This window comes from Prionailurus bengalensis, chromosome C2, assembly GCF_016509475.1.
Source record: "Prionailurus bengalensis isolate Pbe53 chromosome C2, Fcat_Pben_1.1_paternal_pri, whole genome shotgun sequence".
Classification (NCBI taxonomy): domain Eukaryota; kingdom Metazoa; phylum Chordata; class Mammalia; order Carnivora; family Felidae; genus Prionailurus; species Prionailurus bengalensis.
Genome location: NC_057350.1, coordinates 121,572,707 through 121,644,795, shown reverse-complemented (window position 1 = coordinate 121,644,795; position 72,089 = coordinate 121,572,707). Strand labels below are relative to the sequence as shown.

The 72,089-nt window shown below is 36.4% G+C and overlaps 1 protein-coding gene across 3 annotated transcripts; it reads left to right on the top strand.

The window, feature by feature from the left end:
• The first annotated feature begins 17,454 nt into the window (after positions 1-17,454).
• On the top strand, positions 17,455-71,585 carry LOC122491900 (U2 snRNP associated SURP domain containing). 3 transcript variants are annotated; one of them, XM_043595214.1, is made up of 28 exons: positions 17,455-17,650; positions 26,227-26,271; positions 27,717-27,848; positions 30,185-30,283; positions 32,816-32,930; positions 33,404-33,537; positions 36,169-36,236; positions 36,817-36,911; positions 36,994-37,029; positions 37,121-37,203; positions 38,713-38,878; positions 39,061-39,272; positions 40,205-40,248; positions 43,344-43,448; positions 44,624-44,690; positions 44,768-44,931; positions 46,509-46,671; positions 47,080-47,159; positions 47,841-47,928; positions 49,155-49,277; positions 53,701-53,857; positions 54,581-54,676; positions 55,362-55,428; positions 58,473-58,632; positions 61,322-61,432; positions 63,955-64,073; positions 66,052-66,228; positions 67,387-71,585. In XM_043595214.1, the coding sequence occupies exons 1-28, from the start codon at positions 17,606-17,608 to the stop codon at positions 67,523-67,525; spliced, it is 3,090 nt and encodes a 1,029-aa protein (XP_043451149.1). In that variant the 5' UTR covers positions 17,455-17,605; the 3' UTR covers positions 67,526-71,585. The 3 variants fall into 3 exon arrangements, with proteins under 3 accessions (XP_043451149.1, XP_043451148.1, XP_043451150.1); XM_043595213.1 differs by having other exon boundaries at positions 17,535-17,650; positions 36,994-37,026; XM_043595215.1 differs by lacking the exons at positions 17,455-17,650; positions 26,227-26,271; positions 27,717-27,848; ... (7 more) ...; positions 38,713-38,878; positions 40,205-40,248 and having other exon boundaries at positions 39,100-39,272.
• Positions 71,586-72,089: the final 504 nt, after the last annotated feature.

The following is a 72,089-nucleotide window of genomic DNA, read 5'->3' as shown; positions in this document are numbered from 1 at the left end:
AGAGAGAGACAGAGCATGAACGGGGGAGGGTCAGAGAGAGAGAGAGGGAGACACAGAATCAGAAGCAGGCTCCAGGCGCTGAGCTGTCAGCACAGAGCCCGACGCGGGGCTTGAACTCACGAACCGCGAGATCATGACCTGAGCCGAAGTCGGATGCTTAACCGACTGAGCCACCCAGGCGCCCCGAGAGTTGGGATTTCAACATATGAATTTGGGCCAGGGTGGGGGTTGGGTGGGGGGAGCACAAACATTCAGCCCATTACAACGGATACCTTTCTTAAGCCAGAAATAGTCACTAACAAAGAGAATGATTGAAAACGTATTTAATTTGCTTTAATATCCAATTTTCTGAAGCCAAATACACAGCTCAAATGTGACTTTCCAAGTCTAGATTTAGTTATATGGATAATTGAATTGGAAGTAAAAAACTAAACTGACCATAGCTTTAATTTACCCATGAAAGGCACTTGTACCCCAATGTTTATAGCAGCACTCTCAACAATAGCCAAATTGTGGAAAAAGCCTAAATGTCCATCAACTGATGAATGGATAAAGAAATTGTGGTTTATATACACAATGGAATACTACTTGGCAATGAGAAAGAATGAAATATGCTTTGTAGCAACGTGAATGGAACTGGAGAGTGTTATGCTAAGTGAAATAAGCCATACAGAGAAAGACAGATACCATATGTTTTCACTCTTATGTGGATCCTGAGAAACTTAACAGGATCCCATGGGGGAGGGGAAGGAAAAAAAAGAAAAAAAAAAGAGGTTAGAGTGGGAGAGAGAGCCAAAGCATAAGAGATTCTTAAAAACTGAGAACAAACTGAGGGTTAATGGGGGGTGGGAGGGAGAGGAGGGTAGGTGATGGGCATTGAAGAGGGCATCTTTTGGGATGAGCACTGGGTGTTGTATGCAAACTAATTTGACAATAAATTTCATATAATAATAAAAAAAATTTACCCATGAAAGAAACAAAGGATGCAGCATTAAGTAAATAGTCACTGGAATTGGTAAATGAAAGAATGTTTGACTTCTAGTGAATGATCTAAAAACAAAATTCATAGACATTTTTAAGAGTGTGATGGTCAATGTCCTTTGTTTGCAAAGTGCCCTTGGGCCTGGTCATAGTAAACCAGGACCTTTTTGAAGAGGCCTGGAAGCCTTTGGAGAGTTGGCATTTGGTTTTCTGAAAGTACTTTTTTCCAACAGGGAGTTCATCTCAGAGTAGTTGTGGCCATCCTGATGAAGGTGACCGATAATTCCCCTCAGGTCAGTGGTAGGAAAACAGAATAGGCACTGAGTACTTTTCAAGGAAGAACATCCAGTTTCTGTGCCTGTTGCCCTCGGACTCTAGCAAAAAAGCCCAGGATATTACCAGGCCACATTTTCTTGAATTTACCACCTGTGAAAGTGGCCTTTACACAGAGATGTGACCCTTACGTAGGACTTTGTCCCTGGGCCAGCCCTTCCCCTTCCTTGGCTCTTGTTATTTCTGAGGTTGACAATTCTTTAATGTTTTATGATGAAAAGGAACTCTTGTGCAAGAAGGGATGGAAGAGATGAAGCAGCCATCTGCTCTTTTCCTTCCTGGACCTCCTATGCAGAGGTTTCAAATTTCAGGGTACAATTGTCACTGTTGGTCTGCTGGGCAGGGATCCTCTTGTCATTGATTTATTAATTAAATAATTTATTATCTTCCTTTCCCTTATCTGCTTCCCTTTAAGACTTCCCCAAAAGGCAACCATTATAATGTGTTTAATGTGTATCTGCATGTTTCTTGCAAAATGTATATTGTTTTGTGTACATGTATTTTTAGTTGAATGGTACTGTACTATATATCTCATTCTGTTTCTTTTCTTTTCCTTTAGCATATATCTTTGAGATCTCTGTATATTGCTATGTATACTTTTAATGTATTGTTTTTAATTGTTGCGTAATACTCCTTGGTGTATATCCACCACTTTAAAAATCTACTCGCCAAGTGATGTATATCTGATTATCTCTAACTCCCTGCTACCACAATTAATGTAGTCTTTTAATGAACTTGAGTGAGAATATATCTTTGGAATATGTATTCAGGGAGGAAATTGCCGGGCTATAGAATAAATGTATTTAGGGGTGCCTGGGTAGCTCAGTTGGTTAAGTGCCCGACTCTTTTTTTTTTTCATGTTTATTTACTTTTGAGAGAAAGAGAGGGAGAGACAGAGGTGTGAGCAGGGGAAAGGCAGAGAGAGGGAGACACAGAATCGGAAGCAGGCTCCAGGCTCTGAGCTGTCAGCACAGAGCCCGATGTGGGGCCCGAACTCACAGACTGAGGGATCATGACTTGAGCTGAAGTCGGACGCTCACCCAGCGGAGCCACCCAGAGGCCCCAGTGTCTGACTCCTGATTTCGGCTCAGGTCATGATGTCATGGTTTATGGGCTTGAGCCCTGCATGGGGCTCTATACTGTCAGTGTGGGGGTTTCTCTCTCCCTCTCTCATACCCTTTCCCCTCTCTCTCTCAAAATAAATAAATAAACTTAAAAAAAAGAATATAAATATTTAATTTGACTATAACACCAGATTGTTCTCCAGAATGTATGAACTAATGCACACATCCTATACCAGAGGGCAAAACAAACAAACAAACAAACAAACCTTCACACATTCTTTTTACCAACTCCCATCAAAAGGTAGAACCTACTTCCCTCTCCCTTGAATCTGGTTTGACCTTGTGATTTGCTTAGTGGAAGGTGGCAGAAAATGTTTGTGTTCTGGCCCTAGACCTCAAGAGATCCCACAAATCCTGTTGTTGAGCTGAGAGCCTTTCAATCATCATGCCATCAAGCCCAGGCTAGCCTGCTGGAGGATGAGACCATGTGGAGAGAGCACCCAGGTCCTCAGCCACCTTAGCTGAGGCCCCAGACATGTAAGTGAGTGGAGAACATTTGGACCAGAAGACTTGGCTACCTAGTAGAACCCGGTCCAAATTGAAAACCTATAGGATTGCTAGCTAAATAAAGTAGTTGTTGTTTTAAGCCACTAAGTTTTGGATGTTTTGTTATGCACTTAATAGATAAGTGGGACAAAACATAGATAAGTGCTGACTCCTGATCACAGGGCATGATACATCTCACATCCCCACTGACACTTTGTATCATTCAGCTTTCTAATTTTTGCCTTATAGATATAAAATGTCTTGTTTTATTTGGATTTCTTTAGGATTACTAATAAAATTGAATACTTCTTTATACATTTGGTAGACTTTGGGCTTCCTTTTCTTAAATTGCTTGTTAGTATCCTTTGCCCATTTTTCTTACAAAGTTGGTGTTTTTTTCTTGATGATTGGTAGTTCTTGTATACTCTAGATATTAATACCTTTTCATTTTTATGCAATAAAAATATTTTCTAATATTCTGTACTCCATTATTTTTATTTATGATGGCCTTTGTTGATTCCAATTCCTTAATTTTTTATGTAATCAAATGCATCCTTTTTTTTTTTTTTTTTTTTAAGTAGGCTGCATGCCCATTGTGGGGCTTGAACTCACAGCCCTGAGATTGAGAGTTGCATGCTCCACCAACTGAGCCAGCCAGGCACCTCTTTTAAAGATTTTATTTTTTTTAAGTGATCTTGACACCCAACACGGGGCTAGAACTTATAGCATAGAGATCAAGAGTCACATTCTCTACCAACTGAGCCAATCAGGCACCCCTTAAATGCATCAGCTTTTTGTCTTACAGTATGTGCTTGGGAAATTTTGTTTAGGAAGTGATTCCCAACTCCTAGGGTTACAAAGACACCCTACTATACTTTCTTCCATCAACATTAGAGTTATTCCTTAGACAATTAGGTCCTTTATTCATCTTGAAACCATACTGCTAGTTTGGAAAGTGAATAGGAACTTTTGCACTACAGTCCCATGAACCTGCTTTGAGGCATGGTGTTAGATGGGGACCACATTTTCCTTTTCTTCATAGTGAGTCACTTTTCCCACCACCATTTGTTGGTCAATTCATCCTTTCCCCCATTGATTTGTGGTGACACCTTTGTTGTATATACAACCTTTGTTGTATATTCATTTCCCTTGTGCAAATGGGTCTATGTTAGAGATCTCTCTTCTATTCCATTTTGTTAGTTCCTTCCAATTTGTTAGTTCTTGTGCTATGATAACACTGTTTTTTGTTCGTTTTGTTTTTCCTATAATAGGTTTGATATTTTTATTCTTATATTCTAGGCATTCTGCCATATGCTTTTTATTTCAGATATTTACTTAATCCTTTCAGAAACCTGCAAGGTTTGTATTATTATCTCTGTTTTACACAGAAGGAAAGAGAGGAATAGAGAAAATGTAATGTCATTGCTTAAATTTCATGTGATATTAAGTAGTGGAGCTAGGATTTAAACTAAGTCAGTCCAGCTAGAGAGCCTGTGTGTCCTATTCTATAACATGCCCAGCTTGTCAGCTCCTGGTCTGGTTGCTCTTTAAGCTCTCTGAAGAGTTCTGGCCAATTTGGAAAGGGGGAAAAAGTCATCATCTCGGTCCCTTGGCAAACACCAGCATGGTCCTAGGTTTAACTGCCCCACTTTTCTCACTCAGACCCCATTGTATCTTTCCCAAACAGTAAGACTAGTAGGACCAATGCTAAAGTTTAAAATATCCATATTTTGGGCTGGATTTAGGTCATATGTGTGATACTTTTAAAAATAGATCTCCAGGTGCTGGGCGTGATGAAGTGTTTTCTAATTATAATATATGCAATTTAGCACAATAGTGGAAAAAAAAAAAACAGAGAGCCCAGGTCCTCACAATATAGAAGACAGTGTTGTTGTTACCCACCCCCTTCCTTCTTTTTAGCAGAACCCAGATTTTATTCAGATAACGCATGGCCTAGTCAGCCAGGTACTCCATGGAAACTGATCATGATCATCTATCTTACTCCCCTTGCCATCAGATAGATAAGACAGGGGTGTCAACTCTTTTATGGCCAATGAAACATGGAGGGAAAGTCTGCTGGAGTGGCTTCTAGGATTTTTTCCCCCTCAGTCTTAAAACAAAAGAGCTACCCATGCTTTCAGGAAGAAAGGAACACTTCTTCTGGTGTGATGTTGGGAGCTGTGGTAGCCATCCTGTGAATAGAGGGGCGAATTAGCCTGAAGGCAGGCTTACCCACTGAAGATGGCAGAGCAGAAAGATGGAAAGGACCTGGGTCTTTGATGAGACTGAGCTGCTAAACTAATAAATCCTGGGGCAGTCTCACCTCTGAACTTCTTGATAGGTGAAATAAAATCTCCTTACAGTTTAAGCTACATAAGTGAAGAAGCTTCTGTCAACTGCAACTAAAGGTATTCTGTACATGCATCTTAAGGGTTAGATGCATGTGTACGTCTTCAAATATGTCTTGTGAATTTGTGTCAGGATTGTAAGCAACCCCTATGTGAGCTAAACATATCCACTTCTACTTCTCTAGTTCGGATTATGCACTGGGAATGGATAAGTAAAAAGGGCATGTTGTACCACAGTTCCCATATCCCTGCCTTCTATAATTTGCCTTCCCATCTCCATGGAGCTTACCAACTAGTAGGCAAGACAGAAAAATGACAGTACATGGGTGAATAGCTATCTCAGACTATGTAAAATAAGGGACAGCCAAAGGAGTGAGGGACCAATGCATCTGGGGAGCATAGCCAGAAACACAATTGCTGGATGAGGGAGTTGGCAAGAGCTGGGGTGGGACAGGAGTGGGCTGAGGGTGTCAGAGGAGGAGCCTGGACTTGAATCTTGTATTTTGTGTAGTAATTAGTCAGGAGAGGGGCCTGGGAGCAAAAGTATTCCAAATTGAGAGGAGGTGTGAGTTAAGGGAGAGAGACTGGGAAAAACAGAGCCTAATGCAGGAACCAGAATCTTAGTGTGGCTGGAGCACAGGGGAGTCAGACCAGGAGGGGCTGACAAGGAGGTTGAAAAGAAGGCATTTTCCCCACGACTCCAAAAAAAGTGTGAAAGGAAAGAGTCTCTGTTTTTAATGTGACATGATGTGATATGTGCCCAGGTTAAAGAAGTATGAACAACTTCTTTGTGAGTATCTAATGTATGTAGATATAGGAAAAAAAATTTGTATGAGAATTTTCGAAATGGGCCTTTGGAATTATCATTTATTGGAGGATATTAATTGTTATTATTTGTCTCTGTTTGTTTGTTGAATAAACAGTATATTCAAATAGACCAAAGGGCATACGGTAAAAAGTAAGTTTCCTCCTACCTTTGATCCCCAGAATTTTACATTTCCTCCTCAGGGGCAAGTACAGTGGCCAATTTTTTTTAAGTTATTTATTTTGAGGTGGGGGAGGGAGAGAGAGAAAGGGAGAGAGGGAGAGAGAGAGAGAGGGAGAGAGAGAGAATCCCAAGTAGGCTCTGCACTGTTAGCACAGAGCCTGACACAGGGTTCAAACTCACGAGCAATGAGATCATGACCTGAGCTGAAATCAAGAGTTGGAGGCTTAATTGACTGAGCTACCCAGGCACTCCCACAGTGGCCAATTTTTAAAGAAATATATTGTATATATGCTTGAACCCACATTACATCTTGTATTAGTTATCTACTGCTGTGCAACAAATTACCCTCAAACTTAGTGGATTCAAACAATGAACATTTATTATGCCACATAATCTGTGGTTAGGAATCCTGTGGCTTAGTGGGGCCTCTGGCTCAGGGTCTCTTACAAGGTCGTGGCTGAGCTGTCAGGGGGGCCTGTAGTCATGTCATAGCTCCACTCAGGAGGATCTGCTTTCACGTTCATTCAAGGGGTTGTTGGCAGGATTGAGTTTGTCAGAGGCTGTTGGGCTGATGGCCTGATTTCTTCACTAGTTTTTGGCCTGAGGCTTCCCTCAATTTCTTGCCCCACGGGCTTCTTCTGCAGAGGGCACCTCACAGCATGGCAGTTGGCTTGATCAGAGCAAACAGCTAAGAAGCAGAAAAGTTTATGAAGACAAGAAGCCAAAGTTTTTGTTTATAACCAAGCATCAGCAGTGACATCCTCTCACTTTTGCTGTTCATTAGAAGCACATCACTCACTAGGTTGAACCCAATCTCATGGGAAGGGGATTACATAGGGAGGTCATTGTTACTGGGGGTTGGAGATCATTAGGGTCGACTTAGAAGCTGCTTGGGCACATGTGTATACTATATTTCTACCTAAAGAAGTCTTTGTTTTTAAGCACAAAAATGTTTCCTGCCTTGCTTTTGTCATGCAATAGTGTATTTGAAGCAATTTCCAAGTCACTCTATAAAGATCTCCTTCATTCTAGCAACAGCATAGCATTTCAGTCCTGACTCTATACTGAATATATTTTGGATGTGCCATACTTTTATTAAACAACCCTTTATTGACGGGCTGTCTTTGATCTTTTGCTGCACACATTCTTTACCAGTGTGAGAATGCATCTGGAAGGTAAATTCCTAGAAGTGGAATTGCTGGGTCAAAGGGGATGTACATTTCACGTTGCTAACTATGGCCAAATTGCCCTCCAGGGGAGCTTGTACCTATTTATTTTCCAGCCCCGAAGTATCAGAATTGTCTACTTCTCCACAGCTTCTTGAGGCATTTTTCCCACAAGTTTTTTTTTGTTAATGTTTTATTTATTTTTGAGAGAGTGAAAGCGGGGGAGGGGCAGAGAGAGGCAGACAGAGGATCTGAAGTGGGCTCTGCACTGACAGCAGTGAGCCCAACGTGGGGCTCGAATTCACAAACCTTGAGATCATGACCTGAGCAGAAGTCGGACGCCCAACCAACTGAGACACCCAGGTGCCCACCACCCCCCCCCCAACAAGTTTTAATGAAAAACAAAAAGAGAAATCATGGAAGAAAAACTAAAAACCGATGTTTAATGAACAGAACAAATTGGAGTCACTGATTTTTATTGAATGAAAATGTAACAAGGCTCTGCTATTTGTTTAATTTGATCTGGATTTACCAGGGTATTTTCCCAGTATATTATACAAAAAGGGCAGGGACTCCTGGTTTAGGTCTCAGTGTCCCTGATAATCTGTTCTGGCTCCTGTCACTATAATCTCAGATAATGTCTTCCTCTAAGATTATGTGGATTTCTGAAAGCACTCAACAGTTAGCTTATCAGATTCAAACTTCACCTGGAGGACATGACACCAATAACCATCAAACCAAGTATACACTGAATAATTATTTACTTTGGCAACTCTACAGCTTTGGTCACTTTTGTCTTTTCTGCCGATGTTTCAAGCATTAGAAAGACAGAGAATGTAGGGGTATTAAGATTCCTTAGGGCCCAGATATAACTCTCCTTCAACCTCCTCCTCCTTTCTACAATTGATCAGCTTCTGTCTGTGTATTTTCACAGAGAAATGCTTATTTCATTAAAGTAGATTGTTCCATTGTTCAACAGTTATAGAAATTAAAGATTATTTTGAACACGGAGTTGAAGTCAGAAATCTTTTGTTCTGTGCCTCTCTGTTCAGTGCTTCCTCATCTGCCTTAAGGAGCAAAGGGGAAAAGTGTTCATTGTAAACAGTTCTGATAGCTTCCTTAAGTCTGCTCTTCTCCTGGCTGGTGACTATTTTGCATTATTCCTTCTTCTCTGGAGTTGATTTTCAGATGTACCACCACACTGATTCCTCTCCTCTTTACATACTCCTGTTATAAGACTCTAAAGTTATCAAGCATGAAGATACTCACAGTGCCAGTTTTTCTGCTGACCCCCACATGGTAGTCCGTGTACTTTTAGGACCACTGATTGAGAGTAAGCATAATGACAAAGAGCTGTTGTGAATTTAAGAATGCTTTGACAATCTTTATAGCAGTGTTATACACGATACCCAAACACTGGAAACAATCCAAATGTCCCTCAACGGATGAATGGCCAAACAAATTGTTGTCTAGACATATAATGGAATATTATTCAGCCTTGAGAAGGAAGGAACTTCTGACACATGCTACATCACAGATGAACCTTGAAGACATTGTGCTAAGTGAAATAAGCCTGTCACAAAAGGGCAAATACTGTATGATTTCACTTCTATGAGGTACCTAGAGTAGTCAAGGGGAGGAATGATTGTGGAGTTATTATTTAATGGATACGGAGTTTCAGTTTGGGAAGATGAAAACGTTCTGAAGATGGATGGTGGTGATAGTTTGCCCACTGTGAATGTACTTAATGCCACTAAATTGTACACTTAAAAATGGTTAAAATGGCAAGTTTTATGTTATGTGTATTTGACCACAGTAAAGCAAATTGTGTCCTGTCAATTACAGCAGCATCTCCAAACACTTGAAAAATAATTGTATGTTTATTTGACACCTATTATTCATACACAGTAAACTTTGGCTCACACATCCCCCCTCCCCCCCGCCAACCTCCAGATCTTTTTTTTTTTAATATTTATTTATTTATTTATTTATTTATTTATTTTGAGAGAGATAGCATGCACTCAAAGGGAAGGGGCAGAGAGAGAGGAGAGTGAGAATCCAAAGCAAGCTCTGTGCTGTCAGTCTAGAGCCCGATGCAGGGCTTGATCTCAACTACTGTGAGATCATGATCTGAGCTGAAATAAAGATTCAGGATGCGAGGCACCTGGGTGGCTCAGTCAGCTGGGTGACTGACTTCACTCAGGTCATGATCTCACAGATCGTGATTTTGAGCCCAGCGTTGGGTTTTGTGCTGACAGCTTGGAGCCTGGAGCCTGCTTCGGATTCTGTCTCCCTCTCTCTGCCCCTTCCCTGCTCACGTTCTGTCTCTCTTTATCTCTCTCAAAAATAAACATTAAAAAAATAATTTAAAAAAAAAGTCAGGATGCTCAACTGACTGAGCCGTCCAGGTGCTCCTCTCTCCTCCAAATCTTCATTCATCCCATGGTAAGTCTCTGGGAGCCCTTTGTCTTTTGTGGTATTATTTTCCTTAGCATAGTTGATTAACCAAAATGAGCAGCTAACCTGAGCTGAACTATTCAGAAACTCATTGATGTGATTTTAGAATTTGGTTTCAGGAACTTTTTGTTGGTATCTATGTAGGGGTAAAACTGAGAGGATGGAGATTTGGTTGGGAGCTATATAAGGTGGCCATCTTTCATGTTTATTTATTATTTATTCGACAAATATATATTGTTTGCCTACTGTGTGCCAAGCATGAAAATAGGTGTTGGGATTCAGCCCTGCTCCTGCCTTCCTAGAGAAGCAGAGCAAACCTCACTGTAAAGATATTATCTCTAATGTTGTCTCTAATATTTTTGTTATCTCTAATATCTAGTGAACTGTTCTCCCCCAAATAACACAGTATACCATGGTTTTATCACATTTAACTTCCCCTTCTAAATTATTTTTTAGCACATTTTTTAGCAACAGCACTAGCACAATTGTTCAGTGAAAGCTTGGTGGACCACAACAGGGTATTAGAAAGATTTTTCATTGTAACAACAAATGTGACAAGAATACCAATATTATAGAGGTTCCCTATATGTTCATGGGATACCTACAAAGGATGGTGGGTATTTTGTTTATCGGCTGCAGCAGCGCCACCAGGTGGCAAAACAGTAAATGATGTTCATAGTCCATTGAGCCTGCCTGTGTAGAAATCACACAATTCTTGAAAATTGTTTTTTAATTGGGGATGAGAGTAGAGTTGTATTATTTCAAAATTTGTACATGAAGGGAGACTTTTAAGTCTGATCAAATAATAAAATTTTCATTTTCTTAAAATAAGACAACATTGGGGCGCCTGGGTGGCTCAGTCGGTTAAGCGGCCAACTTCGGCTCAGGTCATGATCTCACCGTCCGTGAGTGCGAGCCCCGCGTCGGGCTCTGTGCTGACAGCTCAGAGCGTGGAGCCTGTTTCAGATTCTGTGTCTCCCTCTCTCTGATCCTCCCCCGTTCATGCTCTCTCTCTGTCTCAAAAATAAATAAACGTTAAAAAAAAAAATAAGACAACATTTTGTTAAGGTCCTCATTCTCCTCTCTGAGCAACTTCTAGTTAACTCCTGGGAGTTTGTCCCAGAGTTGAAGTCTTGAAATTGAGACAGATGTGCCCAAAAGTGTACAGCACCCTTCATGAGGTCTTCCCTCTCCTTTTCTGCAGTGCCAATCTTCTAAGCTCTCCTAAACCACCTCTGATAAAGATTTCATTCATTAACAAATACTCAGTGAGTACCTGCATGGTGCTTACTCTGTTCTAGGCACTGCAGATATAGCAGCAAATACAACAGGGTAAAATTTCAGTCCTCACTTATGACACTCCTATTGTGACACATTTGTCCCCTTTATGCTCTGTTAAGTCCTTGACAATAGAGACCTGTCTTCCCCTTCTTCGCTGGAACCATACCCACTGAATTCCCCAGTAACAATTTCAGAACTCAGTTGGTTTGAGATGACTGTATTTATTATGACCCTTCCCATGGGATCTGATGGAATCAAAGCTGTGCCTGCCAGCCAGGGGACAAAATACAGAAGCAGAAAGTTCACTTTAGATCCTGTGGTGAACTGAATAATAACCCTCCAAAGAGGGTTGCATCCTAATTCCCAGAATCTGCAAACATGTTAATTTACATGGTAAACGGACTTGTGGATGTGATCAAGTTAAGGCTGTTGAGATGGGGAGATTGTACTGGATTGTCATCGTGGGCCCAGAGTAATCACAAGGGACCTTATAACAGGGAGGCAGTAGAATTAGAGTTGGACAGAAGATAACAAGGATGAAAACAGAGGTCAGAGAGGAGAAAAGATGTTATGCTGCTGGCTTTGAAGATGGAGAAGAAGGCCAGGGAATGTAGGTGAAGTCTAGAAGCTGGTAAAGGCAAGGAAAAGGATTCTCTAGAGTCTCCAAATGAACACAGGCCTGCCGGCACATTTTAGACTTCTGACCTCCAGAACCATAAGATAATACATTTGTGTTGCTGCTATAAGCCACTAAATTTGTGGTAATTTGTTACATCAGCAACAGGAAACTAACATAGATTTCTACATGTCCTCCCTCCAGTTTGCCCTTCCTGGCTGCCCATTCTTTCTGCTGCACAGAGCAGAACATTTCTACTTTGTTCCCTTATTTTTCTAAGTCATTGAGATGTGCTGGGTTTTCTTAACACAAGCCTATAAGTGTTTCTCTAACCATCTTGTCTCACCATTGGCATTGTTTAGCATATCTTCAGAGTCCTCAGCTTTTCTATGAGAATTTAAAATTCTGTATTTTCAGTTCCATGGTTAGCTAAAAAAATTGTATAGAATTCAACTCACAGCCCAACAGTTAGCCTCTTCCTGATAAGAACACTAAAAGCATTCTCATTAAAGTCAGGAACCAGACAAGGATATCCATTAGCGCCACTCTTACCTTATTCTTCTGGAGGTACTGGCTGTTATTACACAAGAGAAAAACAAAAAGATGGGGGAGGGAAGGGACAAGAGGAGGTAAACTTGCAATTATTTACAAATGATATGATTGTATACCTAAAAGACTAAGACAGAAAAACTATACAAATAATAAAGGAATTCAGCAAAGTGACTGGACACAACACTTATGTATGGTAATCACCATATGAATAACGATTACTGAGGACATATATACATAATGGAAAAACAATCTATTTGCAGTAACAACAGAAAAGATAAAACAAATTAGAATAAAATAATAAGAAATATACAAAGCGGATATGAAGGAAACAGAACAAAACTTGAAAAAGAAGAAAAGTATGCTATATTCTTTGATAGAAGACTTACCATGGTAACAATAAAGCCTTTCGTGTTTAAGACCACTACAGTTGGACTTCTGTTATTGGCAACCAAGTGAAATTGATAAGGGAAATAATCTTGTTTCATTTTCTCTTCATAACTTCATTCTTCACTCAATCTTTATATTACTTGGTGTTGTCTTTAGGATTTCAGTCTTCGTGGGGATATGTAGGCTTCCCCCCAGCAGAAGGCAGGTCATAAGTTGAAGCCTGATCTCCTTGTGTTCCAAGCCAACGCCACCTTTAGACTACCAGGTCATAGTCAGTGAGGACTCCCTGGAGATGTTGCCCTTTGCTAGTTGTCTCAACTTGCCATGGGCACCGTCATTACAGTTTTGCCACAAACACCCATGTACACACATATGCAGTCACTCACTGAGGAACACCATTTCCAGGATACCCCATCTAGATCATCTTAGGTTTTCTTGTTGATAAAACAATTGCTACATGGTAGCATGCTAATGGTAATCTTCTCACCAGGATCATAGCTAAAATAGCAATTTTTATTATCTTGTAAGTGTCACGAGCCCATTCTTGGGCTATATGCTTGTTGACACCATTTATACATATCTTTTATTTCTTAGGCATTTTTAGTTAAAAAAAATTTTTTTTGATGTTTATTTACTTTTGAGAGAAAGAGAGTGCATGAGCAAGGGGCAGAGAGAGATGGAGACACAGAATCTGAACAGGCTTCAAGCTCTGAGCTGTCAGCAGAACCTGATGCAGGGCTCAAACTCACAAACTCACTCAGGCGCCCCAGGCATTTTTAGTTTAAAAAAAACATGCCACTGCTAAAAAAAAAAAAAAAAGCCACTGCTAATTACTATTGTCAAAAGAATTCTAGATACCATCAGTAAGTAAGTTGGTGGGGGAGGGTAGAAAAGGGAGAACCTACTATTACCACTGAAACTTTGTCAGGCTAGCATGCTCAAGTGGGGCAGACAATCAAGTTTATCAGAAAGAATCTTTAATTTCACACAGAACACACCCTCCTTGAAGGCTATTCCCTGACTATTCCTAGAAGCAGCTGGGATGTCTCTTAACAGAAGAGCTAAGTCTGATTTTAGCTGTTCTTTTCTCTCCCTTATCTTCTTTTTTCAAAGCCTGGCACATGCTAGAAATTCAATAACTGCCAAATAAACAAATGGATGGGATTGTGCTTTCATCCGACTCTATCCTGAAGTCTAGACAGGAGGGAGAAGCTGCTTGAAAAATTCCGGAGAATGTAAGTGCCACTAAGTAGGAGCAGTCCACTGGCACCCTGCGGCAGATTTTGGCTTTGTAAGATCTCTTTCATTGTGTGCAGTGGTAAATGCTGCTTTTGTTTCAGCCTCTCCAATCTACTCCCCCCCCCCCACCTTGTTTTAAAAGAAATTTAACATTTGGGAGGTCCTAGGCACTAAGCCTTTTGTACTTAATGGATAAGTCATTCTCTTTGGTGCTGGGGGAGGGAGTAGTAAACGTTTTGTTTATCACCACTAGTAAGACTTAACTTGTGCATGAGGATTAGAAAACTCAAATGCCTACAAGCAGGTCAGGTGTGGGACATTTGTCTACAGTGTGTGTGTGTGTGCGTGTGTATGTGTGTGTGGTGAAGGCATGGTGAATTACAGTGTGCGGCTCCCTTTCCAGAAGGCCCTTGTGGCTCACCTCCACTGAATTGTTGCCAGACTCCCATTTTTCAAGAAAAGCCGGAAACCCTGAGTATAAAAGAATAAAATCTCCCAATTTGAAAATGCTAGCTCAAATTTCAAAGAAAAAGTCTCCTTGGTTGAACCAAATAAAACACCTCTGTGGACGGCATCTGGCACTATTTTGGAATCTCTGTTGAACACAGCTGCAGGGAGAACAGATGACAGGTGTGGGACTAGAGACCCAACACAACAGCCAAAGACAAAGAGCCTGGTTTTAGTGAGATTGTAAAAAAGTAGTACTAATTGTAGTAAATTCTATGATTTTCTTACCAGTTATGTGTTGTCCCTTGGCAATAGTAATTGTGAATCTAAAAATTTCAGATTCTGTAAAATTCCATTTGTATGATTCATGCTGTCATCCTCTTTAATTTGTGGTTTGAGTAATAGGGCCAATTTCATGACGTATATGTGTGGAGGACAACTTTGCTCATAACCATGATTGTGAGTTTTTTAACGTGTACTTAATTAGGCCTTAATAAAGGCCTATGTATTACTTCCTGTCAGGTCACATTTGTCTGGCTTCTTCTGGGATCTTACTGTATGAAAAAGAAGAGAAGGAGGAGGTCTGTGTTCCCTTACTTCTAACTCTTTAGGAGTAGAAATTTGGCAAAAATTATTTTTGTGAGAAGTAGAACTTTGAGGATTTTAATGAACAGCATGCAGTTATTCACTTTATAGTGATAGCCTGCAGCATGTCAGAACATGATGAGGTACAGCCAATTCCAATCCTTCTTTCATTTCAGCTGATTTCACTTTCTAACCCTAGACTGTAACCGATTAAGTGTGATGAGCATTTGGGGTGGGAAAGTATAGATTCTTATGGAAACAGAAGCAGAGTCTCTATCTTAGGCTTGATGGGGAAGGGAGGTCTGTGAGACTTCCTGGAGGAAGTGACATCTTCAGTAAGAGTGTAAAATTGATTCACTTTCAATTAGAGGCCAGGGTGAGGGTGGGGGAAGTAGAAGCCCAGAATTAAAAAAGTGTGACAAAACCCGAGATTGGAAATAAATTCAATTGGACTGGAGGTTGCAAATCATTCCAATTTAATTTCAAGCATAGCACTTTTTGCTTTCTGATCATGTCTTGTTTGCTCATTTATTTACTGTGTGTTCTGCCACCCCCATTCGCCCACCCAGAACAGGAGCTCTAGCCTGCTGATCCCTCAGTGCCCAGCTATACAGTTAATCTTTCCTGAGGACTGCCATGGGTCAGATCCTGTTCTCAGTGCTTCCCTCATGCACCCTACCAACCTCCCTTCCCTCTCCCTCCAACACCAACCAGCAGACAAAATTTTACTTCTTCAGAGTTAGCTCAAATGTTCCCTTCTTTGTGAAACCTCCCCATCTCTTTACAGCACCCTTACTCTCAGAATTACTGCTTTCAAAGTTCCCACAACTATTGATCCTTCCTTGTGGCATCAGTTTAATTCTGCTCTTTCTCTCTCCCATTTGTCATTAAGTTTTAAAATCATATGAAGACAGTGATTTTTACTTGTCTCTGTAAACCTCTCAAAACTTTGGGCAGGATTTTGTACACAAAATGGGGCTCAAAAGTATTTCAAGTAAATGAATTAAGGAGAGAAAGTGAAGACTCCTTTTTCCCTTCCTGCAGTCCTAAGAGCAATTTTTTAAAACTTAAAATCTGACACCACAGCCCTACCTAACCCTACTGAAGCCCACTCTTCATCTTCAGACTAGAATTCTAACTCCTAAGCATGCTGCTGGCTTCAGGGCCCTATATGAAGTTGCTCCCACTCATCTCTCCAGCCACAACCCTCTCTATACCTCTTCTAATAAAACTTGACTGCTTATGGTGGCTACACAACGGGCTGTACTGATTCATGTCACCAGGCTTTTATTTCAACTACTCCCTCTGCCTGGAATGCCCTTTCCATTTTTCTTGACTGGCTGGGTTCAGGCATGACCTTCTCAAGCAAGTTTTCCTTTTTTGAATACAGATCCTATTAAGTACTTAAAGAAAGGAGGCGCGTGGGTGGTGGAGTCCGTTAAGCATCCTACTCTTGATTTCTGTTCAGGTCATGATCTCACGGTTTGTGAGTTCGAGGCCCGCATCAGCTTCCGTGCTAATGGTGTAGAGCCTGCTTGGGATTCTCTCTTTCTCTTTCTCTCTCTCTCTCCCCCTCCCCCGCTTGTGCACACACGCTCTTTCAAAGTAAGTAAACTTAAAAAAAAAAAGAACTTTAAAAAGATATTAAGTACAGAAAAGTTTACGGTCTCCTCTCCATTTGTGACTAAAAAGGAAAAGAATACTAAACCATGAAATATTTTATTTTTATTTTTTTTGAAGTTTATTTATTTTGAGGGGGACAGAGAGAGTGGGAGACAGAGAATCCCAAGCAGGCTCTCGCTGTCAGCGCAGAGCTACTCGGGCTTGAACTTGCAAACCCCCCAAATCATGACCCTGAGCCAAAGAAACCAAGTCGTGTGCTTAACGGACTGAACCACCCAGGCGCCCCCATGAAATGTAATTTTAAATGACACACAGCTTACATGTATGCTAGATTTACAATTCTGTCTACTTATGCTTTTCTCTCAATTTGCCTTTCTCTGCATGTACCCAATTGTAGATACCTCCAACAGTCTATGGGATAACTCCACTGCCAGATTCTCAGTTTGAGTCAAATGCTCTTTTTCTTCGCTTTCCAGGCACCGTTCTATCTGAAAGTAACGTGCAAATTCCAAGTTTGCCTTTCGCACTGTGGTGTAAGCTCCAGAGGTGGCGCAAACACCGTCTTTGGCCAAGGAATGCGAGACCCCCCGGCCCCCCCAGTCAGCTCCCTAGCTGACCAGTGCACATCTTCTTTAAGGAGCCGTTCCCTCCTCACCCACGAAATTCAACTGGCTCGCACCTACTAAGGGCTGGCGCCTGGAAGACAAATGAAATATCACCCAGCCCTGAACGTTAAAAAAAGGAGATTCTCTAAATTCCTGGACCGCGACATACGACAGGCAACCGAAACTCACAAAATTCAGCGGAGTGGGCGGGGCCGGGGAAATTACTGACACCGGAAGTCAGGTGGCACAGCTCCGCCCGAATTCCCTATCTCGGCAGTCGACTATTCAGCCTTGAAGGCGCCTCTGGCGGGCTCCGCTGAGATCCACTGTTTCGGCGTTCGACTCGCCCGTGCTGCTGCGGCCGCCGAAGGAGGGGCAAAACTCAAGATGGCGGACAAAACGCCAGGCGGATCTCAGAAGGCCAGTTCGAAGGTAATTTCTTAGAGGACTTCATAAGTCAGTGAGTTTATCACTGTCATCTGGGGCCTACAGACTCTTCTGGCCAGCGGGAGGAGATTGGGGTGGGAGTCCGCGTTCTGGTCACTACGGTAGGCCCGGGCGCCGACGCACTGTGGTGCGCAGGTTGAGAGGCCTGGTGTCTCCCCTTAGTCCTAGCCTGGATTTGGTTGGAGGCTGGCGGGCCCACGGCGGGTGGCGTGAGTAGTTCGGCCTGCGTTTGGCACTGGAGGGAAATCCGGGATTTAAACTGAGGTCTGAAGCCGTGAAAAAGCGCCCCTGTATCCCTGTTTGTGGCGCTCTAAGGCCGCCGGACAGCACCTGGGAGAGGCGGGAATCTCTTCCCGGTGCTTAAGTGTTTTCCTCTCTGTCCTCGGTTCTTTGGTTCTAGATTTCACACGCTTCCGGCTTCCTTCAGTTTACCTCAAACCCTCTCCAGGGAATAAATAACATCTAGGGCTGCAAGTTGTGAGGGGAGGACCAATGGTGGAAGGACGCGGGGTGGGAAGTGCAGAGGCGGGAGCAGTTCTCCTTTGCAGAGCTGCCTCACCAAGGTTAATGCTACGCTCTACACGTGGTCTTGTATCGCTTACGAGGAAGTATAAAATGAGCGCTCCTTTTGAGGGTTCGCTTTCAAGAGCTCGGGATCCCCTGCATCTCCATGTTGTGTGTTCCTCCTTCCATAGACTTGGAAGCCACTTTAGATTATTAAATTGATTTTGAGTTAACAGGGAAACGTGTGCACATACTGTGAAACCATTGAGCTGTACAAGTAGTTTAGCAGCAGTTAGGTGGTGGTTAGCATCAGGTCTTAGTTGCCGTCTTGGGCCGATCACTGATTGTTTTTTTTGCTTTGAGTTTCTCAAGTCTAACACGATATTAAAAGTAGTAAGTACTGCCTGAAGTAGTTCTTAAGCTTTTGATGCCAATGCAATAAGTTGTGTAACAACACTTAAAGGTTCTAGGGACTGTTATATCTTGCAGACGTGTATGATTATAAGTTGGTTGTTAGGAAATTAAATCTACGGTAGACGGGGCGAGCCTTAGTTCTGAGAAACATAACCAGCACATTTTATACCTGCTTTATCAGTTTCTGATAAATAGAATCTTTGTGCCATTTTGTGGATGATGTTTGTAATTAGCTCGTAACTAGTAATGGCTTTAACAGTCAGCCTTTAATTTTGTAGAAACTATGGTTAGAGGACCAGTTTTGGCTGTTTTACATCCCACTTTTACTCCTTGTCAGTTTCTTCCTTCCCCTGTACGTTTCCTGTCGGTGTGGAGGGGAATAGTTGGGTACATTACTCCGCCACTTAACAGATTCACAAAAATAGGCCTGCTGTTAGGGAACTATTGGGATAGTTCGAGCATAAGCTTCATGATTTTAGTTTGTTTTCAAAGTCATATTTTAAGTATCTCCTATTTGAGGTTTTGGATACATTGAAAACATTTTAATGTGTATGTTCAGGCTTCCTCCTAAAATAGTACTTCTCATGGTTGTGAGGGAGTAGCTGTTTCTATAAGTAAATTGTTGGATCTTCCAGTAATATCTTTTCAGTTTATATATTGCTTTAGGTTATCATCAGTTCATGCTATTACGAGATTCTCTACCAATGTCTGTGAAAGGAATCAGGGTATCTCAGGACTCAAAGGATATCGGTGTAATTTTTCCCATTAGTATGGAGGGCTGTACGATGCAGTTAAAGATTATGGATTTTGATGACAAGCAAAAGACCTTTGGGTTCAAATCATGACTTGGTAATTAATTGTATTTGTCTTATTAAGGCAAATTGCTTAAACTCTTGCACTTCATTTTTCTCATTTGTAATATGGATGTAAATCTATTTTTTACAGAGTTGATGTAAGGATTAAGTGAATTACTGTCAATAAAGTACATAATAAACCTTAGTTCCTTTTTCCCCTCTCCTTTTTGTCCTTAGAGGAAATAGAAAGTACTTACTTTTCAAAATGTCATATAAATTCGAATCCTAAGATTTTAGAATCTAAGTCGTCAACTATCATATAATGATGCCCAGATTGCTGCTTTCTGTTTCTCACACAAGTGCTGAATTTATTGGAGAGAGTATCAGATCATTTTGGCGAATACTATAGTATTTGGAATTTCTAGTCTTGATCTCTGTGGTTTGGTTTTCCTTCCTCTGGCAGAGCAGATGAGTGACCCATTCTACAGTACAGATGGAACGTACAGCTTCTTCTGTTTCTTGCTCATTCTTTGGTAGTTAAATTCCCATTGATACAGTTCAGGATGCCTGTTAATCATGTTTCTACACATCGAGGAGAGTGTTAATTCAAATATGTACAAGGGAACAGAATGTACAGCATGGTGATTATGGTTAATAATACTGTATTGCATATTTGAAAGTTTCTAAGAGAGTAGATCTTGAAAGTTCTCATTACAAGAAAAATTATGCATGGTAACATGTTAACTAGGCTTATTGTGGTTATTAAGTTGTATATCTGAAAATAATATGATGCATGTCAATTGTACTTCAATAAAAATAAATTAAAATGTACGATATGCAGGATTTTGATGGCAAATTATTTGATGTATCTTAATTGTTTCCTATGCATTTATTTCTGTTTATCACCAGATGAAAATACTGCTTTAAAGGAGAGGGGTGTTGGTGCCATGTTGTAGCTTGATTTTGGGAGGAGAGACCATAATCGTTTCCTTAGAAAAATTGTTAGACGCATTTCCTTGGACTTTACAAAAATTAGTGTATTATTTTGATTTTAAGGATTTTGTTTGCTTGTTCAGCAAAATGAGGATAGGCAGAGAATGCGGTATTTTCTTTCCTTCTGCATTTCCTGTGCTGGTTACACTTGCTAATATAGTGCAATTATGCACCCTTTTATTTCCCTCTGTGACAGGTTTTTTTTTTTTTTTTTTTTTTTGCCATAGTGTAAAAAATTGGCTTAGGTAAATTGAGCAGGTAGAGCATACTTCCTTGGACTTCCTTGGCTTCCTTTGACGTTTACTGCTGAATTGTTTAGAAAACTGTTAGAATTGCTGATTAACAAAAGTATTTTACTTCTTTTTTTTTAAACTTCTTTTTTTTCTTTAATTTTTTAAAAAATTTATTTATTTATTTTGAGAGAGACAGAGACCACATGAGTGGTGGAGGGCTAGAGAGAGAGATGGGGAGAGAGAGTCCCAAGCAAGTGTCCACACTGTCAGAGCAGAGCCTGATGTAGGCTCGAACTCACAACTCACAAACAGTGAAATCATGACCTGAGCCGAAATCAAGAGTTCGACACTTAACCAACTGAGCCTCCCAGGTGCCCCAAAAGTATTTTGCTTCTAAGAAATGAGTAAAATGAGGTTACATTCAAGGCTTGTGACCCTTAGATATTTATTACTGTCTGTGTTCCTTTTTTTTTTTTTTTTTTTTTTAACACTCTTTTTGAGAGAGAGAGTACACATGCGAGCCAGGGAGGGGCAGAGAGAGAGGGAGACAGAATCCCAAGGAGGCTCCAGGCTCTGAGCTGTCAACACAGAGCCCGACATGGGGCTTGAACTTGTGAAGGGTGAGATCATGACCTGAGCCAAAGTCGGATGCTTAACTGACTGGGGCGCCCCATGTGTACATTCTTTTGATGGTATCTGAAAATATGTAAGGTTTCGATATGGTAAAACATTCCAAACAAAACACAAACCTTGAAAATTATGTTCTTCATGGTTTGCCATTTTTAGTTTAGAGTGAAACTTTATTATGTTATGATTGTAACTTTATCTTAAAATATAAGGTGGATAGTTTAATGAGTGGAAGGTTGTCTTTTTGGGGGGAGAGTGGAATTATGAACTTCCATTTTCTTGGTTGGTGCTCTTTAGAAACTTGAGTATTTGCAGCTCTGGTGCTTGAATATGACTCGATACGGTTTTTAAAAATTCTCATCGGATTGATTGTTTTCTGGAAGTCCAGTTTTAATTTTCTTTTGGTTTTTATTCCTGAAGCTTTATTCTTCCTGGAATGTAAACTTATGGAAGATACTCATTTGCCTTAGAAACAGAGGCTCATTTGGTATGCAAGTTGAAGACTCCTGCCTCTCTACCACTTTTTTACAAAGAGCATCATTTTTTAAAAATAAAAACAAAAACTTGCTACGGGATATTAAACTCGAAAACACTAATGTTATAGATAACTTGTCTCTTATTAAGCTTTAACATTTTATTGCAGACCAGCCATGTGTTAGATATTTTGCTGAAATAACTTTTCAAAAAGGAAGATGGTATTTGCCAGTAGCATTTGATGCTATTTGGTCCTGTTAGATGTCTCTTCCTTGAGGAGTTAAAATTTTTTACTGGCCTTTCCTCAATTTGGCCTAATTACAGGACATTCAAAATGTTCTTAAAACTTTTCATGTATTGATATGGTTTGGATGTAATTTTAAAGATCATTTCATGGGGTACCTAAGTGATCCAATCCGTTAAGCCTCTGACTTCAGCTCAGGTCATGATATCACGGTCTGTGGGTTCAAGCCCTGTGTCGGGCTCTGTGCTGACAGCTCGGAGCCTAGAGCCTGCTTCTGATTCTGGGTCTCCCTGTCTCTCTGTCCCTCCCCGACTTGCGCTCTGTCTCTCTCAAAAGTAAATAAACATTAAAAAAATTGTTTTTTTTAAATAAAGATAATTTCAGGTTTGTTATTTAACTTTATCATATGTGGCACATGTCTCAGTGATCTTATAAAGTGTTTTTTGAGAGGTAGACCTTAGTTTAGTTAGCCTTGGGAGAGTGATATTAAAGTAGGTAGTTGCTACACTTGTTAGTGAGTGGACAGCATAGTATGTTGGCAGTGGAGTGTAACTTAATTTTGTTGGGTACGTACTTGTTCCTGCAGGTTAGGTCAACAGGTATATTGAGGCTCTGTCACTTGGCAGATCTTGTGCTTGACTTTGAGGAAGAAAACTTTAAGTAAGACTATACAAACTGGGGAGCATGCTGTTTAGTGAAAAAAAGTCAACACATAATAGTACAAAGCAGAGGTACCTAAAAGTTTAGAGACAGAAGTGACCGCTGGTTAAATGGAGGGTGGCAAGGAGGAGACTTGAAGAATAGAAGAATTTGTGTTCTTTTGAACAATAAGCAGAGGTTATAAAGAGATGGGTAAGGTAAAGAAAAATCCAGGAAATAGATTCGTAAATGGTCTCTTATTTAGCCAGTGCATAGGGCACTTGCATAGGGAATAAAAGTTGCTGAGATGCAAAGGTAGGTTTGAGATAAATAGTGGAGATTTTGAATGCTATGAGTAAAATTGGAAAGCCATGGAAAATTTGAGGCAGGAAAGAGATTATTGGGACATACTTTAACAAGGATCTGGGAGTGAGGAGGACCAGCTTAAAGATTATTGCAGTGCTCCTGATAAATTTTGAGGATTGTTTCAGAAATCTCACCTCAGATCTTCTCTGGGAAGCTTTTCCTAACAACTTCGCCACTCCCATTAAGATTTACCTTGCCCTCTGTGCTTTTGTGGCCATTTGTTTTACTTGACTCTTTTATTAGCTCCTGAAGACAGGAAGTATGTCTTATTTTACTTTATAGTATCTCTACTGTAAGACATAGTACCAGTAGATAGTTGAATTAAGGGAAGATCTAGACCATAATGGTGTGTTTAGAAAGGAAGAGTCCCCATGGGAGAGCTGTATTAGAAGTGGGATGAACAGAATTTGACTCACGTGATTATGAGGGGATAAAGGAGTCCAGGATGGTTCTGTTACAGGGCTGTTGCTGGCCAACACTTACTGAACAGTTATGCACCAGACACTGTTCTAAGTATGTACTTTACCTGTTTTTGTCCTTCACAACAATCCTGTGAGGCAGGGTGCTCCTCATTTTACAGATGAAGGAAGTAGGGCCAAGGTTACAAAACTGGTAAGTGTTAAAACCAGGAAGTCTTATTCCAGAAACTGCTCTTAAAAACATTTTACTACTTCCATATTATGAGTGATTGAGAGATACAATCCAGTATCAGAAATAAGGCTGATAGGAGAAGCTAGTTTGGAAAGAATTTTAAATGTATTGGGTTTGAGGAGCTTGCAGACATTCAGGTGAAAATAACCAGGAGGTAGTTTGAGAACAGATTGGAATCCACCCGAGGTACTAAGGTCAAAAATAAGGAATTAGAAGTCATCTCAGTGCAATAAAGGTGTTGATATGCCGCCTATGGAGAGATTGTTAAACTTGTGGAGATGCAGGTTGTTGCTTTAGAAGATGAGAGGAGAAAAGACATTTTAGGAGTCAGTAAAGGGAATGGAAAGCTCAAGGGGCAGAATGGCAGTGTTGGAGGAGTGTTGCTGTGGCTAGCCTGCTGAGTTGAACCAAGTTTTTATTCTCAGCCACTAGGATGTAGTGCCATATGGTATAGAATAGTTGGTTTCACCTTTAACTCCTTAGCAATCATGAGAACAAATGATCCTTTCTACTTTTGGGTGTTCTTGCTGTCTTTCATCACATCTGTACTATCTGCTTTCTCTATCCTGAGATAAATTTCTCCTGTGTCTGCTTCTTTATTGTCTCAAGCTTCCCTTATTATGCCCTTTGATTTCTTGCTTTTGGGTCTTTTTCATTTGGATGAAAAATTGTGCTGTAGACCTCGGAAGATCTTGAGGTATCATTAATTTGTTGTTCTTCAGTTAAAAAACATAAAAACCAAACTCAGGACAAATGGTAGTCAGTTCTAGGTTAGGAAGAGGGAAGGTCAGCTTCTGTAGTAGCATTACATTTACTGTTTACTAGGACCATTAGCTTTAGAAGTTGGTTATTCTTTTTAAAATCTTATTAAGTACTATTTGTATATCTCTAACTCTTCTTAAGTCTAAAGAAGTTCCATTCTGAATGCAGTGTAGTTATAGCTCCATATCAGTGGGAAATACCTGGTTTGCAGTAAATGTGACCAATGCCATCTTAGGTTAATTGAAATCAGCTAATGCATCTTCCTAAGCCATGCTGTTATTTTTAAGTCCTAGAAATGATTTGAATATGGTGGCATAGAAGTTTAAATAGCGCTGTCTTATAAGGTCTTAAGTGTTTACTTATGTGGGTGAACTTTAGAATTATTTTTGGTAACTTTGTCCCAATGCAAAGACTTCCCTTTGGGGTATTGAGCTGTTGAAATTGCATTAAATATATAAATAAATTTGGTTATAATTGACATTGTCTTAATAATGTTTATTCCCATCCAGGAATATAATGAGTCTTTTCAAAAGGTAACTTGAATAATTGAAGCCTTCTATAAAGTTTGTGTTTTCTTCACCTGGGTTGTTTACATTTCTTTAGTTGGTTTCTAGGCGTTTACTGCTTATTGTTACTATTGTGATTAGGATACTATTTTTGTTACCTACTAGGTTAATATAGTATATTGGCAAGCAGTTAATTTTTTTTTTAAATGTTTATTTATTTTGAGAGAGAGAGAGAGGGAGAACTAACATGCATGCTCTCACATACCCGTCTGACTCTGGAAGGGCCAGAGAGAGGGAGAGGGAATCCCAGACAGGCTCCTTCTCAGCACAGAGCCTGATGTGGTGTGTGATCTCATGACCATGAGATCGTGACCTGAGCCAAAATCAAGAGTCAGATGCTTAACTGACTGAGCCACCCAGGTGCCCCTCTTGGTTTCACTTTAAATATTTAAATATATATAGAAATAAGTCAAATCTCATTACCTAATACCTCGCAAAATAAAAACAGCTCAGTGACAGAGTTAAATTCTGGGACTCCTAGTAAAAATTTAAGACAGATATCACATGTTATTTAGTTAATAGTCTTGCAGCTTGGCTTTTTTGTCTTTAGATGCATAGTGGAAAAAAATAATATTGTATGCCGTATATAATTTGATCTGTAGGCCAGTTAGGAAAAATATGAAATTTTACCAGTTGCCATTGTCAGGAAGTGCCATTATTTGAAGACCGAATTCCTTCTGTGCAACAATCAGCAACAGTGGCATGCCGAATTAGGAGCAGCCCCCATAAAACAAGTTGTAAATGGTGGCCAATTGTGGATTTGATAATAGGGTTTTCTTTTTCTTGAACTATTTGTGCAGTAGCATTTGTACCTTTTACATTCAGGGTTTATGTGTGGATTTTCTTGTTATTAGAATCTGCTCCTTAAATGACCGGGTAGTTGGAAGGAGGGGAAGTTTCTTTGCTGTATAGCAAGATGTTGCTGTTCTGTCAGTGTTGTGGCAGTAAACAGTGTATCTTATGACTTGGGAAGAGCTTTTACACAAAAATTCTGTTGTAAAAATAGTGGTTAGTTTTCCAGTCTACAGTTTAAAAGGTTTATGCTTCAGAGATATCCCACTGTCATTTACATATTTTGGCCCATATGCTTCCTCAATTTTAAAGAATTGACTTGCACATTTATTTGGTCACAACCTTTTTATAAGTCATAGGTTGCCTTTGGTTTTATTAGCTGAGGAGAAATTGCTACAAGTTTGGGAAGATTAAGTCTGTATAACCTGAGGCACCCTTGTTTTGTTAGCATAATATATTTTAGGATCATTTAAATACTGACTTCCTTTTGTAATAATTGCAGACCAGATCATCAGATGTTCATTCATCTGGATCTTCAGATGCACACGTAAGTGTAAAAGGTGATCTTTGTCTTCTTTCTCTTTTCCTTCCTTCCTTCCTCCCTCCTTTTTTTCTCTTCCTCCTTTCTTCCTTCCTTCCAGCTCTATACCCAATGTGGGGCTCAAACTCATGACCCCCAGATTAAGAGGTACATGCTCCATCAGCTGAGCTAGCCAGGTGCCCCTTGTCTTTTTCTTTAACATTTAGTTTCTCTCTGTGTATATTCCTACGTTTATGATTTTGCTTGATAAATAGATAACAATTATATTCTGTGTGTCCTTTTCTATCATGTTTTTAGCTAGGTGCACTCTTTTTTGTGTGTTCTATTTGCACAAGTTGGCCCCCACAGACCATGTTAGAAACCAAGTATATATTGCACAAGTATATATATGTGCTTATAAAGTTCTGTACATATACAAATGTGTGTACTTGTACATTGACTATGGTTTGCATTATACACACTTGTTCTTTTCTCACTGCACAATAAATATACCTATTGGAAATCCCCGCAAGTCAGCAGTCACAGCTCTAATCTGCTGGCATCATTCCATAGGGGAAGGTACAAATTATTAAGCTGTTTCTCTATTGATGAGCATATACCTGTTGAAAAGCTTTTTGATATTTTGAATAATTCCTCAGTAAACATTCCTTTACATGTTATTACAGCAGTGCTCAAAGTCTGGTTTCAGACCCTTGGGGGTTACTGAGAATTTTCCAGGGGCTTTGTGAGTTCACCTATTTTAAATAATACAAAGATAATATTTGCCTTTTTCATCATGTTGACATTTGCATTAATGGTGCAAAAGCAATTGATGGATAAACTGTTGGCATCTTAGCATGAATCAAGCCAGTGTTGTCAAAGTGGACCAGTAGTCATTGTATTCTTCCCCACCTGGCACAGTAAAAGTAGAAATAGGCTAGTTTCACTTAAGCATGTTCTTGATGAAGCAGTAAAAATTATTAACATTTTGTCCTTGCGTATGGGTCTCTGTAATGTTCTGTATGATGAAATGGGAAGTACATATAAGGCACTACTGCTTATCAAAGTGTGATGTTTGTCTTGAGGAAAAGATAATTGCCAGATTATTTAAGTTGAGAAATGAAAACTGGCTCCTTTTTTCATGGAATACCGTTTTTACTTGAAGGAACAACTGACAAACTGGTTAATCAGACTTGGGGGTTTGGCAGATATTTTCTTCAAAACTTAAGGGAACAGATCTGTTACTTCAAAGAAAATAATTATTTGTTACTGATACAAAATTTGAGCTTTTGGGTCTAAGTTAGAATTTTTGGAAACTTTTAAGGACTTTTCTGATAAAATCAGTGGTGATATTAAGGGATGAGAGTTTTGATAGTGTATAGTGAAATTTGTCACTATTTGGACATTTGGGTTATTTGTACTTTTAGTACTACATATGTGATTTTTAAAACTTTGTTTTACTTTTCCCGAAGATGGATGCATCGGGACCCTCAGATAGTGACATGCCAAGTCGGACACGACCTAAGAGTCCAAGAAAACATAATTATAGGAATGAGAGTGCCCGTGAAAGCCTTTGTGATTCTCCTCATCAGAATCTCTCAAGAGTAAGTGTTGATAAAGATGAGAAAAGATTAATGATTTTAATCTGTCTTGATCATATTTGGTAGTTGAATATTTTGGTACTGGTTGTTTCATCTTGCACTATTTGGAAATAGCATTCTTTGTTGTATTTGGGTTAGTGATAAACAAGTTCATGTAAGGAAATGTTTTTTGTAGCTAATATGTGAGCTAGATTTCACTTAAAATTTAAAATTTTATTGAAAAAAACAAGGGAGTGTTTTTGATATAAAATGGTTAATAGTCAGATTTATTGTTCCTCCCTTATAACATTTACTGAACCAAGTGCCACATGACAGTCACTGGAAATAAACAGATGATTAAAACACAGTTCTTGCTCTTGGAGAGCATATAGTCTTGCCCTGGGATGTAAACAGGAACAGGTACTGTTCACTCTGGCTAGTGTAGTGCCCAGGGCAATATGAGAACTCAGAGAAGGAACTTCTTTACTATATGTATCTGCAAAGTGTTCTCACGCTGTTAGTCTTTTCTATTTCAAATAGTTTTTCTTGTGATTAAATTTGGGATGCTAATATATTAATAAAAATAAAATTTGGAAATATAATAAGACAGTTATCACCAGCCAATATTAAAATTCGTAACACTTAATTTTTCTTGTTTAATGTTTCTAAGCATAAATATATTTTCATGGATGATTGTATTTCTTTGTGTAAACATTCCATAGTTTCCTTAACTATTTTTCTGTTAAGTGTGTAAATTTAGCTCTTAGGATATAAATAAAATTGGAACCCTTCCAATTTTTTTTTGGAAAATTATGGTTTTCATTGAATTTGTATGTAATTTTGCTGTTTGAACTTCTTTTTAAATGTTTATTTATTTTGAGGGGAGTGAGAGAGCGTGAGCAGAGGAGGGGCAGAGAGAGAAGGAGATAGAGAATCCCAAGCAGGCTCACTATTGTCAGTGCAGAGTCTGATGTGGGTCATGAACTATGAGATCATGACCTGAGCTGAAATCAAGAGTTGGACACACTTAACTGACTGAGCCACCCATGCACCCAACCATTTGTGTAAACTTTTGAAGTTAAAACCATAGATGCTGGGGTACCTGGGTGGCTCAGTTGGTTGAGCATCCAACTCCTGATTTTGGCCCAGATCATGATCCTAGGGTCCTGGGATTAAGCCCTGCGTCAGGCTCCACACTGAGCATGGAGCCTGCTATGGATTCTCTCTCTCTCTCTCTCTCTCTCTCTCTCTCTCTCTCTCTCTCTCCCGTCCTCCCTCCCTCCCTCCCTCTTTCTCCCTGTCTCTCCTTGTCTCTCCCTCTCCCTCTCTTCCCCCTGCCAAAAAATTAATAAATTTTTAAAAAGTGCCAAAAAAGAGTCCCCAAACAAATCCAGAGATGTTGAATGATGAGCAAACGTTTTTCTTTCTACTTTGGGGAAAAAATTTAGTTTGAATCTATTACTGAAACCTCATTTTGACTTTGGGGTTATAAATGGTTTTATTTTTTTCAGTGACTTTAATGTAACTTTAAAATAGTTTATAGCATTTTACTCTTCCATTTTGCTTCTCTCAAGGTCAAGCCTATTTAATAATCAGGAATTTGATAAAGTCTAATTTGTTATTGGTTAACTTGTCATTTTGGTAGGCAAGAGTGAAACGTTTGGATTTTAGTTACAGATTGATATTTTAGGTTGTATTTAATAGACATTCCTCTTAAGTTTATGAATCAAAGTCTAACATTCAAATGAATAACTGAACAGCTAAAGGTCAACAGCAGTTTTACTTCTGAAATCTGAAATTCTGTGATTATGTTTATAAAAACAGTGTTGTTGATGAAGAATGAGTTAATTTACTGAATTATAAAAGGAAGTGATGTGATGTAGTACCTGAAATGGGGGTTATAGATGGTATTTAGATTCTTGCTGCTGAACTTTGGAAATACATGCTGCCTTCTCCCTATTTGAATGTCTGTTTTCCATCACTACTTCTTTTCTTCAGAATCATCTGTACTTTTTCTCAAGTGCTTTTCTAGCAAGTAGGCTGACTGAGTCCTAAGCCTTGGCGTCTCCCTCTCTGCTTTATTTTTACCTTTTTAAAAGAAAATGGCTTTTGTGTGTTACTGACCTTGAGTTAGCCAACGAAGACACACGTTAAGGAATACTTTACATCAGAATCAAGCCCAATGAAGGCACTTGATGCTTAAGAGTAGCCTCAGCTTTTCTGCTTTACAGTGAAATTTCTTTTTTAAAAGTCATCTAATCTGAAGACTTGATTACCACTTGAAAGCTGTATCAGTTGAGTTATAGGTAGCATTAAGAATGTGTATGTAGTAAACGTATGCTTTTTACTTCTTTTCACAGCCTCTTCTAGAAAACAAACTTAAAGCATTCAGTATTGGAAAAATGAGTACAGCTAAGAGAACTTTAAGTAAGAAGGAGCAAGAAGAATTAAAGAAAAAGGTAATGTTTAAATTGCATTTTGAGTTATCCTTGGAAATGTGTCTAGTAAGTGCATGTACAAATAGAGAAGTGCTTTTGAAAGTTTCTTGACCTCAGGGTATTCTCAGTTCCCACCACCAAGTCAAGTCTGTAACACAGGGTACATTCAGAGGAGTCTAGTTTGTATCCCTGTCCCCTCCACCATTTCTTATATGTAAGTTTTGGTTATTCTCTGGTCTGTTCTTTTTGTATAAGTAACTCTATATAAATATATACTGTACTCCTCTTTCCTAGATGATCAGTAATATGCTATATACAGTGTACTTTCTGCATTTTGCTTTTTTCACTTAACATATCTCAGAGATTACTGCAGGTATATTGAAATATCCTTTTTTTAAAAAAATTGTTTTTAATGTTTTTATTTATTTTTTGAGAGAGAGAGAGAGAGAGAGAGTGAGAGAGAGAGAGAGAGAGAGAATGAGTGGGGGAGGGCATAGAAAGAGAGGGAGGCACAGAATCCGAAGCAGGCTCCAGGCTCCGAGCTTTCAGCACAGAGCCCGATGCAGGGCTCAAACTCAAAAGCTGTGAGATCATGACCTGAGCCAAAGTCAGATGCTTAACTGACTGAGCCATCCAGGTACACGCCCCCTGCCCCCTTTTTTTTAATAATAACCTGTGTAGACATATATTAGTTTATTCATTAAAATTCTGTTGAGGGCATTTTTATTTTGGTCTTTTGCCATTACAAATAGTGCTGTTAATGGATACTGTTATGCATGTGGGTTTTTTTGCTAGTTTATCTTTGGGGTATATACATTTAAAGTTCATGTATTTTGAGAGAGAGAGAGAGGGAGCGAGCGCGTGCATGCACACTGAATGGGAAGGGGCAGAGAGAGAGGGAGAGAGAATCCCAAGCAGGCTCTGTGCTGTCAGCATGGACTCTGTGGGGCTTGATCTCATGAACCATGACATCATGACCTGAGCCAAAATCAAGTGTCCAACACGTAACCAGCTGAGTCACCCAGGCGCCCCATTGGGATATATTTCTATAAGTGAGGTTACTGGGTTGAATGGTAAATGCCTAAATGTAGCTCTGTTGGGTATTGTCAGATTGCTCTCTATAAGGGCAGAGCCATTTTGCATTTCTGTCCATAATGTATGAGAGCTTGTGTCCCTATAGCCTTGCCAACAGAGGATATTTTTGAAATTTTGCCAATCTGCTAGGTGAAAAATGTTATCAGTGTAGTTTTAAATTTTTATTTCTCTTGTATAAGTAAGGTTGAACAGCTTTTGTGTTTGTATCTGTGAACTATCTGCATGTATCTCAACCAGTCTTTTCAGAGATTGTAGGTCATCTCTGTTTTAGAAACTTCACATGCTGAGTATATTAACACTTCGTGACACAGGTGCAGTGTTTTTTTTCCCAGTCAGTTGTCTCTTTATTTTGTTTCTGGTGTTTTTCGGTGTAGAAACTGTTTATTGTTAGGTAATCAGATTTATCAATCTTCCCTTATGATTTCTAGTATTCCATTATTGTTCTCACTCCTAGCTTATAAAGGAATTTCCTCATTTTTTAAATACTTTATATATAGTTTCATTAAAAAAAATTAAATCTGATTCATTTGCAGTTTCTCCTAGTATGTGTTGTGAAGAATTGGCTCATTTTTACCTTTCTTTTTCAGATAGTTATCAAGTTATCCCAATATCATTCATTGAAAAGTCCCATCTGTTCTCCCTTGAGTTGAGCTATTCCTTTTATTGAATACTAAATTTCCGACTGTTATTGGATTTATTTCTTTGTTTTCTATTCTCTTCCATTGGCCTTTGATGCATACATATTTTGGGGACATTGTGAAGAGTAATAACTGCAATTTTAAGGTTCTTTTGAGATTTTTTTTTTTTTAAATGCCAGCTATGGAGATATTGCTGCTTCAGCTTGTAATACTCATGTCTTTGGTGGTTTGTAAAGGAAATCTTTATAATCACTGAATTAAATCATCGTGCTTTGGAAATGTTAAAAACATTAATAGAGTAATATATTTTATATAGTTGTCATACAGTTTGACTCCTGCTGTCTCTTTTTTAATTTTTTTTTTTTAACATTTATTTATTTTTGAGACAGACAGCATGAATAGGGGAGGGGCAGAGAGAGAGGGAGACACAGAATCTGAAACTGGCTCCAGGCTCTGAGCTGTCAGCACAGAGCCCAACGCGGGGCTCAAACTCACGGACCGTGAGATCATGACCTGAGCTGAAGTCGGACGCTTAACTGACCGAACCACCCAGGCGCCCCTGACTCCTGCTGTCTCTAAACAGATTTACTTAGGGGGTCTTTTTCTGGTTCCACAAATTGCCAGTAAAGGATCAAAGTCTCTTTCAGTTTCAATGTTAATATCTAATACCTACTAAAAATTAGGTGTTATTACTTATTGGGACTGCCTAACCTGCTTTTCCCAGTGAAGGGAAAGGTTTTGTTTACATTATTACTTGATGAGTCTCACCCTGTGTACAATAATTTTCATATTAAGTCATATTATTTTCATGTATATTTAGGAAGATGAAAAGGCAGCAGCTGAGATTTATGAGGAATTTCTTGCTGCTTTTGAAGGAAGTGATGGTAATAAAGTGAAGACGTTTGTGCGTGGAGGTGTTGTTAATGCAGCTAAAGGTTAGTATGAATATTACAGTCCTTGAGCAAATCCAAAATGTCCTAGTAGAATGACTGTAGGTAATTATGAAAGATGTTTGTTGTCTTTAGAATTTCACATTTTCTTTCTATCAGCACCCTCTAGTGTTGATATTAATCGTTAATTAGCAAAATAAATGGCCAGATATGGGTTAGAGAAATTGGAGCCAGAGAAGTTTTAAAAATGTTTAGTGCCTTTCAAGGTTGAAGACAGCAGTGCACTTTGCAAAAATTTTAATGTATTTCATAGTTTAACTATAAAATGATTAAATTAGTATTTTGTTGGAGAGTAAGGTGGTAATAAGAACTTAACTTCATATTTTGTCACTAGTATATCTTAGTGCTAAACACATTTTCCTAATTTTTGTTTATTTTTAACTAAAAATAATAAAGGATCAAATAATATGAAATTATTTTTGAGAATTAGTTTTGAAGCTTAGTATTTTAAATTTCAGAAGAACATGAAACAGATGAAAAAAGAGGTAAAATCTATAAGCCGTCTTCAAGATTTGCAGATCAAAAAAATCCTCCAAATCAGTCATCCAATGAAAGACCACCATCTCTTCTTGTCATAGAAACCAAAAAACCTGTAAGTCATAATCAAATAAGTGGCTTTGTATGTTCAGAGATGACACTGCCAATGATATTTCAGTACTTTCATTGTAAGCAGGACTTTGGTTTCTTGTTTATAATTATTTTTGCAATAGATGTTGAGTTTTGTTGCTTAATCTTTCTAGAGAAGAGATAATAAATTAGAGTAGGACATTTAGACGATATTCTTATGTTCTTTGAGCGATAAACATTTGGTGTTACTGTACTCATTGCATACTGCAAGTAAAAAGTTGACTTTATTTTATTTATTTAAAAAATTTTTTTTATGTTTATTTATTTTTGATAGAGACAGAGCATGAGTGGGGGAGGGGCAGAGAGAGAGGGAGACACAGAATCTGAAACAGGCTCCAGGCTCTGAGCTGTCAACACAGCCCAATGCGGGGCTCGAACTCACGGAGTGAGAGATCATGACCTGAGCTGAAGTCAGACGCTCAACCTACTGAGCCACCCAGGCGCCCCAAAAGTTGACTGTATTTTAAATAAAAAGTAATGGGATTTTTGTTTTTAAACAGTTCTAAACTGAGGTATTTAAATAATACCAGCATGTGTAGTGGCAGTTAACTTTGGAAAACTTACGTATTCCAATAATGTATCTTTTGCCTAGAACATTTTTGGTATTTATTTGGAAATACTGTCAACCTAGTGGCACTTTCTTTTAAGTATTCTTGGTATTAGAAAAATTTTTATTTTTTGATGGATTTTTCATGGTAGTTGGTATATAGATATGGGTCACGTCATTTGGAACCATACTTGGTGAAGAAATATGATTACATTGAAAGGTGACACTGACTTTCCTTGCATGACTAAAATAGCTCTGGATGCAAAGGAAAAAAAGCAGTTTAATTGAGATATAATTCACATACCATAAAATTTACCCTTTTAAATTATTCAGTTGTTTTTTAAATTATATTCACAGTTGTGCAAAAATCACTAATTTCTAATTGCAGAACATTTTTATTATCCCAGAAAGAAACCTTATACCTATTTTAGTCATCCCCAACCCCTGGCAATTACTAATCTCCTTTTTATCTGTTTGGATTTGCCTGTTTAAGACATTTCATGCAGATGGAATCATACAACATGTAGCCTTTTGTTTCTGGCTTGTTAGCATAATATTTCAAGGTTCATATGTATGTTCTGGCACATGTTAGTACCTTATTCCTTTTTATGGTTGAATAATATTTTATGGATATAGCACATACTGTTTATCCATCTATCACTTACATTTGGGTTGTCTCCACTTTTTGGTTATTATGAATAATGTTGCTATAAACATTTGTGGGTAGGCTTTTTTTGTGGACTTACATATTCAGTTCTCAAATATATGGTATATGTATTTTATATCCCTACATACACATATACCTAGGAATGGAATTCTGGGTTGTATGGTAACTATTTGTTTAATCTTTTGAGAAACTGCCAAAACTGTTTTCCAGATGAGCTGTATCATTTTATAATCCCATCAGCAATGTATGAGGGTTCTAATTTTTCCACATCTTTACCAACGCTTGTTAAAATTGTCTATTTTTAAAATTTATTTTAGTCATCTTAGTGGGTGTGAAGTTGTATCTAATTGTGATTTTGATTTTCACTTCCCTGATGATGAACATCTTTTTATGTGTTTATCATCCATTTGTAGTCTTCTGTGGAGAAATGTCTTTTCAGCTCCTTGGCCCGTTTTGTAATTGGGCTTCTTGTTGTCTTTTTACTGTTAAGTTGTAAGAGTATTTTATACTTCCTGGAGTCAAGTCTCTTATCAGCTATTTGAATTGCACATGTTTTCTCCCATTCTGTGAGTTGTCTTTGCATTTTATTGATAGTGTCCCTTGAAGCCCAAAGTTTTTAATTTGATGAAGTTTAGTTTATCTGTTTTTTTTTTATGTTGATTTTGCTTTCGATGTCATATCTAAGAAATCATTGCCTTATTCAAAGTCATGAAGTCATGAAGATTTATTCCTATGTTTTTCTCTTAGAGTTTTATAGTTTTAGTGCTTCAGTTTAGTTTCTGTGAGTCATTTGAGTGAATTTTTGTGTATGGCATGAAGAAGTTCAACTTCACTTTTTCTTGCATGTGGATATTCTAGCACTATTTGTGAAAAAAGGCTATTTTTCTCCATTGCGTTATTTTGGCACTTTTAAGAGAGGGATTTCAAAAGCAGTTTTAAAAGAGGAATCCCAAAGATATTACTGATTGTTTTACTAATTCATAGTCCTCCTACAGTGATTGTTTTGAAGAAGGGCATATTTTTGGTAGTTGTTCATGGTACTTTAGTTGGCAGTTCAGTTACTTTATGTTCATTAGTTTTGCTTCCTGTTATTCTCTAACAATATTCAGGCCTAATTATCCCAGGCTTTTAGGGGATAAAGTTAGCGAGTCCTTTACTTTAAGACTGTAGTTTGTTATTTTCTTTAATTGCTTTAATAATTGAATTGTTAAATTCTTAGTTCAAGAGAACAGGAAGGAAGTGCAGTGAAAACAGAAGTAATTTAAATAATTAGAACATAATTGGCATTAAAATAAAAATTATTTAAAACGATCTTATTATTGAACCATTCGTTTTGTTTAATCTTGTTTTGTATGAAGTATAACTTGTTATATCCTTCATAGCCACTGAAGAAAGGGGAGAAAGAAAAGAAAAAAAGCAATTTGGAACTCTTCAAAGAAGAATTGAAACAGTAAGTTTTATAGTGTGGAGAACAGCTATCATAGGTATTTTGCATTATTGGCTTAGAGATGCAGGTATGAAGAATGTAGTTTACTGATTAGTTACCACTAAACTGGCTTACCTACTATGAGGTTGTTTTAGATATTACAGTGATTTTTTTTAGGATATGTTTGAAAGTGAATTAGCATTTCATCCAGCACCTGGGTTGGTTACATCATGTAGATGCAGTTCAATTGATAGTATCTAAGTGTTTAATGTCCAGAGTCCTGTTTGCAGTGGAAACAATGTAGTCACTGAGATATGGGTGAGGAGTGAGCAAACTTAACCAAGAAAGAACAAATTCTGTGGTCTTGATGTTGAATTTCCACCTTGGAAGTGGGCTTTGTATTCTAATGCTTGTTTGACATAGCAGAAATTTGCTCATGACTTATAGCTATGGGACTCACTGATCTCAGTTGTTAGTACTGGCATTTAATTATTCACAAATATTTCAAGTTCTGTGAACATGGTACCTGGGTAAGTTGTATTCTTAACAGATGTGAACGAACAAATTTTGGCTCATTGTTAGTGATTATAAATGTTTTCAACAGAATTCAGGAAGAGCGTGATGAGAGACATAAAACAAAAGGCAGGTTAAGCCGATTTGAGCCTCCTCAGTCAGATTCTGATGGTCAGCGTCGTTCTAGTAAGTGGCATTTTTTTTAATGTTTATAGTTGTGATTAACTATTCTAAAAACTAAGAATTGTTTTCTTTTCCCCTTTTAAAGTGGATGCGCCTTCAAGAAGAAATAGATCATCTGGTGGTAATACAGTTTTTTGCTTTTTTTAACTAATAAAAATTGTCCATACTTTGTATTTTGCAGGTTATAATTTTTTTTTCCCTCTTTGTCCTAGTTCTTGATGATTATGCACCTGGCTCACATGATGTAGGAGATCCAAGCACTACTAATTTATACCTTGGAAACATTAATCCACAGGTAATAGAAAAGTTAGATGAATGTTGACTTGTATTCTTTATAATTATGGAAGAAAACTGCTTTATCAATAAAATAAAGAATCTAAAATAAAATTTGATGGAACTTAGGGACTATTGAAGTCTCTAAAATTACCTTATAAAATTAAGTCTTAACTGGTATGGGCTGAATTATCTTGCTGCAGTTCTTAAGGGTTTATCTCTTCTTTCTGTAACTGGACTATCTGAATTTGAAATGTCTTACTATGTGCTGATTTTATTATTTATCAAAATAGGATATGACCAGTGCTAGTCAATGTTCTTTTGAGACTACCCCCTTCTGATGCATAGCTTGCTTCCTTAATAATGTATTTCCTTTTTCTTTCTTCATAATAGCAAACTAGTGATTTGTGCCTGTCTTTTATATTTTAATTCTTTTCCTCATTTTAGTGTTACTTGTGTTATGAGGAATGTAGTGGTTGTAATAAATAACATGGTCTTTTTAAAAGTTACATCTGTTTGGACCTCATTGTGTATTTGCCATTTTCTCTTTTCTCTCTCGATTACATAGGGTGCTGGAAAAAGAAAAAGTGATTAGATTTTTTTTTTCTTTTATCACCAACATATTTTCTCCTTTTCTTAAATGCGATAATCACTGCTGCCTGAAAAACATTGCTAAATGCCTAAATAAATCACTGCCGAAAAACAGCTTATTTTATTTATTTATTTATTTATTTATTTATTTATTTATTTATTTATTTTTAAATTTTTTTTTCAATGTTTATTTATTTTTGGAACAGAGAGAGACAGAGCATGAACGGGGGAGGGGCAGAGAGAGAGGGAGACACAGAATCGGAAACAGGCTCCAGGCTCCGAGCCATCAGCCCAGAGCCTGACGTGGGGCTCGAACTCACGGACCGTGAGATCGTGACCTGGTTGAAGTCGGACGCTTAACCGACTGCGCCACCCAGGCGCCCCATATTTTTTTATTTATTTTTTAACGTTTATTTATTTTTTGAGATAGAGAGAGACAGCATGAACCGGGGAGGGTCAGAGAGAGAGAGGGAGACACAGAATCTGAAACAGGCCCTAAGCTCTGAGCTGTCAGCACAGAGCCCGACACGGGGCTGGAACCCACGAACCGCAAGATCATGACCTAAGCTGAAGTCAGACGCTTAACTGACTGAGCCACCCAGGCTCCCCCCCCCCCCCCACTTTTTTTTTAAATTTTGAAACAGCTTATTTTAGATGCAGGATCTTAAAAGGAGCAAGAGGGGATATAGAGGTGTACTTCTGATTTCTTTAGCCATCGGCCTCTTCACCCTGACCACTTATTTGTGTTTCTGGTATGAAAAGATTTGTGAATGTCCCATGAGGGCAAGATTTTACCTGTATAGATAGAGGTCCTAGTACTTAAATGGAAAATTGTAGCATTAAAATGTCTTTTTGTTAAGTTTGCAACAATTACTTTGCTTTCTGTTGCATAGAATTTCCCTTTTTTCGCATACCAAAAAACTCTCAATCTTTTTAATAGATGAATGAAGAAATGCTTTGTCAAGAATTTGGAAGATTTGGACCATTAGCCAGTGTGAAAATTATGTGGCCTAGAACTGATGAAGAAAGAGCAAGAGAGAGAAACTGTGGCTTTGTGGCCTTTATGAATAGAAGAGATGCTGAAAGAGCTTTAAAAAATTTAAATGGTAAGAAAGTTTTTATTGTCTCTTAATAGAATTCAGACTTTTTCTCATTCTGGAAATACTTACGAAAACTCTAGGGGAAAAATAGACCAGAAATGGAAAGGTTAAAATTAATTCAAATTATCAGTCATCTTTTATTTTCTTTTGAGAGTTACCAGGGTGACCTTTCTTTTCTTTTTTTGTAGGAAAGATGATTATGTCTTTTGAAATGAAGCTAGGTTGGGGTAAAGCTGTGCCTATTCCTCCACATCCAATATACATTCCGCCTTCTATGATGGAACATACGCTTCCCCCACCTCCATCAGGACTGCCTTTTAATGCGCAGCCTAGAGAGAGGTTAAAAAACCCCAATGCTCCAATGTTACCGCCACCTAAAAACAAGGAGGATTTTGAGAAGGTAATTTAAAAAATGTACATAGGGCCGCATCTAATTTGTAAATACTAAATCTGTGGTAGTATTTCTTTTCAATAATTTTATAGAAAATGTGTGTGTAATTTTGTTTGGCAACTCTTAAAGAAATAAGTAGATGTGTTCCCTGCCTTAGCCCGTGGAAACCCTGTATTGAAATACTAGGTCATATTTTTATTTGTGGCTACCATTCCTTTTTTGACCACTTAAGTTTTTTTTCCTTTGTCCACTATTGTATCCAGGTTTGCTTAAGTGCAATATCTAAATTAACTTTGTTCTGAGAAAGTGATACTTTGTATTTGGTTAAGTGACTTTTCAATTAGAAAGACCTAAATAGTTAAACTGTTTGGATGGCTGCTAGCTAATTTAATTCTCAAGGTCTGAGGCATTAGAGTATTTGAGAGCATATGTGGTTTTTTTTAAAAAAACAGTTAACTACTCTAGTAAAAGCAAAGGGTGAGTATTTTCTTTTTATTAAACATAAAACCAACTTAATTTCAAGTTTATAAGAATTTGTTGGTTCTATTATGAAATAATTACACTTAAAATGACAGGGCTGGTTTTAAAGGCTTGGGAACAAAGTAGCAAACTGTATGGTCAGAGGCAAACAGTTAATTATTTCACAAATTAAAATCTTTATCTGATAATTCTCAGTGTAGTACCTATTTCAGTGCATTGATGTGCATTCTGGCAGGAATGTTCTGATTCTTTGCATTTGGTGAACATTTATTGTTCACTGAACACATCCATTTGCATTTATGTAATTGCTTAGTGTATAATTACTTCAAATGCAGTCATTGCCTGCAAAACTTGTGATTAGATGTGTAGTGTTTTCAATGCATTATGTATATTTTTGCTTGTTACTTGTTAACAATACTCACATATTCTATGTTTATTATCTGATGTGACTTCATATACAGACTCTGTCGCAAGCCATAGTCAAAGTGGTTATCCCAACAGAAAGGTACATGTTTTTCTTTATTATTACTGATCTAAATATAGACAATATCCCCTTCTGAATTAAAAAAAAATGGTGTTGAGGAAAAGGTAATATCTTGACTGAGCAATGGTTCCTTCCCAGTACTTTTTGGGGGGGATATGTGACTAACTTTAGTGTACTTTGCAATTTTATGTCCTTATCTTTTTGTTTTTATTGTTACCAATGTAGGGGATTTTATAGCTTTAGTAGTTAGAAGGTGTTTAATAGATTTAATATGGAGTTGTTAGTCTAATAATATTAGACTATTGTGATGGGAAAATAGTATTTTAAATGTATCTTAAATTGTGTATAATGTTACATTTTGACCCATCTGTTTTTTTTTTTTCTCTTTGTTCCTGAATGATCTGTGTTTATGCAACTTTAGTTTGAGTTCTCCTTACTGAAGGGCATAGCTTTGGTTTTTTTCTAATTGATTAGGAATTACTACCAATTCATTTCATGAACACTGAACATACTAGAAACTTTTTTTCATGGTAACAAAGGTATTTGGAATTCTTTTATTTTCCTTTTTCCTTTTTTTCGTTTTCAACATAATGATAAAGCAGAAGAATTCATGCTCTAGGTATGCTCTTGCTCAGTCAAGCTAAGCCTTTTCCCAAACACAGGAACACAACACTGGTTGAATAATAAATGAACACAAAAGAATACCAAATTCTCTTTGACATTGGCCTTGGTGAGCAACACCAGCTGAACTGTCTGCGGCAGCGGGGGACCAGGAAAACATCATGGGATGGATTGGGAAAGTATACAGTTTTTGACCAGACATTGGTACGATCGACTCCAATAAATGTGGTTTTATTATAACTGAGAGACAATTTTTTGGTTTTTTTTTTTTTTTTTGGTTGTTATTGCCCAGAGTAAGATAATTGCCATTTTAAAATAAAATAATGCACTTTAAAATATATCCTCTTTTTGTACTACACTGTTTCATTCTGATAGAAAAGTCACCCTTTTAAAAATGATGTTAAATACACAATCTTTAAGGAAAAAGCTGTGTGATTACAATTCTTTAATAATCTTGAATTCGGGTTAGCAACAAACTAATTGTCAGATTTTGATTTTAAATAATCACATGAAACGTTTAAATATTTTTAAACTTTAAATTTTCTAAAATAGATTTTATCAGTTTACAAGCCTATTTAAAACTATAGTGGTTTTTTTTTCCACTGATAAAAAAGCACTCACAGGAAAGTATTTTTGTAGCATTTAAAAAGCATATATCCAGTAGTAGCTTTACATGTGGCTCAGCTTATTTCAAAACTAAATTTTGAGTAAATATTTTGTTGAAAAGTCTTAACTCACCATTACAGTGAATCCTTTGTTTTAAACTTGCTAAACCATTTTTCATCTATAATATTCAAGTCAAGTTGCTTTTGACTTAATTCGTATAAGTTTCTGTATGTATAGCATTTGTCCCCCTAGTAATTGATTTTATATATTATGATATTCACATAAAATTTCCCTTCACTTCAATTTGGCACATACCAGTGGGAGTTTTGGAACTGAATCATAACTTTACATTATCTCCCTTCCCTCAAAATGATATCATTAGCTGTATGGATGCCAAGAATACATTCTTATTTGGATATCAAGAACTGCCTATTTGCAGAACTATTAATACTAGTTTTTAGATTTCAAATTGATGCTTTTGGTTTTTTGTTTTAACAGTTTTGAGGTTGAATGAATAGTTTTAAATATAGTTTCCCCTTTATTAAAGATTTAAACTTTCATATAATTTTTTTGATCTAAAGAGGTCAAAAAAATTAATTTTTTTCACTATGTTGAAATTTTAGTGTCCATTTAAGTAGTTTTGTTTGAAAACTGTAAGAAAATAATTATAATGACCATGAGATAAATTATTTTACTGTTTATGTACTCTGAAGCAGTGCTTTATAGAGCCAAAAAAATCTGTCTTATTCTATAACTCTATTCATATTCTAGCAATTATATGAACTTAATTTGAGCTGGGAATGCTAAAGGTGTAATTTAGTGTGTGCCTTGTACCAAGAGCCAATATCCTTTTGCTTTTCCCAATTATTATTTGCCAACTCTGTATGTTGGGGGACTGGTGAAGTGAGAAATCAAAAGCAGCTTGTAATAAGCTGAGTCATTTTTGCTTGATGCTGTAATCAATGTCTAAAATAGTGTTATATATCACATGATTTTAGGACCTAGAGTTTGAAAATAAAGATTTTCTATGAGCCCAACCAATAAAATGTACTAAAAAGTTACAAGTTTCTTTTTGGCTTAGATACTGGAAAGTAATTGTTTTGAAAAGTGGGAAAAGCATCTCACCATGTCCCTGTTTTTGGAATATTTTGGAAAGCGGACTCCATTTAAGTCTTTGGCAATATAATTGCTTCATTGAGTCATAATATGCAGGCAGAATTATACATGTCATGAGTGGTGTGAACTAGTTTGAAGTGTGATCCAAAGGGATGTTGCCTCATTAAAGGTCAGATTCAATAAAAACTCCATCTGCTATATGTGTACCAGAAAAGCACAGGAGTTGGATGGATTTTTTATTAAATCAGGCCTTAAACTTGTTAAATAGTTCTGCTTTTTTATAAATTATAGTTATGTATATAACGTTTCAATACCACCACAAAAGTGCTTGGTTTAGGAATATTTTCTTTTAAAACTGAGATAGTATGTAAGTTTTTAGATGGCTATGATAACATGTAAGCTCTGAGTTTACTGATTTTATATATTTGCAGCTTTCCAATTAGTTGTGATTCATAATTTAATGTTTTGCATTTTGAAAATAAAATTAAGTGGCATTTAAAAAATTAAAACTTTATTGCTAAGAAGCTGTGTTGTGGTTTCCCACCCTCCCTTCTCCTTTCCTTCCCCTCCAACTCCCCTGTCCCCATTATCCCGCTCCCTCTTAATGCACAAGGAAGGCATTAACATATGCTCCAGGTTATTTTTTTGGTATAAAATTTTGTATTAGTCAGCAGAATAATCTTTTTCTGCACAATTATAGTAACTTAGGACAAGTATAGTTTTATGTAGTGGTAGGTCTGAATCCATTTTCTTTAACTGTGTTGTTGTTGTAGGAATTTACTCGCCCTGATACATCGAATGATAGAGTTTGTTGTACGTGAAGGGCCAATGTTTGAAGCTATGATTATGAACAGAGAAATCAACAATCCTATGTTCAGGTGTGCTTTTTTTCTTTTAAACTTTTTTTTACTGTGGTAAAATATACATATAACAAAATGTATCATTTTTGCCATTTTTACGTGTATAGTTGAATGGCGTTAAGTACATTCATATTATTGTGCAGACTACCTCGTATAAGTGGAATCATTCAGTATTTGTATGTTGAGACTTGCTTATTTCATTTACCATAATGTCTTCAAGGTTCTTCCATGTTGTAGCATGTGTCAGAATTTCCTCACCTTTAAAGCTGAATAATAGTCCATTGCCTGTATAAACCACATTTTGTTTGTCCTCAGGTGTGCGTTTAAAAAAAACTTTTAGGGGCACCTGGGTGGCTCAGTCGGTTAAGCGGCTGACTTCAGTTCAGGTCATGATATCGCAGTCTGTGAGTTTGAGCCCCGCATCGGGCTATGTACTGACAGCTGAGAGCCTGGAGCCTACTTCAGATTCTGTGTCTCCCTCTCTGCCCTTCTCCTGCTCATGCTCTGTCTCTCTCCCTCTCTCTCAAAAATAAACATTAAAAAAACAACAAAAAAAAAAAAAACAACCTTTGTTTTTTGGAATTAAAAATATTTCCAAGAATAAAGTTCTAGAAGTTTGGGGTTATTTTTGTCGTAGGAATGAGAAGACAGTTTTAGTAAATAGGATGCACTTGGATCAGTTTTCCATCTGATTTTGATTTAGTTAACTGCATAACATTGTTTTTCGCAGTCTCTAGGAGGGAAATACTCTGTGCTTTCCAATGAAAGTCCTTCATAAGTGAGATATAGTAGAATAATGGAGATTTATAGAAAATTGCTTATCTTCTGAATAGCTGTGGTATCTAAGGCATTCATTTAACACTCTTAAGTCTTTAAAATACACTGCTTTTGAAATTTCTATCTTTGGAAAATCTCTCCACTGCCAGATACAATAGCCTACATGTAAGCGTTCAATAAAATTGATTGTAAGATGCATACATACCTTCTGAGTACTAACATTAGTCACAAAGGCTGTCTGGGGGCTAGGGTGAGAAAGGGGATAGATGGCAGAAGGCAATGGGTAAGTATTTTTCTTCAGGGATCTTTGCTTTTGGTTTTTAAATGAAATAGGCAAGTAGTATTTGATTTGTTTATATTTACTTGAAGACACTTAACATAATTAATTTTTGTTTTTTGGGTTTGTTTTGTTTTAGATTCTTATTTGAAAACCAGACACCAGCCCATGTTTACTATAGGTGGAAGCTTTATTCTATTCTGCAGGCAAGTGGAATCAATTGCTTTGTTAATTTTGATTCTGAGTATTTCACCGTTCTAATAACATTCTGTACATTTATTAGGGAGATTCTCCGACTAAGTGGCGGACGGAAGATTTTCGTATGTTCAAAAATGGATCTTTTTGGAGGCCACCACCATTAAATCCATACCTGCATGGGATGTCAGAAGAACAAGAAACAGAAGCTTTTGTAGAGGAGCCTAGTAAAAAGGGAGCACTTAAGGAAGAGTAAGAATTTTTTTCCTTTTCTGTTAACATATTCAGAAAAGTCACTTTAATAATTGCTTTAATTAATATCTTATTAAGATGTTAACTCTAAAATGTGAATTGTTTCTTTTACTTGTGAATGTTTAGAATACCAACATTGTATTGCCTTGCAATTTTAAATATCTTGGTAAGTATAAGTATGTATTCTATTGACCTTTGTCTCTTCCTACTGATGAAGAGTAGTGATGGTCTCTTAAGCAATGATTCTCTAGCAATGGAATACTTGTGGTTTTTAGAGAAATTATATTGGGACCCTTAGAATTCTTGCCTCTCTGAATGCAACATTAAAGAGGAAAAATTACTGTAGAGCTTTGTGAAATCATATGGTTGACTATTCAAAGCCTTTCCACAAGTGTTTACAATGTGTGGCCACCATGGAAACATATTTATCAGTGCTCAGTCATTATGGGTACAGTGAAGTTAGACTGGTTTAAGAAGCAGAAACAAATACAGCTATTAAATATTAAGAGGAGGTCCTCATGGAAGAAAATTGGCTAAGAGGTTATGGCATATAGGAGTATATACTCAACTGTGTAGAGTAAATCTTAATGCTAGCTGCATTGATTCATTGTTTGTGAAAGCATTTGCTAATGGAGAGCTATATATTTTTGAAGCCTATTTGCTTCTTAAGATGTATTTTCATCATTTTTCCAGGGATCTGCAAACTTCGCCTATAGGCTAAATCTGGCTGCCTCCTGTTTTGTTTTTTTTTTTTTTAATTTTTTTTTCAACGTTTATTTATTTTTGGGACAGAGAGAGACAGAGCATGAACGGGGGAGGGGCAGAGAGAGAGGGAGACACAGAATCGGAAACTGGCTCCAGGCTCTGAGCCATCAGCCGAGAGCCTGACGCGGGGCTCGAACTCCCGGACCGCGAGATCGTGACCTGGCTGAAGTCGGACGCTTAACCGACTGCGCCACCCAGGCGCCCCTGCCTCCTGTTTTTGTAAATAAAGTTTTATTAGAACACAATCATGCCCTCTCCCCTCCTTTTTTTTTTCTTTTTATTTCATTTTAACTTGTTGTCTATGGCTGCTTTGGTGTTAATAGCAGTGGAGTCGAGTAACTACAAGAGAGACTATATGATCTGCATTGCCTGAAATATTTATTATCTGATCCTTTACAGACAGTTTATCATCCCCTGCTTTTAGCCTGTTGTGATCTGATGCAGAAGTGCTAAAGTAACTGACTTCCTTCAAAAGAAAGTAAAGAACATGAAGGCTTTTTTCCATTGTAATGGGATAATAGGACTGGGACACTCACAAACACTTCTTGCAAAAAAATGCCCATAATTTAAAATTTACTGTATTTGAAAACTAAAAATCACTGAATTATTTATTTATGAGAAAGTATTCTTCCCCCATGTAAGTTCTTCAAAGAAATGTAATGTATTTGGGGGACTCAAATCAGACTTAACACAATTTAGTCTTCAGAATTTTATCTGAGTGGGTTTTAAAGAAATTAGTTTGTGAGCAGAAACTATAATGGCATTTGAAATTTATGTCTATAAATATTTATGTTAAAAACATTTGTATTCAGACAGAGGGACAAATTAGAAGAAATCCTGAGGGGGTTAACTCCAAGGAAAAATGATATTGGAGATGCAATGGTTTTTTGTCTTAATAATGCTGAAGCTGCTGAAGAAATAGTGGATTGCATTACTGAGTCATTGTCCATCTTAAAAACACCCCTCCCTAAAAAGGTATGGGCATAATTTCTCTTTATGGAACATTAATTAAGTAAAAGAAATAATAGTTGACTTCATTTTGGATTGAAATTGGTTTCCTTTTTACATGAAGAACTTGACTGAAGAAATCTTTCCTATGCAGTCTTACTTTCCTTCTGTCTGGGAAACTTGTTATGTTAATTGATGTGTAGATTATCAACCGGTTGAAATAGAAATGAGTTACATATTTTATCCCTGCCAAAGTAGTGGCTTCAGGAATGTTGAATTTCTTATAACCCTTCTAATTAGCTGTGAGTGTTATAGCTAAACATTAGCCTTATGCCACTAATTGCAAAAAATTTCAATACGGATTTTTTTCTAGCTATATTATTTGCTGCTCGTTTTTATTTTTAATCTCATTTATGTTATCTTTTGGTATTCTAGATTGCCAGATTATATTTGGTTTCTGATGTTTTGTATAACTCTTCAGCCAAAGTTGCCAATGCTTCATATTATAGAAAATTGTAAGTATAATGTTGTAAGCTGATATTCCTGAAATAATATTTAAGGGTAAGGAATTCAGAAGAGAGAATTATTTTGTTAATGTTAATTAATTTGAATTTCTTTATAGTTCATAGAATTTTCTAAAAAATCAGGTTGCATTCATTAATCCACTTTAAGCTAAATGTTTTCAAAGTTTTCATATTAGTTTTTTGATAAATTACACTAGAACGAATAAGCGTTAAAAAATAACTTTATATTTCTATTGCATATTTAGCCAGTTGTGTAGTAAATAAACAGAAACAATAGAAATAATAGGAGGCATAAAGGAAGAGACCAAAGACAGAACATGAACTGTTTTAATCTAGCTGTTCAATCTAACTAGTTTTTTTTGCCTTGGACAAGTCACTTAACTTTTCCTAATATAAAACAGAGGTCAGTTTAGGTAACTTAATGTATCATAAATGTAAAGTTCCTTGTTAATCAAGGAAACTAATTCTTGGCATAACCATACAGAATAAGGATTTCAGTGTTAAGAGTTTAGACATCTAGTTATTGATTTTTGAAGAGTTACTTGATTAATCTATGAGGTTTTTTTTTTTCTTTTTTTGAGTTTAAGAGTTTTTTTCATTTGCTAGCATGCTGAAGTAGAATGGGGGTTTTTAAATAAATTCTATCATAAATCTATATTCTTTGAATTTCAGTTTTGAAACAAAGTTATGTCAGATATTTTCAGACCTCAATGCTACCTATCGTACAATTCAAGGCCATTTACAGTCTGAAAACTTTAAGGTATGTTTATTTTATTTTTTTCCCTAGTGTTAAGCAGGGGGTAGGGGCTGGCAAGCACATTGGAGGGCTAGAGAAGTACATAGGACAAGTATAGGACATAATGTGCATCTTTCAGAAATTATTGTTTTAAGATTTACTGCCATTTTATCTTCAGTATCAGAAATATCTGAAATTTTGAAATATTTTATCTAGTGTTGTTTTGTTCGGTGTTAAGTTTGAAGTATTTTATTTAAATGTTTTAAATATTAGTCTTTCCACAAAAAATTCAGAATATCACTTGTTTTAGAATGGTATATATAATTTCGCTGGAATAGGAACATAATTTTGGTTATTCATGCTTAGAAAATGTATTCAGTTACTTTTTATAACCTCTTTCTTTGTAAATCAGTGTTAAGAAAGCCAAACAAAAAATCTTGCTTATAATGGAATAAATAGATATTACTTTCATGGGAGGAAGACTTTTCATGGAATGAAATTTTTAGCTATGGGAGGGTGACTGGGTGTGGCTCAGTAGGTTAAGTGTCTGACTCTTGATTTCAGCTCAGGTCATGATCTCACAGGTGTGTGGATTCCAGCCCCGTGTTGGGCTCTGCGCTGACAGTTTGGAGCCTGCTTGGAATTCTTTCTCTCCTTCTCTCTCTGCCCCTCCCTGGTGCTCGCTCTCAAAATAAATGAACTTAAAAAAAAAAACAAAACTTTTTTTTTTCTTTCTTTTTTTTTTTTTAGGAAATTTTTAACTTGGGAAGATGCCCAGTGACCCCACCAATTAGGGAATTTAAACAACTACATTTAAAAATTTTGACTATAAATTAGAGCTTGTAGAAAGGTTTAGGGATGGGAAGAGAAAAGTATATCCAGAATCAAGAAAGTACTTCATTGGACCATAAAGGAATTCGGGTCAAAACTTGGCTACCCTGGTATCCAACTGTCATAAATTTCTAAGTTATTCCCAGATTGTGGCCTTGTGTACCACTTGTGGTATGGGGCATTGATCTTAGATGGTCAAGAACAAAATAGTTACTGTTTCTTTTTCATTATTTTTATTTCTAATTCCCTTTTAGTTAGAAGGTGACATTGATTTTTTAAAAATATAATGATAGTTAAATTGTTTTTTATCAAGAATCTTGGTTTAAAGGAAATACAGCAAATCGTGATGGTCATTTTCATGAGATGAAGTTTGAGACATTGCCCTAAAATAATTTGTTGTCTTTTTCCTGTTTATTTAGCAACGGGTAATGACCTGTTTCAGAGCATGGGAGGATTGGGCAATTTATCCAGAACCATTTTTGATCAAACTACAAAATATTTTCTTAGGACTTGTAAATATTATTGAAGAAAAGGAAACAGAGGTAGGTACTCAATGTATTTGTCTGATTATTTTAGAATTGATTTCTGGGGATGCTGTATGTTACAGATGTGAATAGTATTTCTTTGTGAAAAATACCTAGTATTTACCACTAACTTGTGGATTTTTGTTCCTGGAATTGCTGGAGCCCAGGAGAGGAAATTATGTATAATAGTAATTCTCTGTTTCCTTATGTGAAAATTGGGTAACTGGGTACCTCCACATTTTTTTTTTTTTTTTTTGTAATTATTGAGTATAGTTGACATACAATGTTATATTAGTTTCAGGTGTACAGGGTAGTGATTCAGCAATTCTATACATTACTTGATGCTCACCATGATAAGTGTAGTTACCATACAATGTTATTACGATGTTATTATGTTCCTCATGCTATACTTTTCATCTCTGTGACTTATTTTATAATTGGAAGTTTGTACATCTTAATCTCTTTTTGCTTCCTTTTTGCAACTACCAGTTCTCTGTGTTTAAGAGTCTATTTTGTTTTTGTTTTTTACATTCCGTATATAAATGAAATCGAATGGTATTTGTGTTTCTCTGAATTATTTCACTTAGCATAATACTCTCTAGGTCTATCTCTGTTGTCACAAATGGCAAGAATCCATTCTTTTTATGAGTGAGTAGTGTGTGTGTACGTGTGTATACCACATCCATTCATTTGTCAGTAGATACTTTGTTTATTTCCATATCTTGGCTATTGTAAATAATGCTGAAATAAAAATAGGGGTGCATATATGTTTTTGAATTAGTGTTTTTGGGTTTTTTTGGGTAAATACCCAGCAGTGGAGTTACTGGATCATACGGTATTTCTGTTTTTAAATTTTGGGGGAATCTTCATACTGTTTTCTACAGTAGTTTCACCAGTTTACATTCCTACCAGTAGTACATGATGGTTCCCTTTTCTCCACATCCTTGCCAACACTTGTTATTTCTTGTCCTTTTGATACCAGCCATTCTTACTGGTGTGAGGTGATATGTCTCCTTGTGGTTTTGATTTGCATTTCCCTGATGCTTAATCATCTACTTTCATGTTGAGCCTACTTTCATGTGTCTGTTGAGCAATTTGTATATCTTTTTTTTTTTTTTTTTTAAGTGTATGTCAGGTTCTTTTTTGCCCACTTATTGGATTGTTTCATTTTGGTGTTGAGTTGTATAAGTTCTTTATATATTTTGGATATTAACACCTTATTGAGTATATCATGTGCAAACACCATCTCCCTCTGGTAGGTTGCCTGTTTGATTTGTTGAGTTTCCTTTTCTGTGCAAAAACTTTTTGTTTTAGTGTAGTTCCAGTAGTTGATTTTTGCTTTTGTTTTCCTTGCCTGAGGAGACCTATCTGTAAATACGTTGCTAAGGCCAGTGCCCAAGAGATTACTGCCTGTTTTATGGAGTGTTATGGTTTTGAGTCTCATATTTAGATCTCTAATCCATCTTGAATTGATTTTGTGTATGATGTAACAAAGTGGTCCATTTTGGTTTTTTCATGTAGCTGTTCAGTTTTTCCAGCATTTATTGAAGAGACCGTCTTTTCTTCATTAAATATTCTTGCCTCCTTTGTTGTAGATTAACTCTATAGGTGTGGGTTTATTTTTGGATATTCTGTTCTGTTGATCATGTGTTTATTTTTGGACCAGTACCATGGTTTTGATTACTGTAGCTTTGTAGGTATCTTGAAATTTGGGATCGTCCTACCTCTGTCTTGTTCTTATTTTATTTGGCTGTTTGAGGTCTTTTGTGGTTCCATACAAATTTTAGGATTATTTGTTCTAGTTCTATGAAAAATGCTATTGGTTATTTTGATAGGGATTGCATTGAATCCATAGACTGCTTTGGGTAGTATGGATATTTTAACAATATTAATTCTTCCAGTCCGTGAGTATGGAATATCTTTTCATTGGTTTTTGTCATCTTTGGTTTTTTCCATCAGTTTTTATAGATTCCAGAATATAAGTATTTTACCTCCTTGGTTAAATTTATTCCTAGGTAGTTTTTGCTTTTGGTGCAGTTGTAATTGGGAATGTTTTTGTAAGCGCTCTTTCTACTACTTTGTAATTACTGTATAGACATGTAACAGATTTCTGTATATTTTATATCCTACAACTTTACTGCATTCATTTATTCTAATAGTTTTTTTGGTGGAGTCTTTAAGGTTTTCTATGTATAGTATTGTGTCATCTGCAAATAGTTTTATTTTTCCCTACCTCTTGAGATGCCTTTTATTTCTTACCTCATTGCTGTGGCTAGGACTTCCAGTGCTATGTTGAATAGAAGTGTTGAGAGTGAACATCCTTGTCTTATTCCTGTTCTTAGAGGAAAAGCTTTCAGTTTTTCACTATTGAATATGATGTTAGCCTGTGGGTTTTCATATATGTCCTTCATTATGTTAAGGTATGTTCCCTCTAAAACCCACTTTGCTGAGTTTTTATCACGAATGAATATAGTATTTTGTTAGATGCTTCTTCTGCCCCCGCTGAGATGATCATGTGGTTTTTGTCCTTTTTTGAATGTGATGTATCACATTAATTGATGAGTGTTGAACAACCCTGACATCCCAGGAGTAAATCCCACTTGATTACAGTGAATGATTGTTTTAATGTATTGTTGGATTTGGTTTGCTAATATTTTGTTGAGGTTTTTTGCATCTGTGTTCAACAGGGATATTGGCCTGTAGTTTTCTTTTTTTAATGTCTTTATCTGATTTTGGTGTCAGAATAATGCTGGTCTTACAGAATGAATTTGAAAGTTTTCCTTCTTCTATTTTTTGGGATAGTTTGAGAAGAATAGGTTTTGACTCTCTTAATTGTTTGGTAGAATTCACCTGGAAAGCCATCTGGTCCTGGATTTTAATTTGGATTTTTATTTTGATTACTGATTCCAGTTTTGGAGATTGAATGTTTTTGGGAAGTTATCCATTTCTTCTATGTTGTTCAGTTTGTTGGCATATGATTTTTTCATACTATTTTCTTATAATTCTTTGTATTTCTGGGGTATTGGTTGTTATTTCTCCTTCATTTTTATTTTATTTATTTGAATCTTCTTTTTTCTAGATGAGTCTGGCTAAAGGTTTATCAATTTTATTTATCTTTTCAAAGAACCAGCACTTGGTTTCATTGATTTTTAAAAAAAAATTTTTTTTAGTTTCTGTTTTGTTTGTGTCTGCTCATCTGTTTTAGTCCTACTAGCTTTGGCCTTTGTTCTTCTTTTTTTAATTCCTTTACATGTAAGGTTAGAGTGTTTATTTGATATTTTTCTTGTTTCTTGAGGTAGGCCTATATTGATATAAACTTCCCTCTTAGAACTGCTTTTGCTATGTCCCAAAGATTTTGGACTTGTTTTTTTTTTGTTTTTTTTTTTTTTTCCATTTTCTTTGTCTCCATGTAGTTTTTGATTTCTGATGACTTTTTAAAAATGCTTATTTATTTATTTTGAAAGAGAGAAACCACAGGGAGGGGCAGAGAGAGAGAGAGAGAGAGAGAGAGAGAGGGAATCCCAAGTGGGCTCCGTGCTGTCAGCGCAGAGCCCAACGTGGGGTTTGATATCATGAACCATGAGATGATGACCTGAGCCAAAATCAATAGTTAGACGCTTAACTGAGCCACCTAGGTGCCCCCTGATCACTGTTGGTTTTTTTTTTTTTAATTTGATGACATGAAAAGATACATGATGCATTAGTTGAAAAAAGGAACTAATAAAGCAATATGTAGCTATATAAGTAAATATGTACATGAAGAGATGCACCACAATGGTAGCAGATTCTGTTCATCACGATTCTGTTGCTTTTCACCTCATCATTGTTTCATGAATCCTTTGTCTTCAGTTCTACCATCCTCATCCAGTTATCTTTTCACTTTCATTCCTATGATATTCTAATTAGCCTCCCTGTTCCAAGCACATGGTCCTCGTTTCAGTTTCTTAAGTATACGTTTCCTTCTACCATAAACCTTTGTAAATATTCTTGCCTCTCTCTGAAACATCTCCTGTTTACCTGAGATTCTTCAGATGTCAATTTAAGACTCAGTATCATTGAGCCTTCTCAGACCGCTTTAGGTGAAACCTACTTATACATTGGAATAGTATGATATGCCTCTTTGTTGTAGCAGTCATTATAGTCACAGTTCTTTGAATATTGTGATTTTATGATTGCCTGCTTCCTCCTACCCCCTGGTCTCCCAGAAAATTCTAGTAAGACCTATTACATGAGGGACCAAAGGAACAAACTTGTTTTTGTTTATTATTGTGTCCTCAGTGCCTTACATGGTACCTGGCATCAAGAAATACTTGGTAGATATTTCTTAAATAATGAAAGAATGACTGCTTCTTTGTCAGACAGGAGGATGAAGTATATCCTAGTTATAGCAATATGACTTTAGTAAAGGAAAATGTTACAGCAAGTATGTATGTTTCTGTAGGATGTACCAGATGACCTCGATGGTGCCCCCATTGAGGAAGAGCTTGATGGTGCACCTCTAGAAGATGTGGATGGAATTCCTATTGATGCTACTCCCATTGATGATCTTGACGGAGTCCCTATAAAGAGTCTTGATGATGATCTTGATGGAGTGCCTTGTAAGTTCAAATTTCAAACGGATGAGCTAATAAGTTTGATTCCAAAACTCTTTAATTTCCACACATGTGGATATGGAAAAAGTTTAAGGTATCAGTCTTTAATTTGTCTTTTATTTCTGACTTTTCAAAATTCAAATACCCATTAATACATTTGACTCTGCCAAGAAAAAGGTTTTCTTTCTAGTCACATATCTTTATTGGGATAGCCTCGTATAAGTAAGTTTCTCTTTTTGTCTTAATTGTCATGAAAACTATAGGCACAATCTTGTTCTCAGTTATACTCATAATCCTAGATGCCTTGTTTTGTCAGTTCTGTTTTTATTCATAATTTATGGGTTCATGTTTCTTAGATGCCTAAAGTCACTTTTGGCCATAGGATGTATACAGAATCTGTAGTATGTTTGAATTGCATGAAAATATTAAACAGTATAAGAATTGTATAGTTTAAATAGTGATTAGGTAAAGACCTTAAAGATTTTTTTACTGCCCCAACTTCTCCATTTGCTTGAAATCATAATAACTTGTATATTTTGCATTGATGTATTTGTGTTTAAACATCGGACCTCAGGTGTAGAGAATTAGATTAGTCATAATCCTTGTTCTTGACACTAGCAGTATTAGTCCATGTGTGGCCTTATTTTACTTTTTAAAAATAGAATGAATACCCATGAACTCTTTAAGTCATCTAGTAGTAGGGGTTAATGGCTTATCCTTCCTCATTAGTGGATGCAACTGAAGACTCCAAGAAGAATGAGCCCATATTTAAAGTTGCCCCATCAAAATGGGAAGCTGTAGATGAATCTGAATTAGAAGCACAGGGTGAGTAAAAGTACAATAAATATTAAGCTTTAGAAAATTGAGTACTTAAAATCAATTATTGGTGTGTGTGTGTGTATGTTTTCTTTTTATGTTTTACAACATTTCAACTTTAAGACCCGGAGTTACTATACTTTATGTCTAGTGGCTAAGTTTTCATTATGGTTGTTGTTACAATTTTCGTACATCTTTCAGTTTGGATGCTTTGCGAGTAATCAAATCACTAATACCTTTCAGAGTAAGGCATTTCAGTAGAAAATGTAGATGGAAGTTACACCTATTTGGAAATCTACTTAGAGGTCAGTTTCAGAGAAACCAGGCTTTGATCCTCCCATAATGCTTGACTTTTTAGATGCAGTTTAGACCTGCCTTTCATACTTACTTGGATTCGTGTCCTTAAGTGCTTATAGTATGTAATTGTTAATATTTGTAGGTTCTAATGAATAAATCTTAACCATTCAGCACACAAATAAAAATGATAACATTATTTGTCACTTCATGAATTTGAATAAAATTATAGCATAGGTGTGAGGAAAGAAATATAGCACATAGAAATGGTTTTCAAAGAAGAGATAATTGGCAGATAATTTCTGTAATATAAACTTCGAATTCTAGAGCTGGGCTTCTACTATACTACTGCAAAATGCTAATTTACCTTAATGGAATTACATCCTTTCCTTCCCTTTAGCTGTAACAACTTCTAAATGGGAGTTATTTGACCAGCATGAAGAATCAGAAGAAGAAGAAAATCAAAAGTAAGAATCTAAGTTTTGAACTTACTCAGTTTCTTACTATATATAAGCTCCCATTTTCATTAAGAGGTATGCTTGAAATAATAGTGAAGAGGAAAACTTCACTCTTTAAAACCTTGTTGGGAGGATCATTTTTAGTTCTTCATTGTTTTTCCAGTGAATAAAGAGCTTTTGGTTTCTGGTCTGATGTACCTCGTTTCCCTTTGCTTCTGAGTTGATTTTTCAATGCTAGGTTTATATATTCTCACTTGGTAGTTACTAAATGGTCAACTGCATTTATTTCAAATCTTTGTCATGAAATACTGTTTTGGCTTTACAGAAAGTGATTTTTAAAATGTGAATGGGAAATTATGCTGCTTTTTATTTGGATTGTACATTGCTAAGAAAAGCAGTGCATTATGGCTATTCTGTTATGTTATTTAAATGTAAACAGGGGTGCCTGGGTGGCTTATTTGGTTAAAAGTTCCACTCTTGGTTTTGGCTCAGGTCGTGATCTCACTGTCCTGAGATCAAGCCCCGAGTCCTGTGTTGGCTCTGCACTGGGTGTGGAGCCTGCTTGGGATTCTCTTCTTTTCTCTCTGCCCCTCCCCTGGTTGCATGAGCTTTCTCGTTCTCTCTCTTAAATAAACATAAAAAAAAAATGTAAACATCTCAGAAGAACTAAGAATGAATTAAAAAAAGCTTTCCTTTAACATGTAGAGAAATTATAATTTCAAAGTTTGCTTTTTGGTAATCACCTCAAGATTGTTTTTGCATACTGAGTGCGATTATAGGAATCTTGCTCCCAGATTCTCCAGCAAGTTTGTATTGGTAGATTTTAGGTAGCACATGACAGCTTTTTAAATCATTGCAAAGGAAATTAATTTTTTTTTAAATAGGAGAACAGATGACCTCAAGAACACAAAGCAGAGGTTTCTGCTTAAAAAAACAAAAAAGAAAGAAAAAATCTTTGTTCTTTTTATCCTTCTCAAATGGAAGAGTGAACAAAGGGAAAAAGTCCCTTTTGTGTCCCAGCACAGTTTGGGCATTGTATGGATTCAGTAAATGGATATTAGTAGCATTTAGATTGTTGTTAAAGAAATGTGATTGTGGGAACACAGTTTGATATACTGAGGAAAACTTCGCATCAGTGATGTCTTTCCAGAAACATTGGTGTGATCAGAACAAGTCAGCAATGATGATGATGGAATATTAACAAAATATAGATGTGGTTTGCTGATGGAAATACCTCTCCAAGGCTGTTGAAGAATACAGGAATTGGGATAGTCTAGTTTGCTTTAAAATAGTGCTTTAGGGGCTCCTGGGTGGCGCAGTCGGTTAAGCGTCTGACTTCAGCCAGGTCACCATCTCACGGTCCTTGAGTTCGAGCCCCGCGTCAGGCTCTGGGCTGATGGCTCAGAGCCTGGAGCCTGTTTCCGATTCTGTGTCTCCCTCTCTCTCTGCCCCTCCCCAATTCGTGCTCTGTCTCTCTCTGTCCCCAAAAAAATAAATAAATAAACATTGAAAAAAAAAATTAAAAAAAAAATAGTGCTTTAACCTTTTTAATGTTTACAGTACCACATTATTAACATCTCTGACTATTGTAGCATCACTGGCTTAAAATACATGTATTAATTCATGAGGTAATTAATTTAGGGGAAAGGAAGGGTATAAAAGGCCATTGCAGAACTCAAATGTTTCTTCAGTTTGTTTTGTTTCTATAGGTATTAACTTTTTTTGCGTAAATTTGATATTAGTGTTAATGTTTGGATTATGATTGCATTTCAGTGTTGAAAGTAAAATAATCAGTGAGAATAGAGTCAGTAGAATACAGTGAGGCATGGATCACTGGAAATGTAATTTTTATTTTCCTTAAGAGCTCTAAATAAATCACGGTAACATAAAAATAACTTTATGGAAGTATAAAGCAAGGCAAAGATAATTTTCACATACAACTTTCTGGTCCTTGAAATTTTTTTATGCCTCACTACTGCTCTCTAGTGGCTGAATCCAAAATGCTTTTTTGAAACTAGTAATTATTTTTTATGGCAGAAAAGTGATTAAAAAAATACATAGCACTACTCTTTGTAGAAAACTTCCAAATAGTAATTTAATTTCATTTATGATGAATTCTGTATGGTTTTATAGACTTGAATTTCCATTTCTTTAAAAGAATAAGTCCTGGTTACCTAGAACTGGTAACTAAGAGCTAAAATCAAAACCAGTTAGAATGGACTGCTCAGGGACTGCAAAATTAAAATAGAAATCATAAAATAAATATGTATCTTAAATTATCAAGTATAACTTATATTAAAAGTAAATAATATGGTTAATGTTTGGTATCTAGTCATCTAGATCCTTTCTCTATATATAGAAAACATATAAACAAGACCAACTTTACAATAGTTGCCTGCCTCTTTGCACTGTATTGCTCTGGAAGGATAGGAGAATTTTTCCTCTTTGTATCCTTACCATGGTAGTCCCTTAGTTTTTCATTTTCTTATCTGACATAGATTCTAACAGTATAATTTTCAAATCAACTATGATATTGAGTACTAACGTGATAATACTTAAAATTTACACATTTATTCCTGGGATTATGTACTAATCAGATAAGGTCTTTACCTACTACCTTGTTTCTTAGTTAACTATGTATGACACAGACTGATGTATTTTATAGTGTATAGGCTCTGCTGAAAAAAGGGTAAACATTTGGCCTTTTTAACATGAAGTGTTCTGAAATCACTCTGAACTGGAAAGTATGGGGAATCATTGATTATTCATTTGACTTAACACTGCAAGGAAAGTTGTAGAATGTTGTAGATAACATAGAAGTTGTTTTTAAATGATTATGTTGAAGCTCAAACTTTTTATGTGGAAGAAACAGAAGAGTTTTATAGAATTGTCTATTTGATAAAATATTTTATAAAAACGTTTTAGTGATGAATTGTCCTGTTTTGTTAACACTATTTACAGACTTAAGACAGTGAAAAATAAAAAAAGCCAAACTGTAAAATGTAACATTTTTTTCTGTCTTGACATACGATATATTCTGCTTATTTCCAAAGTCAAGAAGAAGAAAGTGAGGATGAAGAAGATACTCAGAGTTCCAAATCAGAAGAACATCATTTGTACTCTAATCCAATCAAAGAAGAAATGACGGAATCTAAGTTTTCTAAGTACTCTGAAATGAGTGAGGAAAAACGAGCTAAACTTCGTGAAATTGAGGTCAGTATTTCAGTGAAGTTGAAACTATTTCACTGGCCTTCTTTCACTTTTCCACTGACCTAGGCTCCCTCTTGTCATCATTCCTTTGTGCATTTTCTCGGTGCCTGGAAAATTCATACCAGCTGACTTCCTAAAGACCTCTTAGTTCAAGCATTTCTTCTCTCCTGCTATCCTTTTTTTACACTTGTGCATTTGCTTACTTCTCCCTATTTATCTCTCTCGTTATTTTACGTGTACTGTGGTGTGTGTTTTGTTTTGTTTTAGCTTGCTTGTTTAATGTTTCTAGTCCCTACTAGGTGCTGATTTACATGAGGGGAAAGAACCATGTCTGTTGTCTGTTCATCATCATAAATCCAGTGCCTGGCACATGGGAGATCTTTTGAAGATATTGATTTTAAGAATAGATTACACTGGCATTATAAAATTATTACATTTGAGTGTACATAGTATGTAACGAGGAAAAGTGAGCTATTTTCTGGCACCTTTAGGTTACATCTGCATTTTATTTCAGTGGGGAGAGTAGACATTAAGTGAGACTTAGCAGTAAGAAGGGGGAAAAACTTATGGGAATGAGTCCAAACTATCTCAACCTGACTTTTCCCTCCCTCAGTCCCCTGTCCTTTTTAATGCCTTTTTTTTTTTTTTTTAATTACCAAAAGGAGACCTATCAGAGGTAAGGGTATTGTAATGGGAACCTTCCTTATTCCTTGTTTCAAGGTGATGAAACATTCCCAGTAGTAAATGTTAGTGTAGCAGTCAGTCCAGAGTCTCAGAAGTATATCTGAGAGTGTATTTTAATACTTTGTCCATTGATTTAACAGTATTTTGGATGTCTGCTATGTATCAGCACTGTTCCTCTTACTAATTTATAATTCCCACCATAGTAATTACCTTATTTCCAGTTCTCTATTCACTGTTGGGCTGGTACAAGTTTTTGCCCAACTCTTTTTCTCAGATATCATTAAGCCAAAGTAACTGTTAACAGGGAAAGTATTTCATTTTAACCTTACACAGAATCAGTATACTGTCTGTAATAAGTGAAGAGGAGGGATTTTCAGAGTTAACGTGTTGGATATTTTTTTTATATACAATCTTTACCAATTAAAATTATTTCTTTTACTCAGGGGATGGTGGGGAGCTCAAGCAGGGGAGAGACAGAGGAAGGGAGAGAATCCCAAGCAGGCACTGCACTATCATTGTGGAGCCCAGTGTGGGGCTTGAACTCATGAACTGTGAGCCGAAATGAAGAGTTGGATGTTTAACCAATTGAGTCAGCTAGGGCGCCCTTGTTGACAAATTTTTTAGGGGACTATATCAGTGACCTCACTCCACCTGTGGATTTCTTTTTTCCAAGTTGCACATGCCCCTTCTTAACTCTCAGAACTCCTCCCAAGCTTACTGAACTCTGCCTTTCTGGAGTTAAATAAAAATATATTTTCTTGATAATGAAGTTATACCGTTTAAATGCCAAAACAGACTACTGGATAGTTTTAAGATGTTCTATTTACCCTGATAGAAAAAGGGCAAAAATTGGGGAATTTATGAGAAATGTTCATGAAGTCAAAAATAGTGAAAATAATACTTTGCATGGAACAAAGTTTTTGTAGTTTGTTCCCATTCTATGGGAAAGCCTCATAATATTTATAGTAGTATTTAGTTCATTTAAAGGACCTATCAGTGCTCAGTAAAATAGGTTAAGATGTTTGCATATACAATAATCCTGTCAGGCCAGAGTGTTTTCTTCCCCTCTTCGGATGACATAGGGTGGGCAGGTTTGACGCTGCAACTGGTGGATCCATGTGCTTTCCATTTCCACCTCCAACAGCCTGAGTCCTCATGTATTTCATCTTACTTGTTCTCCCTTCGTTTAATAAGGTTATATATAGATATCTTTATGTAATAAAACATTTTTATATATGTGTACATACAAATATATATGTATTACTGTATAACTGTATTAACATAATTAAAGTGTGGAATATATATTATACATACACACAATGCTGTATTGGATGTTTTATACAAATGGTTTTCTGCTTGTGTATAAATTACAAGAAATGGAAGTGTTTCTGATTTTTTTTATTAGTACATATTCTTACTATCTTAAGTATATTCTGATATGATTTAACCTTTCCTTGATGTCTTGATATTCAGTGATTACATTGTACTGTAAATAGAGTGAAACATTCAAATTCTGTAGTTCTGTGTTTGGTCCTACATGAACTGTAAAGAATGCTTTAAAAAAAATACCTTGTGTCCTGCTGGCTGTCATATCTTGTTGGAAGTATGCTTGCCTGTATAGCACCCTTGCCTCTCACATTTGGGGAGCCAGATAGCAAATTCATTATCGTTGTGTTGAGATAATAAGTAGGTTCTTAAGGGTCTGAACTATATATAGTTCATGGTTTTTGAGTCCTCTCATGTGGCTGTGCAGAGAGCCTGTGGGCCCATGCCTGATTGCTTGAATCCTGCATGGTTGGGCTTGTCTGCCAAATGGTCTTCAGATAAGGGAGCTTTATGTTGATGTTATATTTTGACTGAGTCCCAATCAGATATTGCTTTGCTGTGTTTATATTTTTCCTTTTTACACATTTATTTCAAAGAAAAAAGGAATTTTTTAAAGGACCAAAGCACTGCTTGAAAGCTATAATGATGAAAAGATTTATTTTTAAAATGTCTTATTTCACAGCTCAAAGTTATGAAGTTTCAGGATGAATTGGAATCTGGAAAAAGACCTAAAAAACCAGGCCAGAGCTTTCAGGAGCAAGTAGAACACTACAGAGATAAACTTCTTCAACGAGTAAGGAATAAGTGTACTCAGTAATGCGTATTTTCTGAAGTAATTTGTTTGACTACCTAGAATTTTGGTATATTAGTACACTAAAGGAAAAGTATATCTCAAATTATATCCTTTGATGTGCAAATGCTGAATACTGGTAGACAGGAACATTAGAAATTTGATGTTTTACAATCATTTCAACTTGGGAAAGGGTCTGAAAGCAATAGCGCACCATTTTATTCTGGATATACTACCTGTGGACTAGAAATTCCATGCTTTCAAAGCTGGAAGATCTTATATGAAGTACCAACATTTGTGACAGTAAAACACCAACAACCCCCTGAGAAGTGGCACAGAGATAAAGATGGACTTAGAATTTGGGACGTTCATTTAGGACTCCTTTTCCATTGTTTACAAAGAAGGACACCAAGGGGTAACATACTTCATTGGTGAACTCGAGTACATAAAAAATTTGTGGCGATACACAGAGAATTTAGAACAAGAAAGCCCATTTGTTAATTGTTGAAAGAACCCAGGAATTTTATTGGGACTGCTATTAAGTTTTACCTTGATTGTCATTGTAGAAAAGACTATATAGAGAGAAAGAAAAGAAAAGGCTAGACTAGAACACTAGAACTTAGACTCACTAAAACTATTAATGGTGTAGAACCAGTGAGAGGAGCAGCACTATGGTAAAGTAGCTTCGGTGCCACACAGACCTGTGCACTCCTGGGGCCGCCTTTTGCTGTGTGCTCCCAGGCAAGTCCCGGAGGCCTGCTTTTCTCTGTGAAACTAGGTTGATAGTCCCAATTTTGCAGGACTGTGAGATAATCGCTACTTTTTAAATTGGATTTTAATTACTTTTTTATTGGATTAAATTGTTCAAAATATTTTAAGTATTTCAATCAGGAAAATATATCCTACAGATTACCAGACGAAGACAGTGTCCTCAGCATCAATATCTATCTATTTATTCATTTTCTAATTTTTAAAAATCTTTTTTTATTTTTGAGAGAGAGAGAGACAGAGAGAGAGACAGAGTGCAGGTGGGGGAGGAACAGAGAGCGAGAGAGAGAGACACAGAATCCAAAGCAGGCTCCAGGTCTGAGCTGTCAACACAGAGCCTGACGTGGGGCTCGAACCCATGAACTTTGAGTTCATGATCTGAGCTGAAGGTGGATGCTTTATCAACTGAGCCATCCAGGCGCCCCCTCAGCATCACTTTTTAAATCTGTACTCTAGTTGTATTTCGAAAAAAGAAAAATGAGATTTTTAAAAAGATGTATCTGTACCCCAAGAGTCCCTTTGGAGTTGGTGGCAGGGATTTGATCTGCATTTAAGACTATACTTTGAGATACTCACTGGTCCTGATGGTAGTAATAGCTATATTACCATTTTACTCTCTGCATTCTATGATTGTAATTGGAGAGAAGGATGTGTTTCTTGAAGGTATATACTGAGGGTCAGCAGACTCATCACCTCATCATAAATCAGCTTGTTGGAACACATCCATGCCCCTTCAAGCTTTTGGACTATCATGACAGAGTTGAATACTTAGGACAGAGATCCTGTGTGGCCCATAGAGCAGAAAATACTTACTCTATGACTCTTTGCAGAAAATGTTTGCAACATCTGGTATAGGCATTTTATCAGTTACCAGGTAGCTTTCTTGATGCATACAAATCGTAGAGAGATTCAATTCCTGGTAATGAAGACCTAAGTTGGCTTTGTCGGTTCATTGTTTGTAGCCACTCCCTTAATTATTTTATCAACAGAAGTCATAATTTCAAGTGAGAAGTGGCAGTAGTAGCAGTGGGGATAAGCAGATAGGTTATCTTTCTGGTTTATATAAAGTCATATAGTCATTTTGTACTTGTAGAAGTTAGGATTTAAAATTTCCAATACAAATGGTACTTGTTACTAATTAACATTTTCTGATGGATGATTATTGTGAATAGCTATATTTCCTTTTAAGCCTTTTGCTTGGAAAGAGCTCTCCTTTGATTAAATCAACTTGCTGTAGGAATGCTGCTGACTATTGTAGTCTAAGATAGAAAGGCCAGTCTCTTACCTTTTTCCTTGTTTTTTTTTTTTTTTTTTTTTTTAAGTGGAGGGACAGAGGGAGTAGTTAAGAGCACTGGCTGTAGAGCTTAGACTCAGATCCTGACTTCTCCATCCATTATGACTATGAGCATGGTACTTAACCTTTCTGAGTGTCATTTTTCATCTTTAGAATGAGGGTAATAGCAAATTTCTATTTTCTGTTTTGAAGTGTTACATGAAATGGTATATGGCAAGTTGTTTAGTAATTGGTCTATGGTAAGAATTCAACCATTTAGCTGCTGTCACTGGTATTAGTATTTTCACTCAATGTAAGAAGAAATGACTACTTTTCCTGGAAGAGTAGGTATTTTTTAAAAAATGGCATTGTACCTTCAGTAGTGATTTTAAAAAGTGGTTAAAATATTGTTGCATAAATGAGATTAACCCAGATTGGTATTTTTTAATGACTAACTATTCTTTCTTTAAAAAAAATAAAACAGGAGAAAGAGAAAGAATTAGAAAGAGAACGAGAAAGAGATAAAAAGGATAAAGAAAAATTAGAATCTCGATCCAAAGACAAGAAGGAGAAAGATGAATGTACTCCAACAAGGAAAGAAAGGTATAACATTTCTCACTCAGTTCCTATGCTGGTTTCAAGTTTTGAAATGATGTTTCATTTTGTAATGTTTTCATCACCGATGCCAACAAACTAGAAAAGTATTTTTTCATGATAAATGTGTTTGGCTCCTGCCTGCAGGAGGCGGAATTAGCTGAGAAATGGGGCAGTTAGCTGGCACTTGGCTTAGCTAACTGGGACATCATCCCTCTACGTGGGTCGTATGGTACCTTAGCCTTAGTTAAGTGCAAGAATTCAGTTACCGTATTAGGTATCAGACCTAAGGCTTAAATAACTAAACAGCTTGCTATATCTTGCTTGTTGTCTCTGGTATAAGCATTTCTTCTGAGTTGAGGCTGCTGCCTTTGAAAACTTGAATCTCCCAATCCTATCTAAAAGGAGTTTGTGTACATGGACCATAGGGACTTGCTCCTCATTTTAAGTCTTCATTCTAATCAAAATCACTTCTTTTTTAGTTTTTATTTTACTTTCAGTTCCTAAATGTCTCATTTAATAGAGAAAATTGCATTAGTAACAGAACTGAGATTTTCCTAATAAAAACCAAGTGAATGCAAATTTAAAAAATTCTGGCTTAGTTACTCTACAGATAGTTACAAATAACATAGGTATACTAATTGGTTAAATGCTAAATTTACCATTTGTTTGTCTTGTATTTATTTTTTTGATACATTTTTTGATTCATAGAAAAGTTGCAAGGATAGTATAAAGAATTCCCAGATATCCTTCACGCACACTCTCCAAATGTTGAAATATTTCTACTTTTGCTTTATTTTTTTCCCCCTTCCTTTCCCCTCCTCCCAGCCATTTAAGAGTAACTTGCTGGGGTTCCTGGATGGCTCAGTCGGTTGAGCATCCGACTTCGGCTCAGGTCATGATCTTGCGGCTTGTGAGTTCGAGCCCCACATCCGTCTCTGTGCTGACAGCTCAGAGCCTGGAGCCTGCTTTGGATTCTGTGTCTCCCTCTGTCTGCCCCTTCCCCAGTTCATGCTCTGTCTCTGTCTCTCTGTCTCTCTCTCTCAAAAATAAATTAACATTTAGAAAAAAAAAAAAAAGAGTAACTTGCCAACATGATGCCCCATTTTCTTACATAACCACAATAAGTTTCAAGATTGGAGAACTAACATTTAAAAAAAAAAACACTGTTATTTGGGGCACCTGGTGGCTCATTCGGTTAAGTGTCTGATTCTTAGTTTTGGCTCAGGTAATGATCTCATACTTTGTGGGTTCAAGCCCTGCTCAAAATAAATAAACTTTAAAAATGAATGAATGAATAAATAAGTAAAGTGTTTAAAAAACACCTCATCAGAGACCTTAATGAAATTTTATCCGTGTTCCAGTGTCTCATAGAAAAAGACAATTGAACTTAGTTTAGTTCAGTATTTGTTTTGCTCAACCTATATTTAATTAGTTTATAATTTTATTTAAATCCATGCTAATTAACATATAGTGCAATAATGGTTTCAGGAGCAGAATTTAGTGATTCATCACTTATATCTAACACCCAGGGTTCATCCCAACAAGTGCCCTCCTTAATGCTCATCACCCATTTTAGCCCATCCGCCCCCACCTCCCCTCTAGCAACCCTCAGTTCTCTGTATTTAAGAGTCTCTTATGATTTGCCTCCCTCTCTGTTTTTATCTTGTTTTTCCTTCCTTTCCCCAATGTTCATCTGTTTTGTTTCTTAAATTCCACGTGAGTGAAATCACATGACATTTATCTTTCTCTGACTGACTTATTTTGCTTAGCATAATACACCCTAGTTCCATCCATGTTGATGAACCTTTCTTTAAGATATTCTTTATAAAGGGCTTTGAATGTTATTGGAAAATAACATTAATAAGGTTAAGTGAAAATAAAGTTAGTATAAACTGATAGGAATAAATCGCTAATTCAGTAGAAGGAAAATGAATACTTGATCCTTTGCTCACTTATGTAATGTTTTGGGGGCTTTGTTCCATAGGAAGAGGCGACACAGCACATCCCCTAGCCCATCTCGAAGTAGCAGTGGTAGACGAGTGAAATCCCCTTCACCCAAATCGGAGCGATCAGAGCGTTCAGAAAGATCTCATAAAGAGAGCTCACGGTCCAGGTCATCTCACAAAGATTCTCCTAGAGATGTTAGCAAAAAGGCCAAAAGGTAAATGCAGTTAATTTTTTGGTAATATTTCAAATGCCGGTTTCCTTGTCATTTTACCAGCTTTTGAAAATAATTTGGCTGGCAGCCATTTTTTTAAAGGGTGTTAGAAAACCAGAGAAGTATACTTTCATTTTAGATTATTCCTTCCCACCTCCCCACCCCAGTCTCATGACTTAAAGCATAAGAAGGCTTCCAACAAGTAAAGACCAGCCAAGAATTTTAAACATTACATCCAGTGTTCTCTGTGGACTAGGGATAGCTGCTTTACTTTTCATTTTGTTCTTCAGTTTCTGTAGAATATTCTTTGATTTTGTCAAGGCTGAAAGAAAAATACATTACCCCCTTCCTCCTGCCCCTGCATCTTATTAGCAAGTTCTTGGGTAGAGACTTGTGGAATTAAATACCATTCTTCAGTGTGTAGTTTTAGTGTGTTACATACTTCTTTTCCTTGTAGTTCTAGAAAAATGGTTAAGAAATGTTTTATTCATCTGCTGTTACATAGTGGAATTTTCCTGTGAACTAAAACTGCTTTATGTCCTAAAACTTTATCATTGTAACCATTTTTAGTAAATTCTTTATGAAAGAGATATGTTTCTCCTTTTCTAAGTGGTACTTGCATATATAAAGTATATTTATTAGTTTTGGTAATCTTCATGAACTGCACGTACAGAATTATGGTGTCTTAAATGATTTCCTTAACGATATGCAGTAGTTGGTGCTTTTCCTTCAAGAAGATAGGCTGCAGAGCTGCTATGCTTTAAAAATTGTGTGAATGATTTTAGATGCCATTTTGAACTTTATCTTGTAGATTTAGAGGTTCAGACTTTGGGGGTATATTAGTAACCTGGGGAGCTTGTTAAAAATGCAAATTCCCAGTCATTACCTCTTGGGATTTTGATTAAATAGAACAGTGGTGGGGCTCAAGATTTTGTCTTCGTAAGCAAGCGCACCACTGATAATCATGGGTGCTGCACACCGGAGGTGCAAACTTGTGTGTATGTGTGTTTCTGTAAAGTAGGCAAAGTGTAAATTTGGGAAGTTTACAACCTGTTTTATTTCTGACTTTGTGCTCTGTTAAAGATGATTTTAGGTAATTGAAGGATGGTCCATTTTGATCACATGAGTACTTTGATAAAATGTTTTCATTTGTTTCCACAGATCACCATCTGGTTCCAGGACACCTAAAAGGTCTAGGCGATCACGGTCTAGATCCCCTAAAAAGTCAGGGAAGAAATCCAGATCTCAGTCCCGATCTCCACACAGGTCTCATAAAAAGTCAAAGAAAAACAAACACTGACATAAATCTTTAAGATGCTGTCACTTATTGGAAATGCAATTTTGTTTTGTGCCTGAATGGTCTGTTTTTTTAAAAAAAAAAAAAACAAAAAATCAAATGAAAGAGCATTCCTGGATTTTTTGTTTATTTGTTTGTGAATGCATGTGTAAACTCATGAGTAACTACATCTGTAGACCTGTCATTGTTTTATATTGTATAAATTACTTTCATTGTGGCTGTTTCTCAAGATGAAATTTTTATTGTGCTAATGAATTTCATCAGAAATGTGTATAATGGATCTGCTGGCAGTAGTAGTATTTTGTTTTAGGATGTTGTGACTTAGCAAAAATAATACAGATGTCTTCCCCCCTTTTGTAGCTTTGACAATTTGAATTAGATTTCAAATAAAATCTGAACAGAAAACTATAATGTTGTTTTTTTGCCCCATTGGTGACATCAAGTCCCTTAAAGTCCTACTGAGTTTAGCACTTCTGTTGTGTTTCTTATACTTAATGCACTTTATAAGCTCCATTGTTCAAGTAGCTAAAGTTTTATATTTACTAAGATGACTATGAAAATTAAGGGACCTGAGACTCCTATTTGGTAGGCTTGCCAACCAACTTCGATGAGGTTATCTTGGATAATACTAGTACCCAGAGATCAAAAGACTAGGTAAAGGTGGCATGGTCTTTTTTGTTAATGGAATGCCTGGCTACAATATTTTTTCTTTTTTCAAAGAAGCAATACGATTTCAGTATACTCAGCCTATGTCCTGAGCAACTACTTATTTTTAGGGGAAAATTAAATCTCCATCTTTTGACTCATCTTCTATCATGAAAGAAGTTTATTTATAAAAGAAATTTTCTAACAAGAGTTGCCCGTCGAAGTTTTTTGTATGATAAATGCCCTTTTATATAGCCCTCTGTAGATTACCTTTCAAACGCTTGTATTCATGTATTTCTACAAAGTTCTGTTTAAAGCACCTTAGTTTTTTGTTTTGTTTTTTTAAGAATTGAATTTTAGGTTTAGCTTTAGGTAAAATTTAAAAGTAAAATAGTTTTCAGGAAACTTAACATCCAATAGTTTGTAAATTCATTGTGCAAAGTTGATTTAAGCAATTTGCAGAGTTAAAATCTATATACAATGGGAATAATTGCTGCAGTATGAGGAAGAAATAAGGAAACTTGTGTAATGTTGATCATAATATTGCTATAAATATGTAATAAAGGGTTATGTAGACTTGAACTGACACTACTACAATTTGCGAATTTTTCAGTGTTTTATTTAGACACTTTATGCAGTGGTTTGATATTTTCCCCCCTTCATAGAGTAGAAAACTGTTCTAATAATGGATTGTTTTGAGTTAGATTTTAAAACTGTATTTTCCAGTTGTTTTACTTACTGTTGCCTAGTTATAAAATAAGCTATACCAGTGGTTTGAGGAGTAGGTATATTAGCTGAGAGTGAGGTATGCTGTTTCCAAACTGGGCAACCTTAAAATACAGCTTTAGAAAAGAGCCAATCAGTTTGTTTTACTTAATGGTTCTTGTCAACATGCAATATTGCTTGAAAGTTAACTCCCTTCACTTCACTCTTTTGTTTGTCCATAATGTTAGGGAATGTTAATTCCTAAATGTTGCTCAGAATAATTAAACATGAACATTTGGTGCTGGTTTTTAAAAACCTACAAATATAGCCATTTTAAAAGCAACACATTTTTTCTCCTCTGTTCATTGCCTGGGAAAAGGGAAATTTATATATTGCTTTTTTCTGCAAATATAACAATAATGTTGAGTTGCTAGTGATTTGGGCATTCCATTATTAGTTGGTATCTAGTATAGTTTTATAAGTAATTGGTCAGGTTATGATTTTCCCAGCCAAGTTACAAGGAGTGTTTATTTTTTTCTCTTTAAAAAAAAAAAATACCCTGGGGAAGGAGGAGTGAGTAGAAATTGTTACGTCAGTTTGGGGTGCTTATTTGTAGTAGTTTTCCTACTGCAATGGAAGTTTGCAGTCCCTTTAATTTGGATCCAGATACAGCAAATATTCTTTTGGGTGTGTTGGGGGAGGGGATTGCTTAGGCTTGATAGAATATGTATTCTGTAAGTTTGCTAAATGTGTGTATTAGATTGGATTGGATTTTTTTTTCCTGGAATTGCAAATGGTATTGTTACATAGGTTATTTCCAATTTTACTTAATGAGAAAATATCTAGAGTAAGCCTGTTTAATTCTTCATGGATTCTATGAAAGTTTAATAGGATCATAAATTGGTAAATTCTTAGCGGGGGAGATAGTTTACCATTTTTTAAATAGCATATTATTCATCTGTTTCCTATCTAAAGAACACTCTTCATTAGACAGCAAAATTTCCACAGGTTAACTAAAATGTTTGTAGGGTGGCTTTCTATACAAGTTACAGGAAATACACTGTTCCCGCTCTGTAATAGATGGTTATGATGCTCTGTCATAGCTACAAGTAAGAGTTACCTACTCTTTTTATAAAGAAGATCCTACTCTTCTTATAAAGGCTTAATCTCTTTACCTTCGATCCTAATAACATTTATACACGGGGATTTCTTACCAGTTTAATACCATTTAATCTCCTTCTCCTACCCTGAGAGAGAAAACACAAATAAATGGTGGTCTGTTTCTTACCAAAGAGAGACCTATGATTGAAAAGGATCATGTTTGTGAATCTTTTCTTTGACATTGTATTTCCTTATTACCATTAGCAAGCATATGGGCATTTCTAAACTATAAATGTTGAGAAGTTAGAGATTAAAGACTAAAACAACAAAAAGCTCTTTTATGATGCTTAGAACGTTTTTGGCTTTTCTGCTAAAGTTTGCAGAGATTACGCTGACCTAATTTTTCTTTGTTACAGACCATTCGTGAGCTAACCCTGAGATTTTTATCCCAATTAAAGAATCTTAGAAGAAGTACTTGCTTATGACTTCTGTATTTTATCCCTAAAATTTAATATTCTTGAAAATATTTTTAAGAAGTTCCAGTTGATTTAAGTATATTAGACATGTTCTCTACACATTTGCCTTCATGATCATATAGATTGTGAAAAGTTTTATGGCCATAATAGTCTATCATTATGATTATTAAAAAATGAGAGCAAATAAATCGCTGTATTGCCAAAGTGACCTCGGCTATTCTGATGACCACATCAGTGTGATTTCTTCAACAGAGAAGGTTGTTTTAAAAATAAATAGGAACGCTATTCTAAGACTGTACATTTACAAAATAAGAGCTTTTTTTCTTTGTTGTTTTCCTCTTTCACTTTAATGGAAAAACTAATTACAGGAAATTCAGCACAGATACTAATGAAGACACTAGTACAAGTTTAAAAGAACACGTGACTAAAAACTCACAAAGTGCTTGATTTCTTCATATTTCACATGTAGATTTTAGGCAAATTTTAGGGGGTATTTCATTTCTTGTCATTTTGCTTTTTTTCTTTATTTTTGTTGTCAGCTTCCCAGGACTCAGAAAATACACAAATACAAATCCCAGGGGAAGTGTTGTGATGCTAGACTAAAAGGTGGGAATGTGCTGCTGTTCAGAGTGAGCCATGTTCCATTGTTGAAAATTCAACGCCTCAGTGTTTATTCAGTACCACCTCATGGAGCTTCAGTGTAAATGGGTTATGTGTATAACTGATTATTTATATAGTTTTGTAGATCTATAGATAAAATGCCCTCATTCATTTTCACATGTAATTGTGCTTGGAATATTTGTTTTATCCTTTTACTTCAACAGGCTCTTGTACGTTACATCTCTGCTGATTTGAAATATCAGGAAAGACAATTTTTCAGGAATGAGAATAATCTAGTTGAAATCAGCTCAGCTGAAATACTTTATAGCAAGACCTTTTCTTTTGGGTGAACTGATTCCATAATTTAGTTACTCTTGATGTAAGGATTAAGTTTATTGTGGAGCTGCTTTCCAGACTGTCACTTTATAGTTTTTCTACATAAAGATTATATAGTTGCAAAGGTTGTGGAATTTCCCTTTGTTGTTGTTTTTTGACTTTTAATTACTTTAATAAAAAAACATTGTTTTCATAGCAAACTTTAGCCTGTTCATGTAATTTTCTCCATGTAGTTTTTCTAATGCAAGCTCAGTAAACCATAGCTGGTTTTCAGCAGCTTTCTTTCAAGTGAAATAAGTGATGTGTCACATTTATCAGTTGTAGCTAAAATGTTACATCTTACATGTTTAAACTATAATAAAATATTTTTATGATAGATGATTCTCTTGATTAGGAAATTTTATTGTTCCCCTTGCTTTGAAGAGTTACTTTGTTCATTTTATTTCACGGGGGAAAGGTTTCAAACATACAAAATTGTAGAATGAACATCCCAAGTATCACCTTGTTAGTATGTATCTCTGACTGAATGTTTTGTTTTTAAAACAATGTAGTCACAATATCGTTATTACACTAAAAATAATCCATTGGTTTCTTTTAAGACTTAACAATGTTTTAATTGTGGTAAAATACTCATAACAAAATTTACCATCTTAACTATTTTTAGGTGTATAATCCAGTCGTGTTCAGTGTATGCACATTGTGCA

Coding starts and splice junctions, on each gene's coding strand:
- LOC122491900 (XM_043595214.1), top strand. CDS start 17,606: ATGGCGGACAAAACGCCAGGCGGATCTCAGAAGGCCAGTTCGAAG. Junction 27,849..30,184: donor CTCATCAGAATCTCTCAAGA/GTAAGTGTTGAT, acceptor TTCTTTTCACAG/CCTCTTCTAGAAAACAAACT. Junction 40,249..43,343: donor GTGGTTATCCCAACAGAAAG/GTACATGTTTTT, acceptor TTGTTGTTGTAG/GAATTTACTCGCCCTGATAC.